The sequence below is a fragment of the Triticum urartu genome, chromosome 4A, assembly GCF_056163025.1.
Source record: "Triticum urartu cultivar PI428250 chromosome 4A, HENAU_Tu73, whole genome shotgun sequence".
In the NCBI taxonomy this organism is placed as follows: Eukaryota; Viridiplantae; Streptophyta; class Magnoliopsida; order Poales; family Poaceae; genus Triticum; species Triticum urartu.
The window spans coordinates 129657924-129730012 of record NC_141876.1 but is presented as its reverse complement, the minus strand read 5'-3'; the positions used below and the strand labels follow the sequence as shown (position 1 = coordinate 129730012).

At 45.0% G+C, this 72089-nt stretch overlaps 1 protein-coding gene and 1 pseudogene across 1 annotated transcript; both read right to left on the bottom strand.

The window, feature by feature from the left end:
* Positions 1–49301: 49301 nt before the first annotated feature.
* LOC147975102 (uncharacterized) lies at positions 49302–50534 on the bottom strand (annotated as a pseudogene).
* Positions 50535–51944: 1410 nt separating this feature from the next.
* LOC125551086 (uncharacterized) lies at positions 51945–58036 on the bottom strand. The gene is made up of 3 exons (XM_048714236.2): positions 56270–58036; positions 55215–56152; positions 51945–52309 (listed from the first exon to the last, which is right to left on the bottom strand). The coding sequence occupies exons 1-3, from the start codon at positions 57623–57625 to the stop codon at positions 52162–52164; spliced, it is 2442 nt and encodes an 813-aa protein (XP_048570193.2). The 5' UTR covers positions 57626–58036; the 3' UTR covers positions 51945–52161.
* Between the last annotated feature and the right edge of the window lie 14053 nt (positions 58037–72089).

Here is a 72089-nt window from a genome sequence, read left to right as displayed (position 1 = left end):
CATCCAACTTGCTTGCTCACAAAGACCTAGGGCAATTTGAGGAAGCCCGTCGTTGGAATATACAAGCCAAGTTCTATAATGTAAAATTCTCACTAGTATATGAAAGTGACAACATATGAGACTCTCTATATGAAGAACATGGTGCTACTTTGAAGCACAACATATGAGACTTGCTATATCATGGTGCTACTTTGAAGCACAAGTGTGGAAAAAAAGATAGTAGCATTGCCCCTTTATTTTTATTTTCCTTTTGGGGGGGGCCTTCTCTTTTTTTTCTTTGGGATTCTTTTTATTGGGACAATGCTCTATTGAATGATGATCATCACACTTTTATTTATTTACAACTCAATGATTACAACTCCATTCTAAAACAAAGTATGACTCTATATGGATGCCTCCGGCGGTGTACCGAGATATGCAATGAATCAAGAGTGACAAGTATGAAGAAATTATGAACGATGGATTTGCCACAAATACTATGTCAACTACATGATCATGCTAAGCAATATGACAATGATGAATGTGTCATGATGAACTAGATGGTGGAAAGTTGCATGGCAATATATCTCGGAATGGCTATGGAAATGCCATAATAGGTAGGTATGGTGGCTGTTTTGAGGAAGGTATATGGTAGGTGTATGATACCAGCGAAAGGTGTGTGGTATTAGAGAGGCTAGCAAAGGTGGAAGGGTTAGAGTGCGTATAATCCATGGACTCAACATTAGTCATAAAGAACTCATATACTTATTGCAAAAATCTAGAAGTTATCAAAGCAAAGTATTACGCGCATGCTCCTAGGGGGATAGATTGGTAGGAAAAGACCATCGCTCGTCCCCGACCGCCACTCATAAGGAAGACAATCAACAAATAAATCATGCTCCGACTTTGTTACATAACGGTTCACCATACGTGCATGCTACGGGAATCACAAACCTTAACACAAGTATTCTTTAAATTCACAACTACTCAACTAGCATGACTTTAATATTATCACCTCCATATCTCAAAACAATTATCATGCTTCAATCTTTTCCTAGTATTCAACACACCCAAAAGAAAGTTTCACAAATCTTGAATACCAAGCATATTATTATTAGGCAAATTACCATGCTATTAAGAGACTCTCAAAATAATTTAAGTGAAGCATGAGAGATCAATAGTTTCTTTAAAACAAATCCACCATCGTGCTCTAAAAGATCTAAGTAAAGCACATAGAGCAAAATTATAATGCTCAAAAGATATAAGTGAAGCACATAGAGCAAAACTACTACGCTCAAAAGATATAAGTGAAGCACATAGAGCAAAATTATCTAGCTCAAAAGATATAAGTGAAGCACATAGAGCAAAACTACTACGCTCAAAAGATATAAGTGAAGCACATAGAGTATTCTATCAAATTTTAATTCATGTATGGCTCTCTCAAAAGGTGTGTATAGCAAGGATGATTGTGGCATACTAAGACACAAAGACACAAATAATACAAGACGCTCCAAGCAAAACACATATCATGTTGGTGAATAACAATATAGCTCCAAGTAAATTACCGATGGAAGTGGACGAAAGAGGGGATGCCTTCCGGGGCATCCCCAAGCTTTGACTTTTTGGTGTCCTTGGATTATCATGGGGGTGCCATGGGCATCCCCAAGCTTAGGATATTGCCACTCCTTGTTCCATGATCCATCAAAAGAATTCACCCAAAACTTGAAAACTTCACAACACAAAACTCAAAATAGAAAACTCGTGAGATCCATTAGCGAAAGAAAACAAAAGACCACTTCAAGGTACTGTAATGAACTCATTATTTATTTATATTGGTGTTAAACATACTGCATTCCAACTTCCCTATGGATTATAAACTATTTTACTAGCCATAGACTCATCAAAATAAGCAAACAACACACGAAAAACAGAATCTGTCAAAAACAGAACAGTCTGTAGTAATCTGTAGCTAGCGCAAGATCTGGAACCCCAAAAATTCTAAAATTGCTGGACATGAGGAATTTATCTATTAATAATCACCAAAAATAATTAACTAAATAGCACTCTTCAAATAAAAATGAAAGCAGTTCTCGTGAGCGCTAAAGTTTCTGTTTTTTATAGCAAGTTCAACAGGACTTTCCCCAAGTCTTCCCAACGGTTCTACTTGGCACAAACACTAATTAAACACAAAAAACACAACCAAAACATAGGCTAAATAATTTATTTATTACTAAGTAGGAGCAAAAAGCAAGGAATAAAAATAAAATTTGGTTGCCTCCCAACAAGCGCTATCGTTTAACGCCCCTAGCTAGGCATAAAAGCGAGGATAGATCTAGGTATTGCCATCTTTGGTAGGCAATCCGTAAGTGGCTCTCATGATAGTTTTATATAGTAATTTTATTTTCTTTTTAGGAAAGTGTTCCATGCCCTTTTTTAATGGAAATTGAAATCTAATATCCCCTTCCTTCATATCAATAATCGCACCAACCGTTCTAAGGAAAGGTCTACCAAGAATAATAGGGCAACAAGGATTGCAATCTATATCAAGAACAATGAAATCTACGGGCACATAATTACTATTTGCAACAATAAGAACATCATTAATCCTTCCCATAGGTTTCTTAATAGTGGAATCTGCAAGATGCAAGTTTAGAGAGCAATCATCAAAATTACGAAAATCTAGTAAATCACACAAAGTCTTGGGAATAGTAGAGACACTAGCACCCAAATCACACAAAGCATAAAACTCATGATATTTAATTTTTATTTTAATAGTTGGTTCCCACTCATCATAGAGTTTTCTAGGGACAGAATCTTTCAACTCAAGTTTTTCTTCATAAGATTGCATCAAGGCATCAACAATATGTTCGGTGAAGGCTTTATTTTGACTATAAGCATGTGGAGAATTTAGCACGGATTGCAACAAGGAAACACAATCAATTAAAGAGCAACTTTCATAATTAAATTCCTTGAAATCCAATATAGTGGGTTTAGCAACATCTAGATTTTTATTTCTTTCAATCCCACTTTTATCAATTTCATCATTAAGATCTAAATACTCCGAATTTTTAGAACGCCTTCTAGGTAAAGGAAGATCATATTCAGTTTCATCAAGATTCATATTGCAAAATAAAGATTTAATAGGGGACACATCAATAACTTTTAGATCTTCATCTTGATTTTCATAGGAATTGGAGGAACACGCTTTAATAAAGGCATCTTTGGAAGCACACATCCTAGCGGTTCTTTCCTTGCACTCATTAATGGAAATTCTCATGGCTTTGAGAGACCCATTGATATCATGCTTAGGAGGAATAGATCTAAGATTTAAAGAATCAACCTCAAGAGAAATTATATCAACGTTTCTAGCCAAATCATCAACTTTAAGCAATTTCTCCTCAAGCAAAGCATTAAAATTCTTTTGTGAATTCATAAACTCTTTAACACTATTCTCAAATTCAGAGGGCATCTTATTATAATTTCCATAAGAGTTGTTGTAGAAATTCCCATAATTATTAGAAGGATTACTAGGATATGGCCTAGGATTAAAATTCCCTCTATAAGCGTCATTACCAAATTATTCCTACCAAAAAAATTCACATCCATAGATTCATTGTTATTCTCAATCAAAGTAGACAAAGGCATATCATTAGGATCAGAAGAAACACTCTTAGTAGCAAATAATTTCATAAGTTCATCCATCTTTCCACTCAACACATTAATTTCTTCTATGGCATGCACTTTTTTATTAGAAGATCTTTCAGTATGCCATTGAGAATAATTAACCATAATATTATCTAGGAGTTTAGTAGCATCTCCTAAAGTGATTTCCATAAAAGTGCCTCCCGCGGCCGAATCTAAAAGATTTCTAGAAGAAAAATTCAATCCGGCATAAAAAATTTGTATAATCATCCACAAATTCAAACCATGAGTAGGGCAATTACGTATCATTAATATCATTCTCTCCCAAGCTTGTGCAACATGTTCATGATCAAGTTGTTTAAAGTTAATAATATCGTTTCTAAGATAGATGATCTTAGCGGGAGGAAAATACTTAGAGATAAAAGCATCTTTGCACTTGTTCCATGAATCAATACTATTCTTAGGCAAAGTCGAAAACCAAGCTTTAGCACGATCTCTAAGCGAAAAAGGAAATAGCTTCAATTTAACGACATCATTATTGACATCTTTTTTCTTTTGCATATCACATAAATCAACGAAGCTATTCAGATGAGTAGCGGCATCTTCACTAGGAAGGCCGGCGAATTGATCTTTCATAACAAGATTCCACAAAGCAGTATTAATTTCACAAGATTCAGCATCGGTAAGAGGAGCAATCGTAGTGCTAAGGAAATCATTATTATTGGTATTGGTGAAGTCACACAATTTGGTAGTATCTTGAGCCATCGCGACAAACAAGCAATCTAACACACGAGCAAACAAAAAGCAAGCGGGCAAAAAGAGGCAAATAGAGAGGGAGTATAGAGAGAGAGGGCGAATAAAACGGCAAGACTGAATTGGGGGGAGAGCAAAACGAGAGGCAAATGGAAAATAATGTAATGCGAGAGATAGGGATTGCGATGGGTACTTAGTATGTTGACTTTTTGCGTAGACTCCCCGGCAACGGCGCCAGAAATCCTTCTTGCTACGTCTTGAGCTTGCGTTGGTTTTCCCCGAAGAGGAAGGGATGATGCAGCAGAGTAGCGTAAGTATTTCCCTCAGTTTTTGAGAACCAAGGTATCAATCCAGTAGGAGCCCACGCTCAAGTCCCTCGTACCTGCACAAAGCGATAGCTACTCGCAACCAACGCGATTAGGGGTTGTCAATCCCTTCACGGTCACTTACAAGAGTGAGATCTAATAGATATAATATTTTTGGTATTTTCGGTATAAAGATGCAAAGTAAAAAGTAAAAGCAAAATAAAAAGCAAAGCAAGATTAAACTGATGGAGATTGATATGATGAGAATAGACCCGGGGGCCATAGGTTTCACTAGTGGCTTCTCTCAAGAGCATAAATATTCTACAGTGGGTGAACAAATTACTGTTGAGCAATTAACAGAATTGAACATAGTTATGAGAATATCTAGGCATGATCATGTATATAGGCATCACGTCTGTGACAAGTAGATCGAAACGATTCTGCATCTACTACTATTACTCCACTCATCGACCGCTATCCAGCATGCATCTAGAGTATTAAGTTAAAAATAAAGTAACGCCTTAAGCAAGATGACATGATGTAGAGATATAAATTCATGCAATATGAAATAAACCCCATCTTGTTATCCTCGATGGCAATGATGCAATACGTGCCTTGCTGCCCCTTCTCTCACTAGGTAAGGACACCGTAAGATCGAACCCAAAGCTAAGCACTTCTCCCATGGCAAGAACTACCAATCTAGTTGGCCAAACCAAACGGATAATTCGAAGAGACTTGCAAAGATAACCAATCATACATAAAAGAATTCAGAGAAGATTCAAATATTATTCATAGATAGACTTGATCATAAACCCAAAATTCATCGATCTCAACAAACACACCACAAAAAGAAGATTACATCGAATAGATCTCCACAAGAAAGGGGGAGAACTTTGTATTGAGATTGAAAAAAAGAGAAGAAGCCATCTAGCTACTATGGACCCGAAGGTCTGAGGTAAACTACTCACACTTCATCGGAGGGGCTATGATGATGTAGAAGCCCTCCGTGATGACGGCCATCTTCCGGTGGAGCTCCGGAACAGGCCCCAAGATGGGATCTCGTGGATACAGAAAGTTGCGGCGGTGGAATTAGGTTTTTGGCTCCTGTTCTGATCGTTTGGGAGTACTTGTGTATATATAGGAGGAAGAAGTACGCCGGAGGAGCAACAAGGGGCCCACGAGGCAGGGGGCGCGCCCTAGGGGGGCGCCCCCCACCCTCGTGACCGCCTCTTTTGTTCCTTGGAGCAGGGTCCAAGTCTCATGGATCACGTCCGGTGAGAAAATCACATTCCCGAAGATTTTATTCCGTTTGGACTCCGTTTGATATTCTGTTTATCCGAAACACTGAAATAGGCAAAAAAAACAGCAATTCTGGGCTGGGCCTCCGGTTAATAGGTTAGTCCCAAAAATAATATAAAAGTGGAAAATAAAGCCCAATATAGTCCAAAACAGTAGATAATATAGCATGGAGCAATCAAAAATTATAGATACGTTGGAGACGTATCAGTAGGATGTGGTTATGAGGTGGAGCTGCAACAAGCGCTAAGCAAATATGGTGGCTAACATATGAGTACAAGAGTAAGATGAGAAACTACTCAACGATCATAAACTAGAAGTGATCCTGAATCTACTTACGTTCAAACATAACCCCACCGTGTTCACTTCCCGAACCTCATCGGAAAGACACCATCACGGTTACACACATGGTTGGCGCATTTTAATAAAGTCAAGTGTCAAGTTCTCAACAACCAGATATTAGTAAATTTCCATCTCCCACATAACCGCGGGCACGGCTCTCGAAAGTTTATACCCAGCAGGGGTGTCCCAACTTAGCCCATCACAAGTTCTCACGATCAACGAAGGATATTCCTTCTCTCGGAACAACCTGATCAGACTCAGAATCCCGGTTACCAGACATTTCAACAATGGTAAAACAAGTCCAGCAAGACCTCTCGATGCACCGACCTAGCCTGATAAGAGGTGCGCGGACTCATTCTCAGGGTACACCGGATGAGCGAAGCGTACATGTATATACCAAATACCCCAAGTTGCCAAGGGGCGGCCCCGCACGGTGCTCTAGTTTCGACCAACACTCATGTGGAGCACTGGCTCGGGGGTTGATTAAGTCCACGGGGTCCGAAAAGTCCCTATGCAAGTTTTTAGTTGTATAGGAAAATGGTAAAACCAAGGTTGGGCCTTGCTGGAGGAGTTTTATTGAAAGCGAACTGTCAAGGGGTCCCATAACCCCAACCACGTAAGGAACGCAAAATCAAGGAACATAACACCGGTATGACGGAAACTAGGGCGGCAACAGTGGAACAAAACACCGAGAAAAAGGCCAAGCCTTCCACCCTTTACCAAGTATATAGATGCATTAATTAAATAAGAGATATTGTGTTATCCCAACGTATCCATGTTCCCAACATGGAACAACCTACAAGGCACCTGCAACTAGCAACGCTATAAGAGGGGCTGAGCAAAAGCGGTAACTTAGCCAAACAACAGTTTGCTAGGAAGGTGGGTTAGAGGCTTAACATGGCAATATGGGAGGCATGATAAACAAGTGCTAGGTAACATGACATAGAGATAGAACAAACAACTAGCCAGCAAAGATAGAAGTGATATCGGGGGTAATGATCATCTTGCCTGCAAAGTTCTCAGAGTTGTCGAAAGCTTGCTCCTCATAAACGTACTCAACAGGTTCCTCGTTCACGAACTCTTCTCCCGGCTCTACCCAAGGCAAGAACACAAGCAACAGAACAACAATCAATCACGGTGCAATGCACAAGCAACATGATGCAAGACATGGCATGGAATGCAAGGTATGATGTGCAATGCATATGGGTACTCTGGAAGGGAAAGGATGATCAAGGCATCTACTTGGCAAACCAAGCATGCCGCCGGAAAGATGGGGTGATTTCGGTCGAAATCGATATAAGGATCACCGAAAACGGATGCACGGTTTGTAAATGACAAGCAAAACAAGAACAATGCAAAACTGCGCTTAACAGCACCATAGCACTTAGGATGCAACATGAAACTATGCTACAGCACTCCAACATAGCAACGTTAAGTAGACATACTCATGAAGCTAAACATGGCAAGAGCAAGTTCATATGGTGCATGGATCACTGGCAACACCCATGGGCAAAATTGAACTTCATGTTAACAATCTGCCAAGAACAATATTTAGCAAAAGTAGAGCATGGAAATGAAATGTTACACTACTCTATAATTGCAAACAGAGACATGAATGGATAGAACATAACCACATCTTTAAAACACTCTTACTGAACTATCTCAAAATGTGCATGGATATACTGGTAGCAACAAGACAACATAGCATCATAATGTAACAGGAAAAGACAGTAAAAATTACTAAGTGTCTGAAATCAGCAACATCACCTAGCCTACTTTGCATGCTTGTGCTAGTCACCACATAGCTCATAAAAATACAAAGCTTGCATCACTGTAAAGATGGCATGATGGAACTCATAAAACATGTAGGCATCGTGCTCATAGGATGCACACACAAAATGCAACGAAAATGACAAATCAACAAGTTATGATAAATTCCAGCAGACAACATCATATAGCACTTTTGCAACGACGATTGGGGCACCCGTACGGACAGTAAGATGCATTCAAATGATACTAACATGAAGAGATTGATGAGACGAACATTTCAATATATTATATGCGCAAATCGGAGCCACGAGCACGGAGATATGACATGATGAAGAGGTGCACATAATATGAGGATTTCGGGACTTAGTGAGAAAAATTACCCCCCAGATCTAGGGTTTGATGGCACGGAAATCGAGGCGAGGCAGGACTCGGTCAACGGCGATGAGGGAGATGCGTGGATCCGGCGACAAGCTCGTGGGGGGGTGGAGGTCGCCGGCGACGGCGGCGTCCGGCGAAGTGCAGCGCGGGCGGCGTCCGGATGGCTGCGGCGTCGGGTGCTCCGGCGGCGGCAGGCGGCGAGCACTGCGGATGGCGGCGGGTGGCGTTGGTGGCGGAGATCCGGCGAAGCGGCACCGTGGCGAAGGGCGGTGGGACGAGCGGGCGGCGGAGATGCGCGGGCCGGGCGCGAGCAGCCTCAGGCCCCGCGGGCCGCAGCGGCGCGCGGTGGCAGAGAGCCATGTGGCATCGCGCGGTTAGCTGCGATGGCTGGCACGGATGTGTCCGGCGCGGTCGGACGCGTCCGGCGACGAGTGGAGCGGGATTGAACTAGGGTTTGCTGAAATTTCGGGGGGAGAGGCTTTTTATAGGTAGGGGAGTTAGGAGTGTCCAAATGAGGTGTGGTTTTCGCCCACACGATCGTGATCCAACGACGGATAGCATGGAGGAGGTTTAGATGGGCTGGTTTGGAGGGGTGCTGGGCTGCAAAGAGAGAGGGGCTTTTGCGGTTACCCGGTTAACCGTTGGGGCATCAAACGACCTCCAAATGGAACGAAATTTGACAGGCCGTAATGTTTCTCTCCCGCTTACGAAACGAGATCTGAGAGGTGCAACAGGTGCATGAGGGAGTGTCGAATTACGAAATGGACAACGGGGAAAATGACCGGATGCATGAGACGAACACGAATGCAAATGAGATGCACATGATGACATGATATAAAATGGATGACATGAACAAAATGCAAAACGAAGACAAAAACCCAACCACGAAGGAAATATCATATCACATAGACGGAAATGGCAAGAGTTGGAGTTACAACTATGGAAAGTTACATTTGGGGCATTACACGGGTGTCCTTCAATCGACACTTCAAGAATATCCATGCGAGACGGGGATATCGGAGACTCACTCGAGTGTTGCCAGCCGGATCGGGTAGGCAGACTTATGGATCCGGCAAAGTCCCCTATGAGACAGCGAGCCAACATCCGTCTCCACATCCATATGACCCAGCAAAGGACCCCTATGGGACAGCAAGCCAACGCCCATCTCCACATTCATGCGAGAATTGAAACACTAGAGACATGCTCGAGCATTGCCAGCCAGAATGGGCAAAGAGACCTCCCGAGATGACAAGGAACCCCTACGAGAAGTGAAGCAAATAGTGCTACTTGTGAGTTGCATTGGGATTTCCCCGAAGAGGAGAGGATGATGCAGTACATTAGAGATAAGTGTTTTCCTCGGTTAAGAACCAAGGTTATCAATCCAGTAGGAGAACAACACAACACCTCATTAGCAGTACCTACACACAAAATTACTTGCACCCAACGCAAACAAGAGCTTGTCAATCCCTTGGCGGTTAATTGTAAGGATCAAATCTCATAGTGATAGATAGATGAACAAAAGCACAAAATAAAATAAAGTAATTAAAATTGCAGCAAGGTATTTTTGGATTTTAATATATGTAAAGATAAACCCGGGGACATAGTTTTCACTAGAGGCTTTGATACGTCTCCAACGTATCTATAATTTTTATTGTTCCATGCTGTTATATTATCATTCTTGGATGTTTTACAATCATTTTATAGCAATTTTACATCATTTTTTGGGACTAACCTATTCACATAGTGCCCAGTGTCGGTGTCAAAACCGGCGGATCTCGGGTAGGGGGTCCCGAACTGTGCGTCTAGGATCGATGGTAACAGGAGACGGGGGACACGATGTTTACCCAGGTTCGGGCCCTATCTATGGAGGTAATACCCTACGTCCTGCTTAATTGATCTTGATGAATATGAGTGTTACAAGAGTTGATCTACCACAAGATCGTAATGGCTAAACCCTAGAAGCCTAGCCTGTATGACTATGGTAATGAATATATCCTTTCCGGACTAACCCCTCCGGTTTATATAGACACCGGGGGGATCTAGGGTTTACATAAAGTTGGTACATAAGAAGGAATCTTCATCTTCAGTCGCCAAGCTTGCCTTCCACGCCAAGGAGAGTCCAATCCGGACACGGGTACAGTCTTCGGCCTTCATGTCTTCCCAGCCCATCAGTCTGGCCCATGGATAATATGCCGGACGCCCGAGGACCCCTTAGTCCAGGACTCCCTCACCCGGTGCAAGTTGTTATTTTTTTGCTTGTTTTTTACTTCACAGAAAATCAATACCAAACGGAGTCCAAATGCAGCCAAAAAATTTGGAGAATTTTTCTGAACCAGAAGACATAAGATGGGCCGAAGAAGTACGAGAGGGGTGCCCCAAGGGGGGCACAATCCACCTGGGCGCGCCTGGGGGCCCAGGCGCGCCCTGGTGGGTTGTGCCCACCTCGGTGGCCTCCTGCACCGCCTCTTTGCTCTATAAATACCCCAATATTCCAGAAAGCCTAGGGGAGTCGACAAAAATCAATTCCAACTGCCACAAGTTCTAGAACCACCAGATCCAATATAGGCACCATCACGGAGGGGTTCATCATCCTCATTGGTGGCTCTCCGATGATGCGTGAGTAGTTCATTGTAGACCTATGGGTCTGTAGTTAGTAGCTAGATGGTTTCCTCTCTCTCTTTTGATTCTCAATACAATGGTCTCTTGGAGATCTATTTGATGTAACTCTTTTTGTGGTGTGTTTGTTGGGATCTGATGAACTTTGAGTTTATGATCAGATCTATGTTTTTATCCATGAAAGTTATTTGAGTCTTTTGATCTCTTATATGCATGGTTACTTATAGCCTCACATTTCGTCTTCAAATCTTTGGTTTAGTTAGGCCAACTAGAACGATTTTTTTTGCCATGGGAAGAGGTGCTTTGTGATGGGTTCGATCTTACGGTGCTTGATCCCGGTGAAAGAAGGGGAATCGACACGTATGTATCATTGCTATTAAGGATAACAAGATGGGGTCTATTTCTACATACATAGATCTTGTCTACATCATGTCATCGTTCTTATTGCATTACTCCATTTCTCCATGAACTTAATACACTAGATGCATGCTCGATAGTGGTCGATGTGTGGAGTAATAGTAGTAGATGCAGGCAGCAGTCGGTCTACTAATCCTGGACGTGATGCCTATATAATGATCATTGCTTGGATATCGTCATGATTATTTGAAGTTCTATCAATTGCCCAGCAGTAATTTGTTTACCCGCCGTATGCTATTTTTCTCGAGAGAAGCCACTAGTGAAATCTATGGCCCCCGGGTCTCTTCTTTATCATATTTGCCTTCACGATCTATTTTTATTTGCTTTTATTTTCAGATCTATATTTCTAAAAACCCAAAAATACCTTGCTACACTTTATTTTATTTTCCTTTTATTCGCGGTCTATTTATCCAATCTATCATATTTTTATCTTGTCAACTCGACAATTTCTAGCACCGTTACCCGAAAGGGATTGACAACCCCTTTAACACGTCGAGTTGCCAGTATTTGTTCTTTGTGTGAAAGTACCGTTTATGTAGTGTTGTGTGATTCTCCTACTGGTTCGATAACCTTGGTCTCATCTCTGAGGGAAATACCTATCGTCGCTGTGCTGCATCATCCCTTCCTCTTTGGGGAAATACCGACATAGTTCAAGCCGCATCAAAAGGAATTTCTAGCGCCGTTGCTGGGGAGACATCATCAATATCTATCATGTTCATAATCACAAACCTCATCTCCTTGCAACTTACATTATTTGCCATTTGCCTCTCATTTTCCTCTCTCCCACTTCACCAAAATTTGCCATTTTATTCACCCTCTTTTTTGTTCGTCGTTTTTCTTGTCAAATCTGTTTTTGAGTGCAATCTTGTTGCGTAGTCACAATGACTCAAGAGAACACCAAGTTGTGTGATTTCTCCAATACCAACAACAATAATTTTAGTAACACTCCGGTTGCTCCACCCACCACTAGTGCGGAGTCTTGTGATATTAATGTCGCTTTGTTGAATCTTGTTATGAAAGATCAATTTTCTAGTACTCCTAATGAGGATGCCGCGTCCCATCTTAACACGTTCATGGAATTATGTGATATGCAGAAGAAAAAAGATGTGGACAATGATATTGTGAAGTTGAAATTATTTCCGTTTTCTTTGCGAGACAAAATTTTGGTTTTCCTCTTTGCCTCCCAATAGCATCGATTCTTGGGATAAGTGCAAGGATGCTTTTATTACTAAGTATTTTCCGCCCATGAAAATTATTTCCCTTAGGACACAAATCATGATTTTTAAGCAACCTAATCATGAATATGTTGCGCAATCTTGGGAAACAATGAAATTGATGTTAAGAAATTGTCCTACTCATGGTTTAAATCTTTGGATGATCATACAATTTTTTATGCGGGATTGAATTTTGTTTCTAGAAATATTTAGATTCCGCCGCGGGGGGTACTTTTATGGAAATTACTTTGGGTGAAGCTACTAAATTGCTTGATAATATTATGGCAAATTATTCACAATGGCATACCGAAAGAGCTCCTACTAGTAAAAAAGTTAATTTAATTGAAGAAATAAATTCTTTGAGTGAAAAAGTTGATGCTCTTATGAAGTTGGTTGCTAATAAAAATGCTCCTATTGATCTTAATGATGTGCCTTTGTCTACTTTGATTGAGCAAAATAGTGATGACATAGATGTGAATTTTGTTTCACGGAACAATTTTAATAATAATGCTTATAGAGGTAATTTTAATCCTAGACATTTTCCGGGAGATTCCTCTAATAATTATGGTAATTCCTATGGTAATCCTTCTTATAATAATAATAGGAACACCTCTGATCTTGAGAATAATATTAAAGAATTTATCAATTCTCAAAATAATTTTAATACTACGATTGAAGAAAAGTTGAGTAAGGTTAATGATATTTCTAGAAGCATTGATAGAATTTCTCATGATATAGAAAATCTCAAGATGAAAATTTTTGTGCCTAAGGTTGAAGAATCATTAAAGCTTTATATGTTTCTATGGATGAAAGTAAGAAAAGAATTGTTGTGCTTAGAGCTAGAAGAGAATTTTTAGAAAAGGTGTTTTCTATTGATTGCTTTCATAAAAATGATGAAGATCTTAAAATTATTGGTGTTTCTTCTATTGATTCTTTTTTTTGTAAAATTAAAATTAATCAGAAAGGTACTGAAGAAAAGTCAATTTTAATTAAAAGGTGTCCCGATAATTCAGAGGTGAAAAACTCATTGAGAAAATTGATAAAAGTGGGTTTGAAGAGGTCAAAACTTTAGCTAGTGTTGTGCCCACTCTTTTGGATTACAAAGACTTTAATTATGATAATTGTTCTTTGATTTATTGTATTTCTTTGTTGCAATCCATGATAAATTTACCCCATGCTTATGAACAAAATAAATCTTTTACTAAACATATTGTTGATGCCATGATGAAAGCTTTAGAAGAAAAGTTGGAATTAGAGATCTCAATTCCTAGAAAATGACATGATAAATGGGAACCTACTATCAAAGTCAAGATAAAAAATTGTGAGTGTTTTGCTTTATGTGACTTGGGTGCTAGTGTTTCTACAATTCCGAAATCTTCATGTGATGTGCTTGGTCTTACCGATATTGAAGAATGTTCTTTAAATTTGCACTTGGCGGATTCTACTATTAAAAATCCTATGGGAAGAATTAATGATGTTCTTATTCTTGCAAATAGGAATTATGTGCCCATAGATTTTATTGTTCTTGATATTGATTGCAATATGACTTGTCCAATTATTCTTGGTAGACCGTTTTTACGCACTATCGGTGCCGTGATTGATATGAAAGAAGGCAATATTAAATTTCAATTTCCACTAAGGAAGGGTATGGAACACTTCCCTGGAACAAGAATTAGGCCACCATATCAATCAATCATGAGGGCATCTTATGGATCTAGAAACAAAGATGACAATACTTAGATCTTTGCATTATGCCTAGCTAGGGGCATAAAACGATAGCGCTTGTTGGGAGGCAACCCAATGAATAAAATTTATTTTTGTCTTTTTCTTTCTATTCTTGAGTGTTTGCACAATTATGCTACTTTTATGATTGTGTTTTTCATGTTTTTATTAGTGTTTGTGCCAAGCAAAGCCTTTGGGATCATGTTGGGTGATAGTTGTTTTGATCTTGTTGGAAAACAGAAACTTTTGCGTCTAGTAAAATATTTTTTTTAAATCACAGTAGCGACAAAAAATTCTGAAATTTTACACAAGATTGATATACAAATTGCCCACGTTGTCCCAATGTTTTAGAAATTTTGGAGTTACAGAAGTATCAAAAGTTTTCAGATTACTACAGACTGTTCTGTTTCGTTGTGTGCTTATTTTGATTGATCTATGGACTCTTTTGAAGGGTTTGAGCCATAGCAAAGTCGGAATACAGTAGATATAATGCAAAAATAAAATATGAATGGGTTTGCAACATTACTTATAGTAGTGATTTGCTTTCTTATACTAACGGATCTAACAGAGATTTTGTTGAGTTTTGTGTGATTGAAGTTTTCAAGTTTTGGGTGAGATCGTGATGGATGAAGGAATAAGGACTAAGAAGAGCCTAAGCTTGGGGATGCCAATGACATCCCAAGCTATTATCCAAAAGAGAAGCAAGCAACAAAGCTTGGGGATGCCCGAGTGGCATCCTCTCTTTCTTCTAACGACCATCGGTATTTTACTTGGAGCTATATTTTTATTCATCACATAACATGAGTTTTGCTAGGAGTGTCTTGTATGATATGAGTATTTTCTTGTTTTGCTTTTTATTTTGTGTCATGAACCCTTGCTGGACACACCTATTTGAGAGAGACAAAATTATGCTATGACTTGTTAGAATTGCTCTCTATGATTTACTTAAATCTTTTTTAGCTATGGAATTGCTATAGTGCTTCACTTATATATTTTTGAGCATGGTGTGCTTTAGTATTTTTGAAGAAATGCTCTCATGCTTCACTTAGATTTATCTGAGAGTTAGTACAATTTTTAAGAAATTCTCTCTTGCTTCACTTATATTATTTGAGAGAAGAAATTTTTTATGCTCATGTTCCTCACTTAGATTTGTTTGAGCTATCAAAAGCAACATATGAAACTAGTCGGTGTCTCACCGAAGCAGTGAAGTTCAAACCTTTTACACTAGTCAGTGCCTCTGAGTTTTTGATCTGGTTCCACTGAGTTGTGCATAAAGGTATGTGTCATGGAATTGTCACGGCAGATGTCCTAGTGCAAGGACTTAGTTGTGGAGCCATTGCGACGTAGTTAGCTTAAAGGGGTTAAACTGGACAAAGGACACGAGGAGTTTATACTGGTTCAGCCCCTTACAGTGAAGGTAAAAGCCTAATCCAGTTTGAGGTGGTATTGCTAGGGTTTCGATTGTCAAGGAGCGAATACGCTCAGCCTGGCTTTCGATCTGTTGTTTTCTTCCCCTAAGCCATTGTCGGGTTGTCCCCTTATATACACGGGTTGACGCCCCACGGCTCATAGAGTCCCGGCCGGCTCATACAAACATGTTCGGCCCGGTGACTTATCTTACATGCCTTATAATACAAGTCACATATACATGGCGGTTTACACTTACGGGCCTTAAGCCGCCTTTGGGCTTTGGGCCCTTTAACAAACCTACTACATGAACCGCCATATTTAACATATTCATGGGCTTGGTTTATGAACCGCCATTGGGATAAGCCGGCCCCTCCTGGGCGGGTCATATCCAATAGTCATATCCCCAACATTAGGCCCCAGGTTGATTTGAACTTTGTTCATGTCAATCTTCAACACTTAGAAAAAATCCTTCTTCATCTTCTTGTGAGATATTGTAACCCGCCATGATGTCATCTCCTAAGATTGCGGTACCCCACCATGACATCACCTGTTATTAATATTATATACGGCCCAAATCTTAATAAATCTTCTCTTTTAATGAACCTTCGAAAATCAAGGCGCTCACGCCGTCACATATCCATTTTCTTGTCTCCTCGATTCCTGCGCATGCCACTTATCCTTCCAGCCTTATAAATAGGGCCACAAGTCCTCTTTTCCCCCTTTTGCCTTCTCTTCTTCATCTACTTCCTCGCAACACTCCAACGCGGCCGAGCTCCGCCGCCGTCGATCTTCATCCACGGCTTCAACTCCGGCCGCTGCATCACCCTGAATGAACCAGAACATCGTGGTGCCCCTCCACTGTTCATCAGCGTCGGTAAGCATCCACGTTTCCTCTTAATAGATATGCCTTAGGGTTTCCCTGTTCGTCGGCGTTCATCACCGTTCCTCCTTCTCTTTCCTAGAGTGCATAGTTTTGATCTGAAAACGACACAAACCTTGTGCGGTAGCAGTTTTAGCACTTGTTTTTTAATATCAGAATATATCCTCATTGCAACACATCTCATCTGGGAATCCTCACTTTTCTGCTACCGCCCCCTTAGGTTTAGATTTTATTTCATTTCTCTGAACCGCTCCAGATCCAATCTTATAGCTCCAATATGTGAAACCTGTTTGTCCCCACACTTAGTAAAATTCGCTCTTGTCAGATCTTGAATACCAGTGCTTGTCATGGCGGCTTACATCACCGGCTTATAATTACCCATATATCATTAGGCCCCATTTAAGCCGCCATTTGGAATATATACTGTAGCTTTTTACTTCCGGCTTAATGAATCAACTTAACATGGCAAAAAAAATTCTTTCCTTTAGGCTTCTCTCTTCACAATGCCGCCAAAGACAGACACTATTAGGGAATGCAGTAATTTCAAAAAAATCCTACGCACACGCAAGATCTATCTAGGTGATGCATAGCAACGAGAGGGGGAGAGTGTTGTCCACGTACCCTCGTAGACCATAAGCGGAAGCGTTATGACAACACGGTTGATGTAGTCGTACGTCTTCACGATCCGACCGATCCTAGTACCGAAGGTACGGCACCTCCGCGATCTGCACACGTTCAGCTCGGTGACGTCCCGCGAACTCTAGATCCAGCTGAGTGTCGAGGGAGAGTTTCGTCAGCACGACGGCGTGATGACGGTGATGATGAAGCTACCGGCACAGGGCTTCGCCTAAGCACTACAACAATATGACCGAGGTGGATTATGGTGGAGGGGGGCACCGCACACGGCTAAACAATGCCAACTTGTGTGTTCTAGGTTGCCCCTGCCCCCGTATATAAAGGAGCAAGGGGGGAGGCCGGCCGGCCCTTGAGGCGCCCAAGGAGAGGAGGAATCCTCCTCCTAGTAGGAGTAGGATTCATCCCTTCCTAGTCCTACTAGGAGGGGGAAGGAAGGAGTGGGAGGGGGCAAGGAAAAGGGGGGCGCCGCCCCCTTACTAGTCCAATTCAGACTCAAGGGGGAGGGGGCGTGCGGCCTGCCCTGGCCGCCCCTCTCTCTCTCTCTCCACTAAGGCCCATCTAGGCCCATTAGTTCCCCGGGGGGCTTCCAGTAACCCTCCGGCACTCCGGTTTTACCTGAAACCACCCGGAACACTTCCGGTGTCCGAATATAGCTGTCCAATATATCAATCTCTATGTCTCAACCATTTCGAGAATCCTCGTCATGTCCGTGATCACATTCGGGACTCTTAACTACCTTCGGTACATCAAAACACATAAACTCATAATACCGATCGTCACCGAACGTTAAGCGTGCGGACCCTATTGGTTCGAGAACTATGTAGACATGACCGAGACACGTCTCCGGTCAATAACCAATAGAGGAACCTCGATGTTCATATTGGCTCCCACACATTCTACAAAGATCTTTATCGGTCAAACCGCATAACAACATACGTTGTTCCCTTTGTCATTGGTATGTTACTTGCCCGAGATTTGATCGACAGTATCTCAATACCTAGTTCAATCTTGTTACCGGCAAGTCTCTTTACTCATTCCATAATGCATCATCCCACAACTAACTCATTAGTCACAATGCTTGCAAGGCTTATAGTGATGTGCATTACCGAGAGGGCCTAGAGATACCTCTTGATACACGGAGTGACAAATCCTAATCTCGATCTATGCCAACTCAACAAACACCATTGGAGACACCTGTAGAGCACCTTTATAATCACTCAGTTACGTTGTGACGTTTGGTAGCACACTAAGTGTTCCTCCGGTATTCGGGAGTTGCATAATCTCATAGTCATATGAACATGTATAAGTCATGAAGAAAGCAATAGCAACAAACTAAACGATCATCGTGCTAAGCTAACGGATGGGTCAAGTCAATCACATCATTCTCTAATGATGTGATCCCGTTTACCAAATGACAACTCTTTGTCCGTGGCTAGGAAACTTAACCATCTTTTGATTAACGAGCTAGTCAAGTAGAGGCATACTAGTGACACTCTGTTTGTCTATGTATTCACACATGTACTAAGTTTCCGGTTAATACAATTCTAGCATGAATAATAAACATTTATCATGATATAAGGAAATATAAATAACAAGTTTATTATTGCCTCTAGGGAATATTTCCTTCAGTCACTTCATGCAATTGGGTTAAGTCCATTGTTATCGAAGACACTCTCAAAGATTTTGTCAAAATCGGCTATTTACCAGCAAAAAATGACATGCATTGGTGCGCCCCCAATCCAAGCGAAGAAAGACCTCAACCAAAGGATGATGAGGTCATTGTTTTCACTAACCACATGAACCGGGGCTTCTCACCGCCTGGCTCTAAATTTTTCCGAGATGTTCTGCACTTCTTTCAACTCCATCCGCAAGACATCGGACCCAATTCCGTGTCAAACATCTGCAACTTTCAAGTCTTCTGCGAAGTATACCTTCAAGAGGAGCCCAGTGTTGAACTTTTTAGAGAATATTTTTATTTGAACCGCCAAAACGAGTTCACGAACGGACCCAGTTTGGAACTTGGCGCAATCTCAATTCAACAAAGAAGAGATGCTATCTTCCCCTACGCTTACTTGCCGAGTCATCCCAAGGATTGGAACCAGACATGGTTTTACTGCAAAGATACCTCTCCGGCTGATGAGAATCCATTGCCGGGTTATCGTGTCGAGCGCCTGGACCCAAAGCATCATCTTCCTGAAAAGCTTACCACTGCCGAACGTGCAAAGCTTGCTCCCATGATTGCAAAGGTTAAAGCTCTGCTAGGAAATGGGATAACTGGCATTGATTTGGTTCGGTGCTGGGTTTCTTGGCGAACCATACCCTTGAGCTGCCGGCCCGTCTTAATGTGTACTTACACTGGTGGTATAAAGGATCCGCTGCGCCACAGCTCTATGCGCTTACCTGACGAGACAATCAACGAAATGACCAAGTCCCTTCTAAATGAAGATCCGGAAGATTGCAACAAAGTGGGTCTGAACCCTTTCTGCAAACTTAACCCGCCACCAGATGTGAGTCTCCAATTTACTTACTTTTACCTCATCATTTAAATGCTTTATTAACTCAACTTTGATGAATTTTCACAGGTTGACTCTGATTTTTGGAAAAAGAAATACGACCATGAAGCTGCCAAGAAGGCCAGGGCTGCCAAGAAAGCCGCCAAGAAAACCACTAAGAAAAATAAGAAGAAATCAAGTGCCTCCAGCATGTTTGAACTGGATGATAGCTCTGAGTTGGAGGTAGCCCTTGACTCCTTTGGCTCCTTTTTCAATTACCTTATTGACATTGATTATGCTCAGGATGACACGGGGGCCAGCCAAGCAGCTGAAGAAGAGGTAACTATTATTTCGTCCGACTCAGGGCCTTTGCCAAGACAGAAAATTCGACGAGTAACCCAGAAAGTAAGCTTTTCGCACCCCTTAGCTCATTTGGATCCTCACTTTTTTTGAAGCAATAGCAGCATGAGAGTCGGCAACAAACTCAGACCAGCGGAGGTGAAGAGTTATCGTCCGGCTTATCAAATACTCCAGCTCCACAAAAACGGCAAAATGAGGTCTTTCCAAACTTAACTCTTTTTACCCCCTGGCGGTTCTCATTCGTCGGCCACTTACTCCTTTCGATTCAAACTATCAGGAGGTTTCTCACTCTTCCTACGGCGATTCATCTCAAACCCAGCTACTGGCTTTCAAGACTGCCCCTGGGTAACATCACTTTTCATGCTCTATCTCCTCATGCTCTTATACTTGTACTGATCTCTCATAAACCGTGCAGTGGAAAAGCAAAGCCTAACAAGAAGGCAAAGGTGACCAACACTGTTGAAGACCCTAAAGTCGCTGAACCGGAGCAGTAAGTCCTAGCATCAGACGTTTTTGAAAGACGACCGGAAGAACCTGCCCATGAAGCCCCACCAGAGATTCCTGACCCTTCCGGTGACCATTCAGTACTCAATCCTTTGAATACTGAACCATCAAGCCCACTTAAACTGTCGGAGACACATGCCGATGATGTTATGATCACTGACACTGGTTTTACAGAACCGGGAAATCCAACTATCTTGGCCAAACACTCAGCTAAACAGGAGTTCATTGAAAAACGGAAAGTGAGATTTGACGTTGCCCACTATTATCAATTGAGCAGTAGTGAAGTACTCTCTGGCTACCTTAACCAAGTGCATACCAGCCGCGATCTTGAAATCGATATGGTGAAGCAGATGGATAAAAAATATGAGGTATGAATTCTGGCTTAAGTACAATATGCATATCCTGTTAGCCCCCCAAGTCTACTATGTATAATAGAATTGAATATGTTGTAGACTTTAGAATAGCAATGAGTATAAAGCATCTTTGAGAAAAAAGTCATCTTTCACTTAAGTCGGGTTTTAATGATCAACATTGCCTCTGTAGCCCCCAAGGGCCGGTTTAATCAGCATGAATGAACCGGTACTCATTATTGTTTAAAGATTAGAACTTACTCATGTAGCCCCCATGAACTGGCTGTGGTTGTCTGTAGCACTAACAGATCATCATAGAGTAGTAATGAAAAATGAGCAAATATGCATTAGCCCCCAAGTGCTAAGTATTGTTGCTTGCAAAGTGCTTGGGACTTAGTCAGATAAGCCGTTGTAGGAAGAACTCTTCAGTAGGCATTAGCCCCCAAGTGCCAAGTGTTGTTGCTTGCAAAATACTTGGGACTTACATTCCTATAACCCGGATATAAATGTTCTTGTAACTCTGTGTTTTTATAGGACGCCACTACTGAACTTCAATCACAATTGGCTAATGCAAAGACCTGGCTGGAGAATCAAGAATTTGAAACCCGGAAAGCGGATTCATAATTCCAATTTAGCGTGGCTGAAACGGAAAAACTGAAAACCAGTTTTGAGGTTGAAAGAAATGCCTGGGCTGAGGAAAAGACTCCTTTGACGCAGTGAGCTGAGAAAGCTGGAGTGGCTCTTCAAGAGGTGACCACTGAGCTTACCAGTTTAAAGCATCGTGTATCCCAGATGGTTTCTGCTATCTTTGCTGAGTCGCCTTACCAGCATTCAACTTGAATCTCTTCGTTTGATATTATAAACCACCACTAACTGTTCCAAAATTTTTATATAGGTCCAAGGAGCATAAATCTTAGTCAAGTTACGCTGGTGAAGCTGAAAGCCGTATATACACTTGTTGAACAGCTGTATACTGGAGCTCAACGCATGCTAGACACAATTTCACCAACAAATCAAGGACCCAATCTATTGAGCGATGTCTTGAAAAATTGTCAATTCTGCCTGCAAGGATTCATCAAACGGTCATGTGCAAGAGCTGGTGCCGTGACGGCCTTGAGTCGTGCTAAGGCATGGGTACCAGAGCTAGACCCAGATGAAGTAGCTACTGGGTATCCAAGTTTGAAGGAAGATGGTACTGCTTTTTATCAAAAGGACTTCGCTGCCTGCATGAAGGAAATACGTCCTGTGGCGACTCTGATTGCTGATGAGACAAATCTATCCAAGTATCAACCGGCTTATGATGCAAAGAATCAAAAGAAACCCACGCTGGCTTATAAAGTGATGGATCTGATTCCTCCAATTCGTAAGCATACTTTCGCCCCTGAAGTTGACCCGTCGAGTCTTATTGATGATGAAGCTGAATTCCATGCCTTACATGGCATTGATTGGTCATCACCAAACTTCCAGACGGCGAAGGAGGACGAAGAACCGGAAAAGGATGATCCAGAAGCTTCAAGTTGCCAAGACCAAGTAGATTGATCCGCCGGGCGGTTCAAATACTTGAACTTTTGAAAAAACACTTGATCTTTTTGGCTCACTAAGTCATGTAATAGGCTAGTAAAACTTTGATCTGTCGTGCCATCATGCATGTTTTTGCTTTGCACCATACCATTTTATTCACCATTTGAAGAGCATATCACTTTATGCTTATGATAACGTCAATTTGTGCAGATGAGATTTTATCATGACCCTGCACACAAGTAAATCACAATTGCCCTGGCGGTTTACCGTGGGCGGGTCATAATACCCAAATTAAACCGCTGGGGACAAATAGTCCATAACCAGGGCTGGGATGATCACAATTTTTATATAATATCATACATGTGGTATTTATGTAAACTGCTAGCTTACCAGCTCCATGCAGTTAAAGCTTTTAGAGCCATACCTCTCAGCATAAGATTATTATTCTCTGGCGACTTAGAATCTGCCATCTTGGCGGGTTGCAAAGACCCGAAGATGCTTCAAATATGAGACATAAATAGGGCAGCTTGGCCCGATTTGTAAAAACCATATGTCAAGAGAAAAGAGATTATATAAAACCAAAAATAAGAAAATCAAAAAATCCGAGGCTTTTGCAGGCCGCCGAGCCAAAGTTTCTTCTTCAATGAAACTAGCCTGGTGGCCACTAGAACGTCCACGCTTTCTGTGAGCTGGCTTTCACATGACCCAATCGACATTTGAACCCAGATAAGTGCAGGTCTTATTAAAAGATAGACTTATCAGGAGTACGCGGGGTCGGAGTAGCATCGTGCATCATAGGCCGATTTATCCAAGTCTCAAAGAAGGCGTCGTATGAGCTTGGATCTATCCTGACTATCTGTAAGCCATGCTATCCCATGACAACCCAACGTTTTAACCTTAACAAGCTCAGGATCTTTGGTGAATACACCGTAAAAGATTGATTGTTAAGAGTTCGGCGGGTCAATCAGGATTACCTAATGAAGAAGCAGGTGGTATACAGGTAAGATGACCCGAAAAGGTTATGTCCTCTTTGGTGAATACACCTATGTTTGAACAAGATAACCTGGTCAAGAGGGTAGTAATGCTATGTTCTCTTTGGTGAATACACCTATGTTTGAACAGGAAGCCCCCAAGTGACATATGAGTTGTGTTCGTCGGGGACCTATGTTTGAGATGTGTTATGCATCCAACTCTCTTTGGTCCCTGTAATTTGGGCGTCAAGCCTCTTAAGTGAACATGTAAGACGATGATAAAGACTCAGCTTCGAAGAAGTGAAATGATAGAGGCCTTGAATTATCAGGGATGCCGGCTTTATTATACTGTTTATAATATATACATCATCAAACTATGTAAATCAGGAGAGCCGGTGGCTCAAGTATAGTAGGGCCGAAGATGAGTAATATTCCACGACCGACGAGTCTCTTCCTCCGATGTGCATGAGTCCTTGTGGTCTCGAACGTCAATAAGATAGTATGACCCATTATGCAGATTCTTGCTGACCACAAAAGGTCCTTCCCAAGGTGGGGATAATTTATGCATATCAGTTTGATCCTGGATAAGCCGGAGCACCAAGTCGCCTTCTTGAAAGGTTCTAGTTTTGACCCGGCGGCTGTGATAACGACGTAGATCTTGTTGATAAATCACTGAACGAGCCGCCATGAGATCACGCTCCTCATCTAACAAGTCGAGTGCATTCTGACGTGCTATTTCATTATCAGCTTCAACATGAGCCGTCTCTGCTCCATAAACCATGAAGAAAGGTGTGTAACCCATAGATCTGTTGGGGGTTGTATTGATACTCCATAACACTGAAGGTAACTCCTCTACCCAACAGCCCGGCATTCTTTGCAAAGCAGCCATAAGCCGGGGCTTGATGCCTCGTCGAATCTCTTGATTAGCTCGTTCCGCTTGACCATTAGACTGGGGGTGAGCCATGGAGGAAACATCAAGTCGAATATGCTCTCGTTGACAAAATTCTTTCATAGCACCCTTAGACAGATTTGTGCCATTATCCGTTATAATGGTGTGGGGAAAGCCAAAATGGAAGATCACCTTCTTGATAAATTGAATCGTCGTTGCTGCATCACACTTGCTAACTGGCTCTGCTTCAACCCACTTAGTAAACTTATCAACTTCCACCAAAAGGTGGGTTTTCTTATCTTTGGACCTCTTGAAAGGCCTGGCCATATCAAGCCCCCAGGTCGCGAATGGCCAAGTAATTGGAATCATCCTCAACTCTTGAGCCGAAACATGAGCTCGTCGTGCAAACTTCTGACAACCGTCACATCTGCTGACCAAATCCTCAGCATCAGCATGAGCCGTCAACCAATAAAACCCATGACAAAAGGCCTTGGCTACGAGAGATTTAGAGCCGGCATGACGACCACAATCTCCTTCGTGAATCTCTTGCAGAATCTCACAGCCTTCTTCCGGAGAGACGCAATGTTGAAACGCCCTTGTGACATTGCGATGGTGCAACTCCCCATTGACAATTGTCATTGACATAGATCGTCGGGTTACCTGCCTGGCCAAAATCTCATCCTCAGGCAACTCGCCCCGGGTCATGTAAGACAAATATGGAACTATCCAATCAGGAACGGCATGAAGAGCCTCCACCAATTGTGCTTCCGGGTCAGGAATAGCAAGATCCTCCTGTGTAGGCAATTTGACAGAAGGGTTAAGCAGAATATTCACGAAAGTGTTAGGTGGCATCGGCTTACACTGAGACCCTAACCGTCTTAAAGTGTTAGCCGCCTCATTCTTCCTGCGATCAATATGCTCAACTTGGTAACCCTTGAAGTCACCCGCAATGGCTTCAACCTCTTGACGATAAGCCGCCATGAGTGGATCCTTAGAATCCCAAGTGCCAGAAACTTGCTGAGCTACCAGATCTGAGTCGTTGAAACACCTCACCCAGCTTAAGTTCATCTCCTTAGCCATCTGAAGACAGTGGAGCAAGGCCTCATACTTAGCTGCATTGTTAGTACAAGGGAACATTAACCGGAGAACATAAGAAAATTTATCACCTCTTGGGGAAGTCAAGACAACTCCAGCCCCTGAGCCTTCCAACTGCCTGGATCCATCAAAGTGAATAGTCCAATATGTGTTATCCCACGTTTCCTCAGGCATCTGCAACTCTATTCAATCATTAATAAAATCCACGAGTGCTTATGACTTGATGGCCGTATGAGGCACATACTTTAAACCATGAGGTCCAAGCTCAATGGCCCACTTGGCTACCCGACCTCTGGCTTCTCTATTTTGGATGATATCCCCCAAAGGAGCAGAATTAACCACAGTAATGGGATGACCCAGAAAATATTGCTTGAGCTTTCGACTTGCCATGAAAACCCCATACACAAGCTTCTGCCAATGCGGATATCTCTGCTTGGACTCAATAAGTACCTCACTGATGTAGTAAACCGGCCATTGAACCGGATACTCCTTGCCTGCCTCTTTCCTTTCCACCACAATGGCCACACTAACAGCCCGGCCATTGGCAGCCACATATAACAACAAAGGCTCCTTATCAATAGGGGCAGCAAGAACCGACGGCTCAGCCAGTTGCTTCTTAAGCGCCTCAAATGCCTCATCGGCAGCATTACTCCAAACGAAATTATCTGCCTTCTTCATCATCTGGTACAGAGGGATAGCCTTTTCTCCTAGGAGGCTTATGAACCGGCTCAAGGCCGTTATCCGACCCGCCAAGCGTTGGACGTCATTAATACACTTTGGCTTAGCTAGGTAAGTAATGGCCTTGATCTTCTCAGGGTTAGCTTCAATACCTCGGTCTGAAACCAAAAAACCCAAAAGCTTACCCGCCGGTACACCAAGAACACACTTGGTCGGGTTAAGCATCATTTTATAGACCCGGAGATTGTCAAACGTCTCCTTCAAATCGTCAATCAGGGTCGCTTTCTTCTGGATTTCACCACAGTGTCATCTACATAAGCATGAACATTACACCCCATCTGACTGTGAAGGAAATTTTGCACACACCGCTGGTAAGTCGCCTGGGCACTCTTGAGCCCAAAAGGCATGGACACATAGCAGAAGGCTCCAAACGGAGTAATGAAAGTTGTCTTCTCCTAATCCTTCACTGCCATCTTGATCTGATGATAACCAGAATAAGCATCCAAAAAACTCAAACGCTCACAACCCGTCGTAGCATCAATGATTTGATCAATACGAGGGAGAGCAAACAGATCAGCCGGACAAGCCTTGTTTAAGTCCGTGTAATCCACACACATTCGCCAAGTGCCGTTCTTCTTAAGCACCAACACTGAGTTAGCTAACCACTCAGGATGAAAAACTTCAATGATAAACCCGGTCGTCAAGAGCCGGGCCACTTCTTCACCAATGGCCTTCCGCCTCTCCTCATTAAAACGATGAAGGAATTGCTTCACCGGCTTAAACTTAGGATTAATATTAAGAGTATGCTCAACGAGTTCCCTCGGTACACCTGGCATGTCTGAAGGCTTCCATGCAAAGATGACCCGGTTCTCACGGATGAACTCGATGAGCGCGCTTTCCTATTTCGGATCTAGATTAGCACTGATGTTGAACTGCTTAGATGAGTCGCCAGTAACAAAATCAACCATTTTAGTGTCATCTTCTGACTTAAACTTTAGCAAAGGATCATGCTCTGTCGTTGGCTTTTTCAAGGACGTCATGTCCGTCGGGTCAACATTATCCTTGTAAAACTTCAGCTCCTCCGTTGCATGAATAGACTCAGCATAAGCAGCATCGCCTTCTTCGCACTCTGAGGCCACCTTGCGACTCCCTGCACTATAATGGTGCCCTTGTAACCTGGCATCTTAAGCTGCAAGTAAACATAACAAGGCCTCGCCATGAATTTAGCATAAGCCAGCCGCCCGAACAGAGCATGATAAGGGCTCTTGATTTTAACCACTTCGAAGGTTAGGGTCTCAGATCTGGAATCATGCTCATCTCCAAAAACAAGCTCCAAAGATATCTTACCCACTGGATATGCTGACTTACACGGCACCACACTATGAAAAACGGTGTTTGACGGCTTAAGATTTTTGTCGGTCAGTCCCATGCGATGGAAGGTTTCATAGTAAAGTATATTAATGTTGCTACCTCCATCCATGAGCACCTTATTAAACTTATAACCCCCAACCTGAGGCGCCACCACTAGAGCCAGGTGACCCGGATTGTCAACCCGGGGCGGGTGATCCTCACGACTCCATACAATAGGCTACTCCGACCATCACAAGTAATGCGGCACCGCTGGCTCAATAGCATTCACTGCCCTCTTATGAAGCTTCTGATCCCACTTACACAAGCTAGTGGTGAAGACGTGGTACTGTCCACTATTCAATTGCTTCGGGTTGCTCTGATAACCAGACTATTGCTGCTGCTGATTCCCCTGATTATTATGCTGGTTGTAACCACCCTAATTGCTTTGGCCATGAAACCCGAAATTTGAGCCGCCGCCTCCAAGACCCGGACCATGAGGGGCAGACCCTGAACCGCCATTCGGACCATGGTTGTGTTGGAAAGACTCCCTAAACTGTCTCATAATGCTGCAATCCTTTCACAGATGGGTAGACGGCTTCTCCTGAGTTCCGTGCTTCGGACATGGCTGATTCATTATCGCTTCAAGGTCAAATTTTGTCCCCTAAGCTTGCCTCCCCTTATGACGCTGGTTATAATTCCGTGCTCCGGTGTTAGCCACAAAATCATCAGCTTTGCACTTACCGTTACCGCCCTGATTGGTCGGGTTGTGTTGTTGTCCCCTCATACCGCTACTCTTCTTTCCCTTTCCCGATCATTCGTCCTTAGAGTCGGGGTCCTTGGTACTATCAGAGTTGGCATACTTGACAAGAGCCGCCATGAGCTCACCCATGTCATTGCAATGACGTTTAAGCTGCCCAAGCTTCTGCTTGAGTGGAAGGAAACAACAATTTTTCTCCAACATTAAAACCGCTGAGCCGACGTTGATATTATCTGAAGAATGTATGATAGTCGAGACCCAGCGCACCCAGCTGGTCGTCGATTCACCCTCGGCTTGAACACAAGAAACCAAATCCACAATTGACATAGGCTGCTTGCACGTATCTTTGAAGTTTTGGATAAACCGGGCCTTCAGCTCTGCCCACGACCTAATGGAGTTGGCAGGTAGCCCTTTCAACCAAGTACGAGCCGTCCCTTCTAGCATCATGGTGAAATACTTAGCATATGCAGCCTCACTAACATCCAGCATCTCCATAGCCATCTCATAACTTTCCACCCCAGCCTCAGGGGGCTGATCTGCTGTGTAATTAGGCACCTTACGAGGGCCCTTGAAGTCCTTGGGCAAACGCTCATTTCGTAGAGCCATCGTTAAACACTGCACACCCCAAGCTCTAGAAGTCACACCTGCCTCCACTGAAGTTGTCGGATAAACCAGCGCATGCTGATGAGCCGCCAGTCGAGCCGCCAGCTCGGGCTCCCAACGCGCTCTGCCCTGGTCCACCAAATTTTGTGCCTCGGCACCATTGCGCACCGGGTCATGCCCACGAGGTTGGTTATGGCGCTGCTCAGTACTCGAAACTGCTGGCGAGTCAATGTGCCTACTGTAGCTCCAGCTTGGACGAGGGGTCGAATGAATCTGGTCATGATTATAATAATAAGCCTGCTGTTGTACTAGTGTTGTTTGAAGAAGTTTCCTGGCCCTTCGGGTTTCAACCGCCGTCGGAGTCTCGCCCTCGACTGGCAGAGCCGCCAATCACGTAGCTGCAGTAATCATATTGTCCAAAGGGTTGGAATAATGACCCGGCAGCGTTACCATATGCTGAGGCAGGGTGTTATTCACATACGGAGAACCTGTCACGCGTGGCTGAACAAGCGCTCCACCCCCTGGTGCTTCAGCCATCTGGTTTATCACCGGAGGGTTACTGGTCCCTGCTCCAGATGTGTTGAAGAGGTTACTCGACTCATAAACCAAAGGCAGACGACTCCGGTGCTTTCTTCTCAAAACTTCGTTTGAAGCGTACAGATCCACCATGAGCCAGTATGAATCCGCTTGAATCTGTTGTGCTTGGACGTTTAAAACGGCCCGCTCTACGATCATCCTAGCGTTTTCTGCCGCCAGCTCTACCTTGTCTTGCGCTATCTCATCACGCAGCTTAGCCACATCCACCTTATGTTGTTCCTGGTTGTTCGGGTTTACCTCCACCTCCATCAGAGTTGCCAGAGCCTCCAACAAATCTGTTAAAACTTGAGCCGGCGGGTGTGCTGATCCACCAGTACCCGCTATCATTGCCGCCGCTGCACTGGAAGTCATAGTCGCGGTGGCTGTCGAACCGAGAACTGGCTGGGTGCCAGCCATGAAGATTGCCACCCTATTCGGCGGCTCATAGGGGTCCGGAATACTGTCACCATTGGAACAGCCCCCAAGCCGTCCGTCTTGTAGTTGATACATGGAGACGGTCTCGCCTGTGGACGACTCACCATTGGAGTAGATGGTCGTCTCATCACCGGACATTGAGCCTTCCAATTCATCCCCATGGATAAATCCAACAAAGGCATGCTTCACGGCGGGTTGAACCCGGGCGGGTCGTGCACACTGAGCCGTCTCAATGATGTCGGTGCAGATGTCCGGCTCAAGGCCTGATTCGCCGATCTTGCCGATGAACACATGGATTCCGCCAAAGGGGACCTGGTACCCGTACTCAAATGAGCCGGCCTCGGGGCCCCAGCCTGCGTTGTCGATGTAGAGCTTGCCACGACGACTTTTGGTCATCCGGCCCATAGCGTACCCCTTGATCCCTTCAAAGATGTCCTTCAAGAACTCAAAACCACCATGTGCAGGCCCCACAGTGGGCACCAACTATCGTGGGATTTTCACGGGATATGTCCTAGTGCAAGTTCTTAGTTGTGGAGCCATTGCAACGTAGTTAGCTGATACGTCTCCAATGTATCTATAATTTTTGATTGCTCCATGCTATTAAATTATCTATTTTGGATGTTAATGTGCTTTATTTTACACTTTTATATCATTTTTGGGACTAACCTACTAATCAGAGGCCCAGCCCAAATTGCTGTTTTTTTGCCTATTTTAGGGTTTCGAAGAAAAGGAATATCAAACGGAGTCCAAATGGAATGAAACCTTCGGGAATGTGATTTTCTCAACAAACGTGATCCAGGAGACTTGGAGTGGGTGTCAAGAAACAAAGGAGGCAGCCACGAGGCAGGGGGTGCGCCATCCACCCTCATGGGCCCTCTGTTGCTCCACCGACGTACTTCTTCCTCCTATATATATCCACGTACCCCCCCCAAACATCCAGGAGCACCACGAAAACCTAATTCCACCGCCGCAACCTTCTGTACCCGAGAGATCCCATCTTGGGGCCTTTTCGGAGCTCCACCGGAGGGGGCATCGATGACGGAGGGCCTCTACATCAACTCCATGGCCTCTCCAGTGATGTGTGGGTAGTTTACTTCAGACCTACGGGTCCATAGTTATTAGCTAGATGGCTTCTTCTCTCTCTTTGGATCTCAATACAAAGTTCTCCTCGATCTTCTTGGAGATCTATTCGATGTAATCTTCTTTTGCGGTGTGTTTGTCGAGATCCGATGAATTGTGGGTTTATGATCCAGATTATCTATGAACAATATTTGATTCTCCTCTGAATTCTTTTATGTGTGATTGGTTTATCTTTGCAAGTCTCTTCGAATTATCAGTTTGGTTTGGCCTACTAGATTGATCTTTCTTGCAATGGGAGAAGTGCTTAGCTTTGGGTTCAATCTTGCGGTGTTCGATCCCAGTGACAGAAAAGGAACCGGCACGTATTGTATTGTTGCCATCGAGGATAAAAAGATGCTGTTTATATCATATTGCATGATTTTATCCCTCTACATCATGTCATCTTACTTAAAGCATTAATCTGTTCTCTTCAACTTAATACTCTAGATGCATGCTGGATAGCGGTTGATGTATGGAGTAATAGTAGTAGATGCAGAATCGTTTCGGTCTACTTGTCGCGGACATGATGCCTATATACATGATCATACCTAGATATTCTCATAACTATGCTCAATTCTATCAATTGCTCGATAGTAATTCGTTTACCCACCGTAATACTTATGCTCTTGAGAGAAGCCACTAGTGAAACCTATGGCCCCCAGGCCTATCTTCCATCATATTAATCTTCCAATACTTAGTTATTTCTATTGCCATTTATTTTACTTGCATCTTTTATTTCTCTTTATCATAAAAATACCAAAAATATTATCTTATCATATCTATCAGATCTCACTCTCATAAGTGACCATGAAGGGATTGACAACCCCTTTATCGCGTTGGTTGCGAGGTTCTTATTTGTTTGTGTAGGTGTGTGGGACTTGAGCGTGATCTCCTATGGGATTGATACCTTGGTTCTCAAAAACTGAGGGAAATACTTACACTACTTTACGGCATCACCCTTTCCTCTTCAAGGGAAAACCAACGCAGTGCTCAAGAGGTAGCAAGAAGGATTTCTAGCGCCGTTGCCGGGGAGATTCGCGCCAAGTCAAGTCAAGCACAAGTCAAGACATACCAAGTACCCATCACAAACTCTTATCCCTCGCATTACATTATTTCCCATTTGCCTCTTGTTTTCCTCTCCCCCACTTCACCCTTGCCATTTTATTCTCCCTCTTTTCCTCTCTCCCTCTCTTTTCCGTTCGTCACTTTCTTGCTTGCCTTGTCATTATGGCTAGTCCTTTATCTACTCCTTTGTCTCCCAGGAACGAAGTTCTTAATTTTAAACAAAGGGAGGGAGAAAATCTAAAAGATGCTTGGTACAGAATTTGCAATGCGCAAAATAGATCTACTAGGAAGCAATCTACTTCCGTTCTTCTTCGCAATTTTTATGTAGGAATCACTCCTTGGAATAGATATATCCTTGGTACCATTACCGGAGGAAATTTCTTGGGTAGCCATACTTTTGATTCTTATAATGCTATGATAGATTTGTTTGGCCCACCACCTCTTTTGGTTAATGGAACCATTTTAACTTTGGAACATGTGATGTAACGGCTTGAAATTAATTGCCACCGTGGAGTTGATTGAAAATTTGGATAGAAATATCCATAAGCAAATTACCCAATATGGATCGAAGGTAGGAGTTGCTCCTAAAAGTTTTAAAGAAAAGGGACCTATGGTTAATGAGAAGATAGATCAAGATTCCACTAGAATTGACAAAATTGAGGATATTATTACCAATCTTGGGTCTGCCTTTTCTTCCATGAAAAACACTCCTCCTAATGCTAATATTTCTAAATTGATGTATGTTCATAAAAATAAGGGTGAAACTTCTAGTAAGGAAAATGCGGACCTCAAATCCATAAGTGTTCACCCCAATTTTCTCGCTATCCTTAAGGAACCTTTTGCTACAAATGATTTTCTTGATTTCGTGCCTAGGAGTTTGATAATTAATAAAAATAAAGAAACTCCTAAAAGTTATAGGTGTCTTATTGAATAATTACCTACCAAAGAGGGCAACACCTAGATATATCCTTGCTTTTATGCCTAGCTAGGGGCGTTAAACGATAGCGCTTGTTGGGAGGCTACCCAATTTTATTTTGTATTCCTTGCTTTTTGCTCCTGTTTAGTAATAAATAATTTATCTAGACTCTGTTTTGTTTGTGTTTTTTGTGTTTAATTAGTGTTTGTGCCAAGTAGAACCGTTGGGAATACTTGGGGAAAGTCTTTTTGATCTTGCTGTAAAAAACAGAAACGTTAGTGCTCACGAGAATTGCTGCCATTTTTATTTGGAGAGTGCTATTTAGTTAATTATTTTTTCAGATTATTAATAGATAAATTCCTCACGTCCATAAATTTATTTTAGAATTTTTCGGGTTCTAGAAGTTTGCGTTAGCTACAGATTACTACAGGCTATTCTGTTTTTGACAGATTCTGTTTTTCGTGTGTTGTTTGCTTATTTTGATGAATCTATGGCTAGTAAAAGAGTTTATAAACCATAGAGAAGTTGGAATTCAGTAGGTTTAACACCAATATAAATAAATAATGAGTTCATTACAGTACCTTGAAGTGATGATTTACCTTCTTATACTAACGGAGCTTACGAGTTTTCTGTTAAGTTTTGTGTTGTGAAGTTTTCAAGTTTTGGGTAAAGATTTGATGGATTATGGAACAAGGAGTGGCAAGAGCCTAAGCTTGGGGATGCCCATGGCACCCCAAGGTAAAATTCAAGGACACCAAAAATCCTAAGCTTGGGGATGCCCCGGAAGGCATCCCCTCTTTCGTCTTCGTCTATCGGTAACTTTACTTGGAGCTATATTTTTATTCACCACATGATATGTGTTTTGCTTGGAGCGTCTTGTATGATTTGAGTCTTTGATTTTTAGTTTACCACAATCATCCTTTCTGTACACACCTTTTGAGAGAGACTCACATGATTGGGAATTTATTAGAATACTCTATGTGCTTCACTTATATCTTTTGAGCTATATAGTTTCTGCTCTAGTGTTTTACTTATAACCTTTAGAGCACGGTGGTGGTTATATTTTATAGAAATAATTGTTCTCTGATGCTTCACTTATATTATTTTGAGAGTCCTTTAGAACAACATGGCAATAATAAAAACTTTCATATAAGTGCATTGAATACTAAGAGAAGTTTGATACTTGATGATTGTTTTGAGATATGGAGATGGTGATATTAGAGTCATGCTAGTTGAGTAGTTGTGAATTTAAGAAATACTTGTGTTAAAGTTTGTGATTCCTGTAGCATGCACGTATGGTGAACCATTATGTGATGAAGTCGGAGCATGATTTATTTATTTATTGTCTTCCTTATGAGTGGCGGTCGGGGACGAGCGATGGTCTTTTCCTACCAATCTATCCCCCTAGGAGCATGCGCGTAATACTTTGCTTTGATAACTTGTAGATTTTTACAATAAGTATGTGAGTTCTTTATGACTAATGTTGAGTCCATGGATTATACGCACTCTCACCCTTCCACCATTGCTAGCCTCTCTAGTATTGCGCAACTTTCGCCGGTACCATAAACCCACCATATACCTTCCTCAAAATAGCCACCATACCTACCTATCATGGCATTTCCATAGCCATTCTGAGATATATTGTCATGCAACTTTCCATCGTTCTGTTACTATGACACGCTTCACCATTGTCATATTGCTTGCATGATCATGTAGTTGATATCGTATTTGTGGCAAAGCCACCGTTCATAATTCTTCATACATGTCACTCATGCATCATTGCACATCCCGGTACACCGCCGAAGGCATACACATAGAGTCATATCTTGTTCTAAGTATCGAGTTGTAAGTAAATAAAGTGTGATGATCGTAATTATTAGAGCATTGTCCTAGTGAGGAAAGGGTGATGGAGGCTATGATTCCCCCACAAGTCAGGATGAAACTATGGACGAAAAATAAATAAATAAAAAGGAAAAAAAGAGAAAGAAGGCCCAAAGAAAAAAAAAGAAAATGAGAGAAAAAGAGAGAAGGGACAATGTTACTATCCTTTTTCCACACTTGTGCTTCAAAGTAGCACCATGATCTTCATGATAGAGAGTCTCCTATGATATCACTTTCATATACTAGTGGGAATTTTTCATTATAGAACTTGGCTTGTATATTCCAATGATGGGTTTCCTCAAAATGCCCTAGGTCTTCGTGAGCAAGCGAGTTGGATGCACACCCACTTAGTTTCTTTTGTTGAGCTTTCATACACTTATAGCTCTAGTGCATTCATTGCATGGCAATCCCTACTCACTCACATCGATATCTATTGATGGTCATCTCCATAGCCCGTTGATACGCCTAGTTGATGTGAGACTATCTTCTCCCTTTTTGTCTTCTCCACAACCACCATTCTATTCCACCATAGTGCTATATCCATGGCTCACGCTCATATATTGCGTGAAGATTGAAAAAGTTTGAGAACATCAAAAGTACGAAACAACTGCTTGGCTTGTCATCGGGGTTGTGCATGATTTAAATATTTTGTGTGGTGAAGATAGAGCATAGCCAGACCATATGATTTTGTAGGGATAACTTTCTTTGGCCATGTTATCTTGAGAAGACATGATTGCTTAGTTAGTATTCTTTAAGTATTATTATTTGTATGTCCATATTAAACTTTTATCTTGAATCTTATGGATCTGAACATTCATGCCACAATAAAGAAAAATTACATTGAGAAATATGTTAGAAAGCATTCCACATCAAAAATTCTTCTTTTGTCATTTACCTACTTGAGGACGAGCAGGAATTAAGCTTGGGGATGCTTGATACGTCTCCAATGTATCTATAATTTTTGATTGCTCCATGCTATTATATTATCTATTTTGGATGTTAATGGGCTTTATTTTACACTTCTATATCATTTTTGGGACAAACCTACTAATCGGAGGCCCAGCCCAAATTGCTGTTTTTTTTGCCTATTTTAGGGTTTAGAAGAAAAGGAATATCAAACGGAGTCCAAACGGAATGAAACCTTCGGGAACGTGATATTCTCAACAAACGTGGTCCAGGAGACTTGGAGTGGGCGTCAAGAAACAAAGGAGGCAGCCACGAGGTAGGGGGCGCACCCTCCACCCTCGTGGGCCCTCCGTTGCTCCACCGACGTACTTCTTCCTCCTATATATATCCACGTACCCCCCCCCCAAACATCCAGGAGCACCATGAAAACCTAATTCCACCGCTACAACCTTCTGTACCCGAGAGATCCCATCTTGGGGCCTTTTCCGGAGCTCCACCGGAGGGGGCATCGATCACGGAGGGCCTCTACATCAACTCCATGGCCTCTCCGGTGATGTGTGAGTAGTTTACTTCAGACCTACTGGTCCATAGTTATTAGCTAGATGGCTTCTTCTCTCTCTTTGGATCTCAATACAAAGTTCTCCTTGATCTTCTTGGAGATCTATTCGATGTAATCTTCTTTTACGGTGTGTTTGTCGAGATCCGATGAATTGTGGGTTTATGATCCAAATTATCTATGAACAATATTTGATTCTCCTCTGAATTCTTTTATGTATGATTGGTTTATCTTTGCAAGTCTCTTCGAATTATCAGTTTGGTTTGGCCTACTAGATTGATCTTTCTTGCAATGGGAGAAGTGCTTAGCTTTGGGTTCAATCTTGCGGTGTTCGATCCCAATGACAGAAAGGGAACCGACACGTATTGTATTGTTGCCATCGAGGATAAAAAGATGGGGTTTATATCGTATTGCATGAGTTTATCCCTCTACATCATGTCATCTTACTTAAAGCATTACTCTGTTCTCTTGAACTTAATACTCTAGATGCATGCCGGATAGCGGTCGATATGTGGAGTAATAGTAGTAGATGCAGAATCGTTTCGGTCTACTTGTCACGGACGTGATGCCTATATCTTTACCTAATAATAAAGCAAATTGGGTTTCGTTCGTCTGTCATGGCATTTTTCATAAAAGTCCCTCTATTTCAGAGAATTCAACCCGCGGTTCTGTTTTAAGTTAAAACGAATCGTTATTTTCGTATTTTACACAAAAGTCCCTGTCTTTTCTTGTAATCAACCCGTCATCTGGATTTAAGTCACAACCGAACCGTTATTTTACATTTTTTGAAACCCCCCCTGATGTTTTAGGTAATTCATCCGTGGATCATATTTAAGTCAAACAAATGATTTTTAAAATCATCCATATCTTTTAAACCGTAACTCCGATTTGAACATGTTATATATGAAATTTGATTAGAAAAATATATAGAATATGAATATGAGATTATTTTTACCTGTTAAGTATTTTTAAATATTATTTTGGAATATATTTGAGTCAAACCAAATGATTTTCTAAATTATCTGTATCTTTTAAACCGTAACTTTGATTTTAACATATTATATATGAAATTTTATTAGAAAAATGTGTGGAATCTAAATATGATGTTAATTTTACCTGTTAAATATTTTTAAAATATTGTTATGGAAGCAAATTATAATTTATAGCGCAAGATTCATTTTTTTCATACCGGCGGCGATTCGGATTGCAAATAAACACCCCACTATAACCATATACGAAAAAGAAAACATTGATAACTACACATGCATACCTCTGAAAAATGTCGCAGGGGAAAACAACAGATTTCTCATCGCCAGAGTGAGAGAAAGCGAGCGAGAGAGAGAGAGGGAGAGAGAGAGGGAGAGGGAGGAGAGAGGGAGAGAGAGACGCCTTAGGATTAACCATATTCAACACACATTTTTTGTTGTTTTGTGTGAACATAGAGGCCATCACCGGTGAGAGTGAGAAGGAGGATAAGCGGCAACACAAATATGATGCCTCGCAAAAATAAAGGAGATGGACCTATTGTGGTCTTGAGTGATGGTTGTTGAGTTAAGAGCATGTGTTATATTTTCTCTCCCGTTGCAACGCATGGGCTCTTTTGCTAGTACATGATCATACCTAGATATTCTTATAACTATGCTCAATTCTATCAATTTCTCGACAGTAATTCGTTTACCCACCGTAATACTTATGCTCTTGAGAGAAGCCACTAGTGAAACCTATGGCCCCCGGGTCTATCTTCCATCATATTATTCTTCCAATACTTAGTTATTTATATTGCCATTTATTTTACTTGCATCTTTTATTTCTCTTTATCATAAAAATACCAAAAATATTATCTTACCATATCTATCAGATCTCACTCTCGTAAGTGACCGTGAAGGGATTGACAACCCCTTTATCGTGTTAGTTGCGAGGTTCTTATTTGTTTGTGTAGGTGAGTGGGACTTGAGCATGATCTCCTACTGGATTGATACCTTGGTTCTCAAAAACTGAGGGAAATACTTACGCTACTTTACTACATCACCCTTTCCTCTTCAAGGGAAAACCAACGCAGTGCTCAAGAGGTAGCATTAGTTTAAAGGGGTTAAACGGGACAAAGGACACGAGGAATTTATACTGGTTCGGCCCCTTACGGTGAAGGTAAAAGCCTAATCCAGTTTGAGGTGGTATTGCTAGGGTTTCGATTGTCAAGGAGCGAATACGCTCAGTCTGGCTTTCGATCTGTTGTTTTCTTCCCCTAAGCCGCTGCTGGGCCATCCCCTTATATACACGGGTTGACGCTCCGCGGCTCAAAGAGTCCCGGCCGGCTCATACAAACGTGTCCGGCCCGGTGACTTATCTTACATGCCTTACAATACAAGTCACATATACATGGCGGTTTACACTTACGGGCCTTAAGCCGCCTTTAGGCTTTGGGCCCTTTAACAAACCTACTACATGAACCGCCATATTCAACATATTCATGGGCTTGGTTTATGAACCGCCATTGGGATAACCCGGCCCCTCCTGGGCGGGTCATATCCAATAGTCATATCCCCAACAGTATGTAACCGCTAGATCTTTGGTGATGGCTATATATTCCTGCACCCACCACCTACACTCAGAGAGAGCAACCAGGATGAAGCCACCACTTCCCATATCCATTTTCTGAGAGAACCACCTACACTTGTGTTGAGATCAAGGCATTCCACTCCAACCATTTGATCCTTGATTTCTAGCCCCCTCAAGTTGCTTTCCACTCTAATCCTTCTCCCACCATCATGCCAAATTTGTGAGAGAGTGACTGAGTGTTGAGGAGACCATCTTTTGAAGAACAAGAGCAAGGAGTTCATCAACAACAACAACATCTATTACCTTTTGGAGAGTGGTGTCTGCTAGATTGGTTAGGTGTCACTTGGGAGTAGGGATGGCAATGGGTACCCATTACCCATGTACCCTGCGGGTAAAAACCCTATTTGGGCAAGGGTATGGGTCAAAAAATACCCATGGGTACATAAATAGGAAAATTTCATACCCATTAGGTATAGTGGGTACGGGTATGGTTTAGTATAACCCATACCCATGTACCCGTATATATTCTGACAAATAGGCCTTATATATTATTTATTCGGATATTAAACATATTATATGTGCATAAATCCCACAACCCTAAAAAGACCTCATCATGCATTCATGTTAGGCCGCTACACCATAGTAGCTAGCCCACGAATGAGTATGTGTTGCTATCATGATGTGTTGTTGTTTATAAATTGTTATTATAAGTTGTTGTTCATGACTATGTAATGCTCAAATTGATGTGTTGCAAATTTGGATAATTTTACCCGCGGGTACCGATTTACCCTGATGGGTGACGGGCATGGAAAAAAATTGTACCCATCAACGGGTATGGGTACGGGTGATGGGTAAGGTTTGGGATGACGAGTAAGGGTATGGGGTGGCTCCACCCGTACCCAAACCCTACGGGTGCCATCCCTACTTGGGAGCCTCCAAATCATGAGTTGAACCAAGGATTTTGTAAGGGCAAGGAGATCGCCTACTTCGTGAAGATCTACCCCGAGTGACGCTAGTCCTTCGTGAGCGTAAGCCATGATGGAATAGACAAGGTTTCTTCTTCATTGACCCTTCGTGAGTGGAGCCCTCCGTGGACTCGCGTAGCCATTACCCTTCGTGGATTGAAGTATCCATCAACGTGGATGTAGGATAGCACCACCTATCGAAACCACGCTAAAAATCTTCGTGTCTTCATTGCATTTGATATCTCCGACCCCTGTCGTGGGATTGTCACGTCAGATGTCCTAGTGTGAGGACTTAGTCGTGGATCCATCGCACTAGGTTAGCTTACAGGGGTTAAATGGTACAAAGGACACGGGAGTTTATACTGGTTCGGCCCCTTGCGGTGAAGGTAAAGGCCTAATCTAGTTGGAGGTGGTATTGCTTAGGTTTCGATTACCAGGGAGAGATTACGCTTGACCTAGTTCTTGATCTGTTGTCTGTCCTCCTAACTCGCCGCTGGGTTGTCCCTTTATATACTCAGGTTGATGCCCGGTGGCTTACAGAGTCCCGGCCGGCTCATAAACGTGTCCGTCCCGATGACTTAATTATAATTGCCTTATAATACAAGTCACATACATATGGCGGTTTACACCTACGGACCTTAAGCCGCCTTTGGGCCTTGGGCTCGTCATAAGTCATCCTCATGAACCGCCATCTTCGAGTCCTTCTTGGGCTTCGTCTTTGTGAGTCGTCGGGAGTATAACAGGGCCCCTCCTGGGCGGGTTAACTCAGTAGCTATATCCCCAACATTAGGCCCCAGGTTGATTTGAACTTGTTCGCATCAATCTTCAACACTTAAAAAAATCCTTCTTCATTACCTTCGCGAAAATTTGTAACTCGCCATGACGTCATCCTCTGGAATCATGGTAACCCGCCATGACGTCACATGTCATTAATTTTACACAAAGCCAAAAAATCTTTAATGTATCTCCTCATTTTTAATGAATCTCTGAAAAACGAGGCGTCTGCATTGTCACATATCCGTTTTTTGGCCTCCTCGATTCCCACACTTGTCACTTATCCATTTGCTTTATAAATAGAGTCGGGGGTATCTTTCGTTCCCCCCCCCCCCCCCGTGACTCTTCGTCTTGTCTTCTTCCTCGCGACACCCTAGCACACGAGCTCCGCCGCCACCATCGACCTTCACCTCTGCTCCGACAACGGCCGCTGGATCAACCTGTTCGGACCAGATCTCATTCGCGCACCTCTGCCGCTCAACAGCCCTGGTTAGTTCTTCTTCTTCCTCTCCTCGTAGATCCGTTAGGGTTTCAACGAAGTTCATCGAAGGTCGTCTGTGTTCTTGGCTGTAGGATTTTTTATCCGCACTTGGTACTCCTCCTACACCGTGGCAATCCTAGCAATCCCTTTTACTATTTAGAATATCTCCTTCGTAGATGAAAATCGATCTGTACCCATGAACTGCTCGAGCACTGATACCTTTAGGTCTGGATACTTTTGTATTTAACTGAAGTGCACTAGATCTGAAATTATAGCATCAATCTGTGAAAACTGTTTTTCTGAACACTTACCAATTTTGCTTCATCCGTAGATCCGCTCTTTCAACATCGGTATAAGCGGCTTAACTCAAAAATAATAACTTGCCAGGTATCATTAGTCCCCTCTTAAGCCGCCAATAATTCTTTGGTTAACTTGTGATATCACGCTCTGGCTTAATACCTAGTCGTGCTTCATTGTTATTTGTCCTTTAGCCGTAAGCCGGCTTAACCATGTGACCTTAAACCGGCATAATCTTTTTCCAGAAATGGCTAAGACATATACTTCTTGCAATTGGGTTAAATCCCGGATTACCGAGGAAGAAATGAACAATCATGTCGCCACTGGCGCCTTAGCCAAAAAGGAGGATATCCACTGGAGAGCTCCTGGTGATGAAGTCCTTCCTCAACCCAAAGATGGAGAATTAATTGTTTTTACTGATCACTTGGATCGGGGGTTCAGCCCTCCTGACTCAAAAAAAATTCGTGATGTGCTTCATTTCCTCCAACTGCACCCTCAAGACATTGGACCCAACTCTGTGTCTAACCTTTGCAATTTTCAAGTATTCTGTGAAGCCTATCTTCAAGAGGAACCCACAGTTGATCTATTTAGGGAATTCTATTATTTAAACCGCCAAGCTGAATTTGTTGATGGGCCATGCCAAGAACTTGGTGGAGTCATTATTCAGAAGAGGAAAGATGTCGGTTTTCCTCATGCCAAGCTGCATAGCCACCCCAAAGATTGGAACCAGACGTGGTTCTATGTTAGAGACACATCCCCAGCTGGTGAAAATCCTCTACCGGGTTACCGCGAGCACCGGCTTAACAACAACCATCCACTTCCCCAATGTCTTGATGCAAAGGAACGGCCAAGTATGCACCTGCCTTCTCAAAACTCAGAGCCTTTATGGCCAACGGCTTAATTGGCATCGATTTTTTCCGGTGTTGGCTGTCTTGGAGTATCTTGCCATTAAGCCGTTGCCCCGGCTTAATGTGTGAATATACTGGTGATGTTAAAGATCCTCAGCACCATTGTGATAATCAGTTATCTGAGGCAGAAGTTACTGAAGCCACCAAAAAGTTGTTGAATGAACTTGTAAAAGAGTGTAGCAAAACTGGACTTAGTCCCTTCTGCACTGTCAACAAGCCACCAGCCGTAAGAATTGCCCAACTCTTACTTAATCCACATTATTAATATTCTCTTATAATCTTTCCAATCTTTAACAGGCTAATCATCCATTTTGGAAGAGGAAACCGCAGGATAAGCCGGCCAAAGCACCTCATGTCAAACACAAGGTCAACAAGAAGCCTACCAAAAATAAAGCCGCCTGGTCTGCTGAGTTAAACATCGATGATGACGATGATAATCATGAGTCAGAGGTAGAACTTGATTCACTTGGCTCCTTTTTCATACATCTCATTGACAATAATTGTTATCAGGACGACACAGAGGCTAGCCGGGCAGGTGACGCAGAGGTAATTATTCTTTCCTCCGGCTCAGAACCTCTGCCAACACAGAAAACCCGTCATGCAAGCCGAAAAGTAAGATTTTCTCACCCTCTAGCTCACTTGGATCCAAAATTTCTTTTGAAGAAACGGCAACATGAAACTTGTCGCACAACCCGGCATAGCGGCAATGAGATCATGTCCTCCGGTTTACCAAACACTCCACTTCGCAAACACCGTCCAGAGGTCTTACATATTTCTGACATACTTTACCCCAAGGCGGGTTATTTTCGACAACCTCTTAACCCGTATGATTCAAACTATCAGGGGACCTCTCATTCCTCTTTTGGTGAGTCAACAGGAACACAAATTCCAGTTTTCAACAATGTACCTGGGTAAAACTATTTTCAACTATTCCAATTGTTGTGCTTTATCATCACCTTAACTTCTTTTTATTTCTTGTTTTTCAGGGGCCAAGCTAAACCCAGTAAGTGGGCCAGGCTAAATAAGCCGGTTAATGACTCCAATCCGTCTGAGCCAAAAAAACAACAACCAGAACTTTCTCACCCAATTGCTGACAATATTGTTGATGATTTGCCACCACAAGACCATAATGTTGATATTGACCCAATGAATGCTAACCCGTCTGACACCAATCCGCCAAGTCCTATCAGAACAACCGGTCCTGTTAAGCCGGCGGAGGAAAAAGATGATGATGTCACCATTACTGGTCATGGTTTCACAACCCCGGGTCGTCCTACTGTCTTATCCAGGCACAACGCCAAAGAAGAAATTTCTACTAAAGATAAAGGCAAGTGGAAAGTAGACTTGGAGAGTTACACTCATTTCAGTGCCCAAGACCTCCATTCTGGCTATCTGAATCGTCTGTATACCAGCCGTGATTTTGAAGCCGGCTTAGTTAACTTGATGAAGGAACGCTATGAGGTAAATACTGCAATCCCTTTCATATAAATATATTTCCCTTAGCCGCCAAGTTAATTGGACATGACAGAATAGAATGTGCAGTAAACTTCAATAGTTGCATAGACAAAACCCAGTAGCCCCCAAGGGTCGGTTTATATTTTAAATATGAAGTGGGACTTATGATAATAGTACTTCAACTCTGCATATATAGCCCCCAAGGGTCGGCTTAACAATTATATTAAGTCGGGACTTATCATCTTTGAAATAATACTGTTTGGAACCTTCATAAGCTGGATCACCACCCTTTGTCTGGGTCAACAAATATATTCATCTTTGACAAGAGCGATATGCATTAGCCCCCAAGTGCCAAGGACAATACTTGTATGTGCTTGGGACTTCGTAGTATTTGAAGAAGTAATAGACATTAGCCCCCAAGTGCCAAGGATAATACTTGTATTATGTTTAGGACTTCTTATAATTTTATTGCCATCTCACGAATTAATTATCTCTTGCAGGCTGAGCTGAACAGTAAAGACTCCCAAATTGCTGACCTTCGAGAAAATATCAAGTCTCAACAAGCAGAAACCTTCAAAGCCAAGGATGAAGTGACCAATGCTTTAACAGCGATGGAAAAGTTGAAGGAAAGCTTGAAAGCTAAAGAAGCAGGTTGGGATACAGAAAGGTCAGCCCTGCTGAAGAGAGCTGAGGATGCTGAAGCTGCGCTTAAACCGGTAACTAAGGAGTTATCCGGCCTAAAGCAGCAGATTAATATTATGTCAACAGCCATCTTTGGTAAGAACATATCCCCCATGTATTGTATTAATCATATTAGAAACATGTGCCGGCTTACCCATAACTTCATTGATACAGGTTCTTGGAGCGCTAAGTTGGGCTCAGATATGCGCATCCGGCTTAAAGTGGTCTACACTCTTGTAGAGCAGCTATATATTGGTGCCCAACGAACCATCGCTGCGACAATGCACAAGAAAACTCCTTCAACACTTATCCAAGACACTCTGAAGCAATTATCAGTGCTGCCCAAAAGAATTGATGACTTAAAACGGCTCCTCACGGCTCCACATAATGGGTTGCTCCGACCAGAGCAAGTAATGGAGAACTGCCGGTTCAACGGCATTCACCGCCCTTTTATGAAGCTTCTGATCCCGCTTGCATAAACTTGTGGTGAAGACGTGGTATTGCCCACTATTAAACTGTTTCGGGTTACTCTGATACCCAGATTGTTGCTGCTGACTCCCTGGACCGGGCTGTTGATGAAAACCTCCCTGGTTACCTTGGTTACCCTGGTGACCCTGCAAACCAGAGTTAGAGCCACCACCACCATGACCTGGACCATAAGAACCGGAACCTGAGCCGCCACCTGGTCCATGATTGTACTGGAACAAGTCAGAATTTTTTGAACTCCTTCATAATGTAGGAATCCTTCCAAAGGTGCGTAGATGGCCTGTCCCGCGAGCCATGCTTTGGACAGGGCTGATTCAACATCTGCTCCAGATTAATACCTGATACTCCTGCCCGAGGAGGTGGCTTTCCTTTACGACGCTGACCATTATTCTGTGTGTTGGTATTGGCCACAAAATCTGAATTATTATTAGCCTTACGTTTACCATTAGTCCCCTAAGTCACCGGGTTATGATGCTGGTTTCTAGTGTTGCCACTCTTCTTTCCCTTTTTCGGCTTGTCATCATCAGACTCGGGGTCCTTGGTACCATCAGAGTCAGCAAATTTAATTAGAGCCGCCATCAGCTCCCCCATATCATTGTAGTGGCGCTTGAGCCGCCCTAACTTATGTTTAAGAGGCACAAAATGGCGGTTTTTCTCCAACATGAGGACTGCTGAGCCAGCATTGATGTTATCTGATGAGTGTAGGATGGCCTTAATACGGCGCACCCAATGTGTCATTGACTCGCCCTCCTCTTGGGCGCAGGCATCCAAATCCATGATCGACATGGGCTGCTTGCACGTATCCTTAAAATTCTGGATAAATCGGGCTTTTAACTTGACCATGACCCAATGGAGTTGGTAGGTAGTCCCTTTAACCAATTACGGGTGGTCCCATCCAGCATCATGGTAAAGTACTTGGCACACGCGGCATCACTGACCTCCAACAGTTCCATGGCCATCTCGTAACTCTCAATCCACGCCTCAGGGGGTAAGTCGGCTGTGTAGTTAGGCACCTTACGAGGTCCTTTGAAATCCTTGGGCAGACGCTCATTACGCAGAGCCGGCACTAAACACAGCACACCCGTGCTTCGGGAGGTCACACCTGCCTCCACCGAAGTTGTCGGATAAACCAGCGATGGCTGATGAGCCACGTACTAAGCCACCAGCTCAGCCTCCCGATGTGCTCTATCATGATCTATCAGAGCCTGAGTATTGCGGGGTGGGTCATGTCCATGGGGCGGGTTACGACGCCGCTCACTACTTGACACTACTGGGGAATCCATGTGTCTGCTATAACTCCGGCTTGGGCGAGGGGTTGAATGGATTCTCTCACGGCTGTAAGAATAAGCATGTTGCTGAACCAATGTTGTCTGAAGTAGCTCTATAGCCCTTCGCGTTTCAACCGATGCTGGTGACTCGCCTTCAACTGGGAGAGCCGCCAATCGTGACGCCGCAACGATCATGTTATCCAAAGGGTTGGAATAATGACCCGGTGGCGTCGGCGCGTGCTGCGGTGGGATATTGTTCTGGCGAGGCGGGTCCGTCGTGCGCGGCTGAGCCGGCATTCCCGTCCTAGGTGCTTCAATCCGGTTTACCCCTAGCGGGTTACTGGTCCCCTCTCCAGGCGTATTAAAGAGATTTCTCGCCTCATAGACCGAAGGCAGATGAGTCTGATGCCTCCTCCTCATGACTTTGTTTGAGGCGTTCTGATCCAGCATGAGCCGGAAAGACTCCGACTGAATCCGCTACGCCTGAGCATCCAACATAGCACGCTCCGTGGCCATCCTAACATCCTCAGCTGCCAGGTCTTCCTTGGCTTGGGCTATCTGATCTCGCAATTTTGCGACTTCCGCATTGTGCTGATCTTGGTTTGCCGGGTTAACCACCGCCGTCAGCAGTGTTGTCAAAGCGTCTAATAAGTTGGACAAAACCTGAGCCGGCGGGCGCGCAAGGCCTCCTGACCCGGCTGCCGTTGCCGCTGCTGACCCAAAAATCATTGCTGCTGTTGTTGAAGAATTCTGCACTGACTGTGTACCGGCCATAAAGATCGCAACCCGGTTCGGCGACTCATAGGGGTCTAGAATACTGTCGCCATTGGAACAGCCCCCAAGCCTGCCGTCTTGTAATTGGTACAACGAAGTAGTCTCGCCCGTGGACGAATCACCATCAGAATAAATGGTCGTCTCACCGCCAGACATGGATCCTTCCAACTCAGCTCCGTGGATTAATCCAACAAAGGCATGCTTCATGGCGGGTTGAACTTGGGCGGGTCGTGCACGTTGAGCCGTCTCAACGATGTCGGTGCACATGTCCGGCTCAGGGCCCGACTCGCCGATCTTGCCGATGAAGACATGGATTCCGCCGAAGGGGACCCGGTACCCGTACTCAACTGAGCCGGCCTCGAGGCCCCAGCCTGCATCGTCGATGTGGAGCTTGCCGCGACGACTCTTGGTCATGCGGCCCACAACATATCCCTTGATCCCTTCGAAGCTGCCCTGTAAGAACTCGAAACCACTGTGCGCTGGCCCCACAGTCGGCGCCAACTGTCGTGGGATTGTCACGTCAGATGTCCTAGTGTGAGGACTTAGTCGTGGAGCCATCGCACTAGGTTAGCTTAGAGGGCTTAAACGGGACAAAGGACACGGGAGTTTATACTGGTTCGGCCCCTTACGGTGAAGGTAAAGGCCTAATCTAGTTGGAGGTGGTATTGCTTAGGTTTCGATTACCAGGGAGCGATTACGCTTGACCTAGTTCTCGATCTGTTGTCTGTCCTCCTAACTCGCCATCGGGTCGTCCCTTTATATACTCAGGTTGACGCCCGGTGGCTTACAGAGTCTCGGGAGGCTCATAAATGTGTCCAGCCCGGTGACTTAATTACAATTGCCTTATAATACAAGTCACATACATATGGCGGTTTACACCTACGGGCCTTAAGCCGCCTTTGGGCCTTGGGGTCGTCATAAGTCATCCTCATGAACCGCCGTCTTTGATTCCTTCTTGGAGTTCGTCTTTGTGAGTTGCCAGGAGTATAACCCGGCCCCTCCTAGACGGGTTAACTCAGTAGCTATATCCCCAACAATCCCCTCCTTTACGTTCATATGCAAAGTATTTACTTTCCACTGCCTACTATCTAGACTTGCATGTGTAGGGTGTTGCTTGACTTGTGTGAATTGCTAAAACTTGCTAAGAACTAAAATTGGAAAAGGCTAGGTTTTTATTTGGTCAAGTAGCCTAATCATCCCTTTTAGACCTACTTACGATCCTATAAGGCGCGGACAAGGAGACAACATACAAACCTTAGCAAGACCAACGCGAGTGCAGTCATAGCCTCTCCCACGCACTGGCGGACGTGGGGCTGCATGTTGTCATGTCGGAGAGTATCTGCATGGAAGTCGCTCCCACCGTGCTGCACCTCGCCCAACAGGACACAATTGGCTTAATCACCTCAACCAGCTGGCAGGACGACCAGGACGACCAACGAAAGAGCTCACAGACCCCTCGTCCATTGCAATTAGAGAAGAACCAAACGAGAGGAAGCCATGCCGCTTTGGCAGATGTGAGACGGCGGGGAAGGAGGGAGCGGCGACACGAAGATAACCCCCGTGTGTTGAACCGACATGAAGCACATACCGACATGCCCGGCCGGCATGCTCGGCCAGTAGACTCACCAATATGAGGCGTCAACCCAACACACTGAAAGACAAAACCGGCCAATAGCTCGACCGCAAGAAACAACCGAGTAAACCAAAGGACGTGAGATGAGAGGAACAAAGGAGGGCGCGGAGATGCGAAGATACCCCCTCACGCTAAACTGATATGAAACACATACCAACATGTGGGACGAGCGTGCCCAACAGTAGCCCGCATAGCCAACCAGGGCCAGCAGTGTGCAACTACCGAGCAAACCAAAACAAGCAACCCGGGCAAAGTAAGCAATCCGAATAAGGCCAACTCCACCGCGTGACCCCAAACGGACGTCCGTTTTGTCCGGATTCTGTCCGTTTGGGTAGCGATTTGGGGTCGTGTCCGGGCGTGTCCTGAGATGGGGTGGCCGTGTGCCCAGCGCGCGGCCGCATCCATTTGCCCCATCCTGTCTGTCAGGGCCAAAAATGGCCATATTCTCATCAAAACTAGTTTGCACGTCCAAATATTTGTCTGAAAATTAAAATAGTTTTACAACCCAATTGAAATTGTCCTTAATAAAAAAGTTCTACAACCAAATCAAAATTGTCTTGACTGAACATAAAATGAACCAATACGTCTATTGGTTGCCAATGTGATCCCACACGTGCTCAACCAAGTCATTTTGAAGATTCAAATGACTGTGCCAATCACGCATCTCACGGTGGAATTGCACAAATTGTTCAAATGTTGCCGGGTCTTGGTGCAGGGCTCAATATTTCCACCTTGATAGTCAAATCCTTGGTCGAAGATACTCTCATCACGCTCGTCCTCGACGATCATGTTGGGCATGATCAACAAGCAGTCATCACCTCCCAAAGCTTCCTTTCATCCCATGACAGTGCAGGGTTTCGAACGATACCCCACCGGGATCGAAGCACACCAAAAGCACGTTCCACATCCTTTCTAACACTCTCTTGCATTTGGGCAAATATCTTTCTCTTCTCACCTTGGGGTTTCGAGATTGTCTTCACAAAAGTTGACCACTGAGGATATTACCATCAGCTAGATAGTATCCCTTGTTGTACTGGTGGTCGTTGATCTCAAAGTTGACAAGTGGGGAGTGGCCTTCTGCAAGCCTTGCGAAGACTGGAGAACGCTGCAGGACGTTGATATCATTGTGAGAACCTGCCATGCCGAAGAAAGAATGCCATATCCAAAGATCCTGCGAAGCCACCGCTTCTAATATGACAGTGCACGCGTTGACATGCCCCTGTACTGGCCCTGCCAAGCAAATGGACACTTCTTCCACTCCCAGTGCATACAATCTATGCTGTCAAGCATGCCTGGAAAGCCTCTAACTACATTGGTCGCCACCAATCTCTCTGTATCAGCTGCAGTTGGCTGCCTCAAGTACTCTGGGCCAAACACCTCGATCACAGCCTGGCAAAACTTGTACATTGACATTAGACATGTTGTCTCACTCATACGCACATACTCATCCACCAGATCGCCTGGAATTCCATATGCAAGTATGCGGATGGCCGCGGTGCATTTCTGGTAAGAGGAGAATCCAAGCTTGCCAAGGGCATCCGTCTTGCACTCGAAGTATGGGTCATGAACAACCACTCCCTCTCGGATACGATTGAACACATGCCTTGACATTCGAAAACGGCAACGGAATTTATCCGGCTTAAAGAGCGGGGTGTTGGAAAAGTAATCGGCATAGAGCAGGGCGTGGCCTCTCTCCCTGTTGCGGTTCAGATTGGGAGCACGGCCAGGGACTGACCCCCTGTACCGAGGAAGCTGCCGTTGAATATGGTCGTGAACGACCAGTGCAGCCACCACAAGATCGTCATCATCCGACGACGAATCGTCCGATGAACAAAGGAAGTGATGGAAGAAAAACTTGTCTCCACTGTCCATACCTTTGTTGGCAAAATGTCGAACACCTTGCAGTCGTGCTGGTGAAGAGGCCGCTATGATCACCTTGACGCAGCAGGGGTGGTTGCCGGCCGGCTACTGGCCGCTCTGGAGCTCTCGTCGGAATCTGCCGCGGCCGCCGTGGTACGTCGCCGGCGGTCGTGTCCCCTCTGCCACCGGCAAAGACGGCGACGGCCAAACCTCCTCCGATCGACGGTCAAAACTACGGCGAAAAGCGCGGGCGTGGTGGCGGCCATGTCGAGACGTGGTTTGGTATGGACGGCCGAAGGGCTGCGCAGTGAGGAGGCGGCCGGAGAATAGCGGCAGCGCCGGCGGCGGGGCGGGGCGGGGAGAGAGGGTGGAAGCTAGTGTCCCCGACAGGCGGGCCACAAGGGGGACAAGGGCATGCGTCAAGGTCGTCCGCGTGCGTTCGTTTCACTCCAAACCGAGCGCAAGTTTGAGCCGAGGATAGGTCAAAAACAGACGGAATCCAAACATTTGTCCGTTTGAGGCTGCGCGTTGGGCCACGCTATTTGTTCGTTTTACCCCAAATGAACGCACCCGGACAAGATAAGGTCGCGCGGTGAAGTTGGCCTAAAGCCAACGATGATGACAAGCCAGGTAGGCAAACACACCTGGCTGGCATGCGCGAACCAACCCGAAAGAGGGAGCCCCACACGCTAGCCGACCCTATTGGCGCGACACACACCTCGCTTGTCGCGACCAAACCAGCGTGACGCGGGGCTTCCCCTCACCGACATGCGGGTCCGGCTGGCACGCCACGCGCCAAACCCGCCACATGATAGGACCCCCCTGTCCACCCTGGACCGTGAGGCGGATCGCCCGACCGCACACCGTCCAGGCAAATCAAAAGACGCAAAGAGGAGAGGCCCCCACGGCACATCACCTAGGAACGGAAAGCACAAAGGCACTCTTTGCCTTTGAAGGCCCCCCAGGAGGCGGGTACTCCAATATTCTTTATAGGAATAATCCCTCCGTTTTGGAATCTTGTGAGTAAAAGGGCCTTTAGCACATATGCACTTGCTCTAGACTCAGTATTTGCTTCACTGTGAAAAGATAACAGGCTTTACTGTTGTCATCTAGTTTATCCTAGATATCACAAGATAACTCTGGTTTTCACTGCAAATTTTAGAACATCTCTCATAGAAATGTTAAATAAGCTAGGACGCATGCAAATTAAACAAAATTTGCAGGATCATCTTACATCACTGAGATGAACACAAAAAGGGGTAAAACAGAAATTCCTGGATAAGATGCACCGAGGCAGATAATGCCAGCAGCTCCAGCTAGCAGGCAAGTGACCTACAAGTCTACAACAAACCTGATGATCTCTCACCGTCAGACTGCAAGGATAAGAACGAATCAGATCGGCCAGCGACGCAATGCCCGCTCTCACTGAATTCACGCCGTGTTTTGCATTAAATCCACAAGAGATACTACGCCACTCAAAATCATCAGGTGAGCGCAACATAACATGTGAGGATATCACTAAATAAAAAGGCTATGTTTCGTTTTGGCGCAAGGGAATACAATCTGGTCCAACATATCTCCTCAACTCCCTAAACTAGAAGGTGGGAGGCAAGGGAAGGGAGCCTTGGCTCAGGCAATGTCATTTTGTAGGTTCCATGCTGTCTCTTTTTTGATCGAACGACCAAACTGACTGCATATCAGGATTAGTTGGAAATAAGCCAGCATGCGCTCCAGTCGGTGAGTGGATTTGACTTACTCCCTGAGGTCCATTCAGCACCAGTTCCTCCCTGCATTAATTAGTCATAACAAGGCATGAGATTCTATTTTATAAACAAGCATAACACTCCTAATAATCCGATGGCACAGGTAAACAATTAAATGGTCCTAATATTTTTTACTAGTAGTTTTAAGATAATTTTCTCGGCATTAGAGTGCTTACAAGGATCAAAGTGAACATTATCTACCACAAGACAAATAGCCTCACATTCAAGCGAAGAACAGAACACCACAGTTAAGAAAAAATTAATCTCCAGGTACTGTAAAATGATGGTGAATGATTAACTTAAACCACTATATGTAACCTGGTCAATGCAGACAACTTTCATCAGACCTAGTAAATATTGATGGTTTGTGTATATCTGTAACTCTCATCACAGTGAATATTGCTGTATGGGCTCAAAATCGAATACACAAGATACTTGTCCAAGCTAAGTTACATAACTAAATCCAGTAAGCATAAATTAATATATACCCTAGAAATAGCGCTATTTCAAAACTGTTCTGTTCCCAGAGGGATGCCATTAGCCACCTTTGTACCAACCCAACAGCATTGCTACTCTGACCTCCAGAAAACCAACACGGTAAGAGAAGGAGCAATTTTCAACACAACGAAAAACCAGATGAACAAAATGATGATTTTCTCAAAGCTGAGCTGAAAAGCTTGCACACAGAAACTAGTTTAACACGAAAGACAACTACAGATTGCCAAAGATTCTGAATTGATATCCATAATAAGTTCTTAATACCAGCCATATACACAGGTATAAAAGCTAGCTTCACCGAATTAGAGTTATCGTTGGCTAAAGGACTTGAGAATGGAACCAAGTCTGTTAGACATTAGACCAGTTGCACCATCCCTACCAAGTACACTAGCATGACCGAATTGATCTAGTTAAGCTAAGATTATACTCATTTTGTGTTTCTAGAAGTCGCCTCCGCAACCATTTTTTTACAAGAAAGGCATGTCTCACCAATGCAAGCGGGGAAACAAAACAAGATATCAAGTTCAAAGATGCCTCACCCGCAAAAAAAAAGAGTAGTTCAAAGATGCCTCACTCACAAGTCACAACAAGGCGAACATGTAAGAAGGTAACTAACTACGACTAGTGAATTGCAATGTATAAAAAAACAAAAGACACCCAGAATGTCAAAAGCTACTCCCTCCGTTCCTAAATATAAGTCTTTTTATATTTCAAATGGACTACAACATACGGATGTATGTAGACATATTTTAGAGTGTAGAATCACTCATTTAGCTTCGTATGTAGTCACTTGTTGGAATCTCTAGAATAGAAAGACTTATATTTGGGAACGGAGGGAGTATATGCTAGCAAACTATCAATTCTTGAAGGTCACGGAATAAATCCACAATGAAATATATAAATAACAATCCTCAAGCCATCATTCAGAAGTTCAAAGGTTGTGGCACTGTACAATCTAAAGCAAATGAATGATTCATTTCATTTGGTTGATACCCAATTTCATGAGATATTAACATGTCCTAACTTCTAAAGTGAGCATATTGTCGTGATCCATTATATGTAAGGAATATGTAATCCTTACATGAGGTACGCGTAAAGTAAACCCAAACTACATGATACCAGATCCTTTGCAAAATTTATGGCATGTTTTGACTGCCCAAAAATGAGTTACACACAAATTTCTTGTAGAATCCTTTGTTAGTGGTTAAATCACAATCATAAGAAAGGTCTTTGATAGATGAATCCAGTAATATCCATTTGTGTAAAATAGCATATGACCATATGTATTATTGGATATTTCTTCGTCAAATATGTGTAAAATACGCCTTCCGTCTTGCAACAGAGGAATTATCAAACACAATTTTATATTTATATTTATATATATTTATATATATATATATATACACTTCAGCATGTGCAAGACACAGAAATGCACATGCTGAAGTTTTAAGCCAAAAGACACTGAATTCAAAGTACAGACACTTGATGGCTGGCAGGACTTCAGTAAACAGTATTTTATTTACAATTTGTGCTACTAGCCTACTACGCTGAAAAAAGAATCACTGCTAAGTCTCTTCAAATAAATGGAAATAATATTTATGATCTACAATAGATTTGAAAGTAGTCTTGACTAACAAGTACATATAATATGCTGTGTCATGTTCAGGGTTAAGACTTAAGAGTTGGACTAGGGCCTAACCTGCCAAAGACCCTGGGGTTACAGAGGGTCAAGTTAATCCAGGTCAAAAGCCGTCTAACCCCCTTAACCTGGGATTCAACTAAGGCATCAAAATGATCAAATAGACTGACCAACATGAAATCAACTCTTGTAAATTCTATTTTCCTACTAGAAACCCAGATAACCGATCGAAATGCATGATTGATTCGTCACACAAGAAAAAACACCGAATTGCATGTAAAGCAACATATTTCGTTATTTCTGATGCACAAGATTTATACAAAATTTCACCCAAACTGTAAAATTTACTGGTGCTTATATCAGTTCAGAGACCAAAAGATCTTCCACATATTTTTTACAACACAAGATGGCACTCAGACTTGGTTGCACTGCATACCGACAATGCCTTTTACTTCTAATTGTCTTGGTTATCTATCTGTTCAGTAAATATAACAAAAATGTCTGGGATGAAAACTATAAAATAAACTGCAACAGTTACACACACAAACACGGGCATATATATATAAACTCTGTAAATGTCCATATGAGAGCATCAATATCATATGAGTTTTCAGCACTTGGATTCTTATATATACTGATACATAAAGCTATACTCAGTAGTGAACCAGACCACCTGAATCACAATTTACAATCAAGCTAACAAATCATTATCAAATGACCGATGATGACACAAGACCTTAATGTAGCAGAAGATTTAGAAGAGAATTAAAGAGAACAACGGGAATGACTTACTTGGACCAAGGATGACCAGGACCAGGTGGCCCAAAGGGGTGTGCGTGGGCCACTTTGTTTGGAGATCCGAAACCCAGCTCACTGTGAACAGGAGTTTCTGGAAAATTGTGTGAAAGGAACAGACTCTCTGTATCAAGAGGCAATTGCTGGAAGGGTGATTTCTGCAGCCATAAATCACTGTCATGCAAACCAGCACCGAGGGGGCTCCTTGTTCCGCCATTCAAGTTACTGACACCATGGTTAAACTGATCCTTATTTGGTAAAAGCCACTGCATCTGAGGACCTCGCAGGCCTAAAGTGTCCTGAACCAATGGTGTGCTCCACATTTGCCATGTGCCTTGCTCATCGGTAGCCTCAGGTGTCATCGAACCATCAGGCCCTTTGGAAATAGAAAAATGTGATGGTTTTATAGGCTTTTCTTCAACAGTCCGTGATCTTGACAGGGGAGACTCAATTGGTGACGGCTTAACATGTGGTTCCTTGGCGACACCATTTAAGGTAAACCTGTTATCCCAGTCTGGAGGGAAGTTGTCTAGGGATTCTGAAACTGGCCCAAGCAATGCAATTGCATCTGGATCATAGCACGGGTCCTCAAATCTCTCCAGTTCTTCCAATACTGTTGTTTCTGCCTCAGCACAGAAGGGCGTGTGCCCAGCTGGAAAATGAGATGGAGGTGTGTTGGGAGGTGCTCCATTTACTAGTGAAAACCCTGTAAAATGCATTGACTGGCTTAACCTTGGATTGCTGTCCAGAGGAGGATAGTGAGCCAGAAAATTTTGGGCACTGCTTATCTGTGCTCCATTTAGTTCTGGTTGCCCCTTCTTTTCACGAGCTGCAGCAGTAACATCAGGACAAGGAGAAACTGATGTTGAGCGACTAAACAGCTGATGCCATGACTTTTTAGGACCTGTGGGATGTGCCTGCATATTTGGACTAACCTGCATATAGCATAATAAAAACAATTCGATGTAAGATAGCAAATGGATGTAAACACCATATGCTACTTGGTATATCATAAAAATGTACACTAATATAGACATGCCCTTGCTACTTACAGGTTGATGAGAATTATTCCACATATTTCTAGTTTCTCCAGCGGTAGCAGATTTGGCCATTGCTTGTGCAGCTGCAGACTGGGCGTCTCTTTTAACTGTATTACTCTGGTCAGTTGCAGTAACAAGTGGTTTAGTCACCTTGTTAGCTTGAGGAGCAGGGGCCTGAGCACTCCTACCAAAAATGGAACCACCGCTGAAACCTCTGGAAGAAGATAACAAACCTCCAGTCATACGACCAAAATATTTTGTCTTGCTCTGTACTACCTTACTACCCTGAACGTTAGCTTCAAAGTTATGAGGCTTATATCCATCTGCTCCAACTCTACCTGTATCCCGCCTGTCTGGCTCATTCCTTCTATCGAAGTCCCGCTTCCACTCACCCTCTCTGCTTACTCTTCTGTCAATATCCTCGCAATCTGAATTACTCTTGCTTGATCCCTTGTCTTCCTTCCTCCTTCTTTCCTGACGCTTTCGTTCTGCTTCCTTCCTAGCATCCTTCTCCCCGACAGGGGTAGCGCCTTTGGATCGTTCCTCAGCCTCTGCTTTCTCATCCCTCAGCCTTCTACGCTCCTCTACTAGTTTTGCCATCTCTTCCCGCTGCTTCTTTTCCTCCTCCTCCAGCATTTCCCTCTCTAGCCTCGCCAACCTCTTCTCTTCAGCCTTCCTTTTTGCCTTGTCCACTCTGCTCTCCTCAGCCTTCCCTGCATTATCTCCTTTTGTCAACATTTTGCCATCCCGGCCCATGCCACCACCGTCCCCCGATGACCCAAACCTGAACACTTTCTTCCAGAACCATGCCACGCTCACATAGAAGGTCGAGAACAGCCGCCATGAGAAGCCTGAGTATGAATTATCGGCGGAGCACCGCAGGTCAAGCCAGTAACCTGGGTCACCTACAGCATTGGCCCAATCCTGACTGCAAGGCCAACCAGTTGGGACCTTCCCTGCAGGGCCAAGGTCAAGCACAGGCCGCTTGGATACGTGGCCACAATAAGAGCACATGAACTTGCCGCCTCCAGGGTTCTGGTCCCTATATGGGTTGTTGCAGTTGCGGCAGCGGCGTGTGGCGGTCTTGCGGAGCTTCTGTAGCTCGAGTGCGTGGGCACGGCGCTCCTCGCGAAGGCGCGCGGAGCGGCGTGCGCGCCAGAGGGAGAGGCGTGGGAGAAGAATCTCGTACCAGAAGAGGGTGAGGAGCAGGACGGAGACACAGGCGAGGCGCGGAGAGGTGACCTCGAAGCGGTAGGCTGTGGGCAGGAGCTGGGAGAGCGCCCAGAGGAGGATGAGCGGGAGGACGAGCCACGGCAGCATGGTGGCGACGCGCCGCGACCACCGTTGCACGGCGCACAGTATACACATTATCCGACCGCCGCCGCCGCCGCCAAAGCCCTCGCCCGGAGCTCGATCGCCAGCGCCTACCTGATGACGATAGACCGGCGCGCGGGTTGCTTGCTAATCCCGTCAGCGACGCGATGCGATGCGGCGGCTTTGAGGGAAAGGGAAAGGGAAAAGGAAACCCTCGGACGGAGGGGAAGGAGCGGGCGGAAAGGGGGGGGAAGGCGGCGCTTTCGCGCGGATGCGAGATGCGCGGGGGGAGGGGATCCGCCTTGCTCTAGGAGAGATTGGGAATGGGGGAGGGGTGGAGGAGCTCGAGGTGGGCGGTGGCCATGGCGAAAACCCTAGCTTCTCCTCTCGGATTGTTTAATTTCCTTCGATTTTTTCCCCTTTCTTCTTCTTGGTTTGGTCGGCGGGGAGGGAAGAAGGGGGAAACCGGATAAAGCGTCGCTGCGTCAGACACTGCTCGTGCTCCTCTTTTTCTTTCTCCCGGCCATTTTTTACTCATTTTCTTTTGTTATTTATTATTTATTATATGTACGCTTGCTATTTTGTTCCAGTTTGGTACTTGCATAAAGGCACATGATAACTACAGTATAATTTTCTACTCTGATTGAAGTTGGAAATATTTACCACCCTTGCAAAGTATTTAAATATGTTTCTTCTACATGTGTGGTTAGGGTGTTTTAGCGTATTCTCATAAAAAAACTCCTACAATAAATAAGTGGTTTCTTTTAGAGATAAAATAAGTGGTTATTGGGGGTGTCCCAATAATTTAGGATTTGCAAGTGAGGTGCTTTTAACAGATCATGTATATCTTTTTAATAATTTGTCTATTTTATTTTTCTCTTTAAATTAATAGAGAGAAGAATTGTATTTTGGCTCCCTCTGCTTGCAACTCATTTGTATAGCTGAGTTGTCAAGTTTAAAATTCCGTATTAGCAATTTGGGTGGAAACAAGTCATAAGAATACTTACTAGAATGTCCTCTGTCATTCCACTAGATTTGGCATGATCCTTGAGCCATACAACCTACCCAGCGATTACAACATTTCTGAATTTTGCTCCATCAATGTACGAGTGACTTTATGGAGTGGTCAATGAAAACATACACGTTGTAATGATGGTGATCTGCAAATGCGCTTCTAGTACATCTTCATCTTTAATTGGTCCCTACTATCGAATCAATGCTCACAAATCTCTCATACCATAACCAACACTTTATCCTTGTTCGTGGAGAAGTTCCTCCCCCTAGCTTATTTCCTTGTTTTGGAAGCGACAAAATCAACTTGACCATCTTCACCCTCAAACGGGGTGGAAATGTCTTCTATGCCTACCGACTCGTTCATCGACATATGATTGCTGATTACATGACTGCAATATGAAACAAGTGAGCATTGCATATTTCCATGTAAAATTATCATTGTGTTTCTGTAGAGGGGGGGTGATTAGACACTAAGTGCTAAAAGTTGCAGTTTTTAAATTCTTTAGGTTGAAGTGGAGTTTAGGCACAAGTTTAACAAACACAATACATATCAAGCAAGCATGCAAAGAGTATATGAGCAGCGGAAAGTAAAGCATGCAACTTGCAAGAATGTAAAGAGAAGGGTTTGGAAGATTCAAACACAATTGGAGACACGGATGTTTTTGTCGTAGTTCCGATAGGTGGTGCTATCGTACATCCACGTTGATGGAGACTTCAACCCACGAAGGGTAACGGTTGCGCGAGTCCACGGAGGGCTCCACCCACGAAGGGTCCACGAAGAAGCAATCTTGTCTATCCCACTATGGTCATCGCCCACGAAGGACTTGCCTCGCTAGCGGTAGATTGTAACACCCCGGTGTAATGTTGCTATAGTAAGCCCTGGGGTTAAGTTAATCTTTTTGCTAAACATGTGCCTGATCATTATTGTCTCATGTTCTTTCAAATTCCAGTTGAATTCAAATTCAAATTCTGAGTGAATTTCAAAAATGCTCAAACATGAAAACTAAAATATTCATCATGTGGATAATATTCTTCTGGTAATATAGGTGGTGAACCAACTTTTTCCAATGTGTCTAAATGGCCTAAAATAGCTAAAGCTGAAAGTTTTTTTTAAAAAAATAAATAGAAAAGGGAGAGAGAGAGAGAGCAACCTCCTCCATGGACCGAACCCACTTGGGCTTCGGCCCACCCGAGCCAGCTGGCCCAGCAGGCGGCCCACTTCCCCCCCATTCCCCCCTGGTCGCCTCCTTCCCCGCGCACTGCTCCACCGACCGCGCCTGAACAGAGCCGCGTTCCCGTCGAACCCACCTCGCCGGCACCGCCCTGAGGGGATAAGGGCGACGCCTCGGGCTCCCTCCCCACTCGCCCACTTGCCATCTCTCTCCCTTGTCCTCTCCACCTCTCCCCTCTCCTCTCGCTCGCTCGCTCCTCCCCCCTCTGCCCGAGCGCGCCCGCCGCCGTCGTCGCGTTGTCATCACGGCCACCGAGCCCCGTTCGCCTCGCCGTCGTGCCCATCGTCTTCGCCGTCATCGTCTACCCCGTCCACGTCCGTGAGCGCGAGCCGGGAGCCACTGCAGCGAGCCCAGCAATATCTTCTTCCCCTACGGCCGTCTTTGCCTTCGTCGCCGATTCGTCGCCGTCGATCTTCCCCGAGCCCACCTGAGCACACCTACAGGACCAACGTGAGCACGCGCCTCTTTCCCCTCTCTTCCCCGCGCATTTCCGGCGCCGTAGCTCCTCCTCCCCGTCGTGCCCGAACGCGGCTCCGCCTGAGCTCGTCGCAGACGATGCTCCGGCGACCAAATGGCCTCGGCCCCGTGTGCAACTCGCTCGCCACTACGCCTAGTTCCCAACACGCACACGCACGCGACTCGCCGTGCCCCGCAGCCCCCTGTTCGCCGCTCACCGGAAACCCACCACCAGCCAACTCGCTCGCCGTGACCACCGTAGCCCGAGCTCGCGTCCGAGCTCGTAGACGAGCTCCTGGAGCTCGTGCGAGTCCAATGAGACCCCTAGCGCGCCTTTCGTGCCACGCAGCGCCGTATCCGACGACGCCCGAACTCCGGCGTCCGCTTCGCCGCTCGCCGCCGCCGTTTCCGGCAAAGTCCAGCCATACTACCACCACCACTCGACGCGGCATCGAGTGGCCGTTCGAATGGACCAAGCCGCGCGCCGAACGGCGTCGTGTAGCGAAATCCCGACGAGGCCCGGGTGCCCCCGCCGCGTTCTGGCATCACCGGCGGTGAAACGCCGGCCGCCGCCTACGTGGTTGGCCTGGGGCCACCCCAGTGCAACTGCCAGTGGTCCCCACAGGCCCTAGTTGACTGGGTTGACCCAGTCAACTCCTGACTGGGCAGCCCCGTGTCTGTGACAAGCGGGCCCACCGCATAATTAAGTTAATTAAAACATTTAATAATTAAAGCTAATTAGTTAACCTAATCAGTCACTGGCATGTGGGCCCCATCTGCTAATTAACCACGTTTAATTAAAATAACCCACTGTTAGCCCTCTGTGTATGACATGTAGGACCCACTGGTCAGTTTGACCAGTCACCGAGTCTATTGACCTGCTGATGTCATGCTGACACTCTGCTGACGTCATAATTCCTTTTCTGTTAATATAAACAATTCCAGAATATTGCTTTAATCTTTGAAAAATCATAGAAAATAATCCATAACTCCGATGAAAATGTTTTCTATGTGAAAGTTGCTCAGAAAAATCCAACGAATCCAAATGCGCGGTCCATTCACCTATCACATGCCCCTAGCATGCTGAACATGGAACCGTCCCCTCTCTTTCATCTGTCCGGAATCCGCCTAACGCCGAGAATTCATCCTCGGATGTTTATCCCCTCCGTCTGCAACGTGTAGTACTACGTTAGGGCAACCCTAGCTCTGCCTATCATCATGTTATGCTTTGTGATGCATTGTTTGCCCTGTATTTACTGTTTCTTCCCCCTCTTCTCTCCAATAGACCCCGAGACAATGTTGCCCCTGTGATCGACTACGTCGACGACGAGCCTTCCTTGCCAGAGCAACCAGGCAAGCAAACCCCCCTTGAGCATTCCGATATCGTCCATTTCTTTCCCTCTCATGCTTGCATTAGAACTGCTACTGCTTTCTGTATGATCCTACTCTGATGCATAGCCTGTTGTTGTTACCTGCTTTCATACCTTACCTGCTTCTCCTAAACTGCTTAGTATAGGTTGGTTAGTGATCCATCAGTGACCCCCACCATGTCCCAGTTGCCCCGCTTTATGTTCGATGACTCGATCAACATGATCGACGTCCAGGCCCCGACACCGCACATCACTTTCCCCCTTTTGTTGCTCGACTTTGCAGAGTTACCATCGAGTGCCAAGGGTGGAACCTCTTACATCACTCCTGATGAGATCTCTGTAGTGTAGCTATACAGTCGAGGTCATCGAGTGTGATTTCATCCTTAACCTCTTTCTGTTACGGCTCTATCGTGCAACCCCTCAAGTGTGAACCTCGAGGCTGGATCCTCTTACGTTCACCTTGATGATAACATCGAGTGGGATTCACCGGGGGTGATTCCTCGGGTTTTGCCCCTTGGTGTCAGACACACAGTTACTATGGTTACTATGACTTTACACTGAGCCATGTTACTAAAGACGGGTCGGCCCTGAGGGGTACCCGCGTGAGCTTAATAGCGAGTGATGTGGAGTCGGGTTGACCTGGAAGGTGCCCGCGAGATACTTACGAGGCGTGGCAGGGCATTCTTAGCCCTTGCCGCAAGTACTCGAGATGGGGCGACGGGGTCACATCGTTCGTGAGTCTCTGCTCATTACCGCGTGCTCCTAATCCACTACAATTTGGATATTTGATCCGAGGGGCCTCTGTCCTGATAGCACTAACCATCACGTGGGCATTGTATGGGCGTTCTGCGTCGTATACATCAGTCGAAGCTTAATAGACGTCGGCGACTGAGCGGCGCGCGCCGGGTTAGACCGCGTAAGCTCCTGCCTTGTTGAAGGAGGTAGCTAGGTCTGCTCACCGGTCGCCCACGTAACGTGTAGGAGTTCCCGGGGCGATGGCCCATGACCCCTGGGGGCATAGGTTTAGTCCGGCGTGCTGGCCTCTCTATTAAGCCTAGGTCAGGTTGCGGCGTATTGTTTGGCCGAGGCCGGGCATGACCCAGGAAAGTGTGTCCGGCCGGAGTTAATCGAGCATGGTGGTTAAGTTGGTGCACCCCTGCAGGGAAGAAAACATCTATCGATAGCCTGTCCTACGGTAACGGACACTTGGAGTTGTATCCCGACCGATACAACTAGAACTGGATACTTGTGATGAGAACTGGATGGTGATGAGTTTTGGAATGTGTTGACACTTGGATAGTATGGCTCTGGGATTGCTTTCTCACAGGGAGTTGATAAAGGATCTCTAGCCGAGGTTGATAACACTACCTACTTTACATTATGTTGATCTGTACTCTTCTATATGCTGCAAGATGCTTGAAGATGCTTGAAGATGCTAGTCTTCGATAGGCTAGGCTTTCCCCTTCTCTTCTGGCATTCTGCAGTTTAGTCCACAGATACAACCCTTTTCCTTTGATACAGATGCATACTTAGTTTAGATCTGATGTAAGTCTTGCGAGTACTTTGGATGAGTACTCACGGCTGCTTTGCTACCTCTTTTCCCCCATACCCGATTGTTGCGACCAGATGACGGATCGCAGGAGCCAGACGACACCACTGAAGACTATTGCTACCCCAAGGGTGCCTACTACTACGTGACGGCCGCTGACGACTTGGAGTAGTTAGGAGGCTCCTAGGCAGGAGGCCTTGCCTTTTCGATCGATGTTGCTTTTGTGCTAGCCTTCTTAAGGCAAACTTGTTTAACTCATGTTTGTACTCAGATATTGTTGCTTCCGCTGACTCTTGTGTATTCGAGCTTATGTATTCGAGCCCTCGAGGCCCCTGGCTTGTAATATAAAGCTTGTATTATTTTAATTTGTGTCTAGAGTTGTGTTGTGATATCTTCCCGTGAACCCTTGATCTTGATCGTACACATTTGCGTGTATGATTAGTGTACGATTGAATCGAGGGCGTCACGAGTTGGTATCAGAGCCGACTGCCTGTAGGTAGCCCCCTTTCCAACTCCTTGGCCGAAGTCGAGTCTAGTCACTACAAAAACTTTTACTAACATTGGTTGTGTGTCTTACGGGCCCACGTCGCCATATGGGTGGGATTAGGATCTTTTATTCCTCGTCTATACTCTGGGACTCTGATCTCTCTTCTATTCGGGTTAAAATGGTTTTACTAACTCTAACATTAGGATCCCGTGACCACATTCACCCCAAAGCTGGATAAGCCATAGTTTTCCTTAGAATAGTATTCTGGATAGTACACACACCGTCGTGATGACAACGAAGTGGTATCCATCGTACCTCTTTCATTATGCATGTTTCATCATGAATGATCCTTGTTTTTACAAATGCTCAATGCTGAACTACCCCCTGTTATATGTTAGCAGGATGGTTAGACCCGTTGGTCGTGGCCGTGGTGCCAACGATCCACCACCGCCCGAATTCTTTGCTGGAATGATGCAACAATTTGAGCTGAACCGCCAGTTCATGGAAGGAATGATGGCACAGTTTCCTCGTCCGAGCATGAACCAACAGCCAACCCCAGTAACTCTGCAGGACTTCTTGCGCCTCAACCCAACTATTTACCGCAGCTCAACTCAACCCCTTGATGCTGATGACTGGCTCCGCACATCACATATGAAATGGAGTCTGCTAGTGTGGCCCTTGCTAGCTATGTCACCTTTGCATCTTTCTTTCTGAAGGGTCCCGCTGCTCAATGGTGGGACAGCCACAGGCGTACCCTGCCTACTGGAACGGTCATCACTTGGCCGGATTTCCAAGCTGCCTTCCGTGCCCGCTTCATTCCTCAGGGAATCATGGACAGGAAGAAGTGAGATTTCCGCAACCTCACCCAAGGCAACAATACTATAGATGCTTATCAGCGAGAATTTCTGAACTTGTCTCGTTATGCTAAAAAAGACATTGCAACTGATGCTCGTAGGCAAGAAAAGTTCCGTGATGTACTTCACCCTGATATTAAGCTAGCACTGCTCGCTCATGACTTTGCCGACTTCGCCACCTTGGTGAACAAGGCTATTCAGGTTGAGACTGGTCTTCAGGAACACCAGGGATCCCTTAGGTGCAGCCATGACGCTGGCTCATCTTCGGGCCCGTCAACGCAGAAGCGTCGGATATGGATTCCCCACAACATGTATCGTCCAGCTGCACCTGCACCAAGATAGTCCTATGCCGCACCTCGTCTGCCTCCTCCACCGCAGAGGCAGCCCCTTCGGGTTGTACCACCCCAAGCTTCTGCTCCCAATCCCAATGATGGTTTGTGCTTCAAGTGTGGCCTTCCAGGTCACCATTCCAGGAAATGCCCTCAAAATCAGAATCAGCTGGCTCTGCCTTCAAATGGTTGTAACAATCAGTCCCATAACAACAATGCCAGACCTTATGGTAGTGGTCAGGCTAATCATGTTGATCTGAATGAAGCTCAAGACCAGCCTGCCACTGTGATGGGTACTCTTCTCGTTAATTCAGTACCGGCTTCTATTTTATTTGATTCAGGGGCATCGCATTCATTCATGTCAGAAAATTTTGCATATGCACACGACATTCGATGCGAGCCCATGAACACTCCGATAGTGGTACGCACCCCTGCGGGTCAGTGTCGAACTACCATGATTGGTCGCGACGTCCCCGTTGAAATTGAAGGGTTGGAATTTCAGGTTTCTCCCATTATTCTGGAGTCTTCCAATATTGACCTCATTCTGGGAATGGAATGGTTGAAAGCACATACTGCCTCCATCGTTTGTGCCACCAAAGTCGTTCACCTCCTACATCCTTCCAATGAGATAGTAAGCTACCATGCTCAGATTGTTCAAAACGCCGAAGCACGACTTTATGCTTTGAATGCGTTGAACGCAACACCTCTTGAGGGAATTGAAAAGATTCCAGTTGTTCGCGACTTCCTAGATGTCTTTCCAAAAGAACTTCCAGGAATGCCCCCTACTCGGGCTGTCGAGTTCGTCATCGACTTGAAACCAGTCACCGTTCCTATTGCCAAACGACCCTACAAGATGCCGCCTCACGAACTCCTTGAACTTAAGGAGGAAATCGACAAATCTCTTCGCAGTGGTTTCATTCGTCCAAGTTCCTCATCTTGGGGAGCACCTTCTCTCTTTGTGAAGAAGAAGGATGGAACGAACCGTTTGGTCCAAGACTATCGTCCTATCAACCAAGCTACAATTCAGAACAAATATCCCCGTCCTCGGATCAATGATCTATATGATCAACTGGCTGGTTCATCGATATTCTCTAAACTCGACGTGAGTTTGGGTTACTACCAGATCCGTGTTCGTGAAGAGGATATTCCCAAGACCGCATTCGTCACTCATTATGATTCTTACGAGTACACCGTCATGTCATTCAGTTTAACCAATGCTCCAACTACATTCTCTCGTCTGATGAACTATATATTCATGGATTACCTCGACAAGTTCGTCGTGGTCTATCTGGATGATATTCTGGTATATTCGAAGAACAAAGAAGAGCATGTTGAACATCTTCGACTTGTTCTAGAGAAGCTTTGAGAACATCAACTTTATGCCAAGTATTCCAAGTGCGAATTCTAGCTTCCTGAAGTCACCTACCTTGGTCATGTCATCTCCAAGGATGGTATTGTCGTCAACCCAGAGCGCGTTCAGGCTATTCTTGACTGGACCCCTCCGAAGACTGTCAAGCAAGTCAGAAGCTTTCTCGATCTAGCCAGTTATTGTCGCCGCTTTGTCGAGAACTTCTCCAAGATCGCCAAGCCACTGACCAATTTGCTTCACAAAGGTGTTAAGTTCGATTGGACAGACAAATGTCAGGAAAGTTTCCAGGCACTCAAAGACAAGCTGACATCTGCCCCAATGCTTGCTCCCCCTGATTCTCGCAAGGACTTTGTCATCTATTGCGATGCTTCACGTCAAGGATTAGGCTGTGTCCTAATGCAAGAGCGCAGAGTGATTCTTATGCCTCTCGTCAAGTACGTCCTCATGAAGAGAACTACCCAGTTCATGACCTTGAGCTTGCTGCGGTTATCTATGCACTGAAGCTATGGCGACAGTACCTTCTCGGTAATCATTGCGAGATCTTCACCGATCACCAGATTCTGAAGTATTTGTTTACTTAGACAGATCTGAACCTCCGTTAGCAGCGATGGATGGAAGCTATTGCTAACTACAACTACGGTATATCCTATACCCCTGGTAAGGCTAATGTAATGGCCGATGCCCTGAGTCGTAAGTCTTATTGCATTAACCACATGGTTCATAAAGCTCAGCCTCGCCTTTATGAAGAGCTATGCAAGCTGAACCTTCAACTAGTTCCATAGGGTTCTCTGAATAACCTTGTCTTGGAACCAACTCTTCTGAAAGCAATTAAGTCTGCTCAAGCCAAAGATGCTCATGTTGATCTGATGAAAAAGGATCTTGCCTTAGAGAAATCCAGAGATTTTTCACTTGGTGAAGATGGAACCTTATACTTCAGAGATCGCATTGTGGTACCCCGATTCGAGCTTATGACAGAGAAGGTGATGAAAGAAGCGCATGACACCCCTCTCTCTATTCATCCGGGAAGTACCAAGATGTACTTAGACATTCGTCAGAAGTATTGGTGGTCTAAGATGAAGCAAGACATTGCTTGATATATTGAAGAATGTGACGTTTGTCGTCGCGTCAAAGCAGAACATCAGAAACTGGTTGGACTTCTACAACCGCTTCCGATTCCTGAATGGAAGTGGGATACGATTCAGATGGACTTTGTCACTGGCCTTCCCAAGTCTCAGAAAGGTAACGATGCTATTTTTGTTGTCATCGACCAATTCTCGAAGGTTGCTCACTTTCTGCCAGTCAAGGAGACTATCACTGCTAGTCAATTAGCAAACTTCTATATCTCCCGAATTGTGTCACTCCACGGCATCCCGAAGGAGATCAGTTCAGACCGTGGCAGTATATTCACTTCAAAGTTCTGGGATAGTCTCCAAGAGGCAGTGGGAACTCATATTACCTGGAGCACTGCTTATCATCCCCAATCCCAAGGCCAAGTCGAGCGAGTCAATCAAATTCTTGAAGACATGCTTCGAGCTTGTGTTATTTCTTTCGGTAAGAAGTGGGAAGAATCTCTCCCTTATGCGGAGTTCTCTTATAACAACAGCTATCAAGCCAGCCTAAAGATGGCACCGTTCGAAGTGCTTCATGGACGTAAGTGCCGAACCCCTCTGAATTGGTCAGAAACTGGGGAACGGACGCTCATTGGTCCAGACATTATTCAACAAGCTGAAGAGCAGGTTCGCATTGTCCGGGATAATCTCAAGGCGGCCCAGTCCCGCTAGAAGAGCAACTATGACCGAAAACACTAGGGTTCAACTTATCAACCTGGTAAACAAGCTTATCTGCGTGTCACTCCTTGAGAGGCACTCATCGGTTCGGAGTCAAGGGCAAGCTAGCTCCTCGCTACATTGGCCCCTTCCGTATTCTCGCCTATCATGGACTGGTGGCTTATCAACTGGAGTTGCCACCTCAGTTCTCTCATGTTCACGATGTCTTCCACGTGTCGCAACTTTGTTGATGCTTCAAGGATCCGGAACGTGAAGTGGATCCGGAATTGATTGAAATTCAAGATGATCTCACATACAAGGAGCATCCGATTTGCATTCTTGAAGAAGCTGAACGTCGAACACGCCAGAAGGTTACCAAGTTCCTCAAGGTGCAATGGTCAAATCATTCTAAGGATGAAGCCACTTGGGAACGCGATAACCTCCGTGCTGAATACCCCGAACTGTTCCCTTCTACCTCTTAATTCTCGGGACGAGAATTTCTTTTAGAGGAGTAGAGTTGTAACACCCCGGTGTAATGTTGCTACAGTAACCCCTGGGGTTAAGTTAATCTTTTTGCTAAACATGTGCCTGATCATTATTGTCTCATGTTCTTTCAAATTCCAATTGAATTCAAATTCAAATTCTGAGTGAATTTCAAAAATGCTCAAACATGAAAACTAAAATGTTCATCATGTGGATAATATTCTTCTGGTAATATTGGTGGTGAACAACTTTTTTCCAATGTGTCTAAATGGCCTAAAATAGCTAAAGCTGAAAGTTTATTTAAAAGAAATAGGAAAGGGAGAGAGAGAGCAACCTCCTCCCTGGACCGAACCCACTTGGGCTTCGGCCCACCTGAGCCAGCTGGCCCAGCAGGCCGGCCCACTCCCCCCCCATTCCCTCCTAGTCGCCTCCTTCCCCGCGCACTGCTCCACCGACCGCGCCCGAACAGAGCCGCGTCCCCGTCGAACCCACCTCGCCGGCGTCGCCCTGAGGGGATAAGGGCGACGCCTTGGGCTCCCTCCCCACTCGCCCACTTGCCCTCGCTCTCCCTCGTCCTCTCCACCTCTCCCCTCTCCTCTCGCTCGCTCGCTCCTCCCCCCTCTGCCCGAGCACGCCCGCTGCCGTCGCCGCGTCGTCACCGCGGCCACCGAGCCCCGTTCGCCTTGCCGTCATGCCCATCGTCTTCGCCATCATCGTCTACACCGTCCATGTCCGTGAGCGCGAGCCGAGAGCCACTGTAGCGAGCCCAGCAACCTCTTCTTCCCCTACGGCCGTCTTCGCCTTCGTCACCGATTCGTCGCCGTCGATCTTCCCCGAGCCCACCTGAGCACACCTACAGGACCAACGTGAGCACGCGCCTCTTTCCCCTCTCTTCCCCGCGCGTTTCGGGCGCCGTAGCTCCTCCTCCCCGTCGTGCCCGAACGCAGCTCCGCCTGAGCTCGTCGCAGACGATGCTCCGGCGACCAAATGGCCTCGGCCCCGTGCGCAACTCCCTCGCCACTACACCTAGTTCCCAACACGCACACGCACGCGACTCACTGTGCCTCGCAGCCCCCTGTTCGCCGCTCACCAAAAACCCACCACCAGCTGACTCGCTCGCCGTGACCATCGTAGCCCGAGCTCGCGTCCGAGCTCGTAGACAAGCTCCTGGAGCTCGTGCGAGTCCAACGAGACCCCTAGCGCGCCTTCCCGTGCCACGCAGCGCCGTATCTGACGACGCCCGAACTCCGACATCCGCTCCGCCGCTCGGCGCCGCCGTTTCCGGCAAAGCCCGACCATACCACCACCACCACTCGACGCGACATCGAGTGGCCGTTCGAATGGACCAAGCTGCGCGCCGAACGACGCCGTTTAGCGAAATCCCGACGAGGCCCGGGTGCCCCCGCCACGTTCTGGCGTCGCCGGTGGCAAAACACCGGCCGCCGCCTACATGGTTGGCCTGGGGCCACCCCAGTGCCACTGCCAGTAGGGCCCACGGGCCCCAGTTGACTGGGTTGACCCAGTCAACTGCTGACTGGGCAGCCCCGTGTCCCTGACAAGCAGGCCCCACCGCACAATTAAGTTAAATAAAACATTTAATTATTAAAGCTAATTAGTTAACCTAATTAGTCACTGGCATGTGGGGCCCAGCTGCTAATTAACCACGTTTAATTAAAATAACCCACTGTTAGCCCTCTGTGTATGACATGTAGGACCCACTGGTCAGTTTGACCAGTCACCGAGTCTATTGACCTGCTGATGTCATGCTGACACTCTGCTGATGTCATAATTCCTTTTCCGTTAATATCAACAATTCCAGAATATTGCTTTAATCTTTGAAAAATCATAGGAAATAATCCGTAACTCCGATGAAAATGTTTTCTATATGAAAGTTGCTCAGAAAAATCCAACGAATCCAAATGCGCGGTCCATTCACCTATCACATGCCCCTAGCATGCTGAACATGGAACCGTCCCCTCTCTTTCATCTGTCCGGAATCCGCCTAACGCCGGGAATTCATCCTCGGATGTTTATCCCCTCCGTCTGCAGCGTGTAGTACTACGTTAGGGCAACCCTAGCTCTGCGTATCGTCATGTTATGCTTTGTGATGCATTGTTTGCCCTGTATTTACTGTTTCTTCCCCCTCTTCTCTCCGGTAGACCCCGAGACCGATGTTGCCCCTGTGATCGACTACGTCGACGACTACCCCTCCTTGCCAAAGCAACCAGGCAAGCAAACCCCCTTTGAGCATTCCGATATCGTCCATTTCTTTCCCTCTCATGCTTGCATTAGAACTGCTACTGCTTTCTGTATGATCCTACTCTGATGCATAGCCTGTTGTTGTTACCTGCTTTCATACCTTACATGCTTCTCCTAAACTGCTTAGTATAGGTTGGTTAGTGATCCATCCGTGACCCCCACCGTGTCCCAGTTGCCCCGCTTTATGTTCGATGACTTGATCAACGTGATCGACGTCCAGGCCCCGGCACCGCACATCACTTTCCCCCTTTTGTTGCTCGACTTTGTAGAGTTACCATCGAGTGCCAAGGGTGGAACCTCTTACATCACTCCTGATGAGATTTCTGTAGTGTAGCTATACAGTCGAGGTCATCGAGTGTGATTTCATCCTTAACCTCTTTCTGTTACGGATCTATCGTGCAACCCCTCAAGTGTGAACCTCGAGGGTGGATCCTCTTACGTTCACCTTGATGATAACATCGAGTGGGATTCACCGGGGGTGATTCCTCGGGTTTTGACCCATGGTGTCAGACACACAGTTACTATGGTTACTATGACTTTACACTGAGCCATGTTACTAAAGACGGGTCGGCCCTGAGGGGTACCCGCGTGAGCTTAATAGCGAGTGATGTGGAGTCGGGTTGACCTGGAAGGTGCCCGCGAGATACTTACGAGGCGTGGCAGGGCATTCTTAGCCCTTGCCGCAAGTACTCGAGATGGGGCGACGGGGTCACATCGTTCGTGAGTCTCTGCTCATTACCGCGTGCTCCTAATCCACTACAATTTGGATATTTGATCCGAGGGGCCTCTGTCCTGATAGCACTAACCATCACGTGGGCATTGTATGGGCGTTCTGCGTCGTATACATCAGTCGAAGCTTAATAGACGTCGATGACTGAGCGGCGCGCGCCGGGTTGGACTGCGTAAGCTCCTGCCTTGTTGAAGGAGGTAGCTAGGTCTGCTCACCGGCCGCCCACGCGACGTGCAGGAGTTCCCAGGGCGATGGCCCATGACCCCTGGGGGCATAGGTTTAGTCCGGCGTGCTGGCCTCTCTATTAAGCCTAGGTCGGGTTGCGGCGTGTTGTTTGGCCTAGGCCGGGCATGACCCAGGAAAGTGTGTCCGGCCGGAGTTAATCGAGCATGGTGGGTAAGTTGGTGCACCCTTGCAGGGAAGAAAACATCTATCGATAGCCTGTCCTACGGTAACGGACACTTGGAGTTGTATCCCGATCGATACAACTAGAACTGGATACTTGTGATGAGAACTGGATGGTGATGAGTTTTGGAATGTGTTGACACTTGGATAGTATGGCTCTGGGATTGCTTTCTCGCAGGGAGTCGAGAAAGGATCTCTGGCCGAGGTTGATAATA

Coding starts and splice junctions, on each gene's coding strand:
- LOC125551086 (XM_048714236.2), bottom strand. CDS start 57,625: ATGTGTATACTGTGCGCCGTGCAACGGTGGTCGCGGCGCGTCGCCACC. Junction 56,153..56,269: donor GGAATAATTCTCATCAACCT/GTAAGTAGCAAG, acceptor TGCTATATGCAG/GTTAGTCCAAATATGCAGGC. Junction 52,310..55,214: donor CCTGGTCATCCTTGGTCCAA/GTAAGTCATTCC, acceptor TAATTAATGCAG/GGAGGAACTGGTGCTGAATG.